Source organism: Squalius cephalus (genome assembly GCF_949319135.1).
Source record: "Squalius cephalus genome assembly, chromosome: 22".
Classification (NCBI taxonomy): Eukaryota; Metazoa; Chordata; class Actinopteri; order Cypriniformes; family Leuciscidae; genus Squalius; species Squalius cephalus.
Window position 1 is genome coordinate 3,802,478 of NC_137143.1, and position 72,089 is coordinate 3,874,566.

Below are 72,089 nucleotides of genomic sequence, written 5' to 3' on the forward strand. Positions count from 1 at the left end.
GTGCTTCTAACAGCTGTCTTTTGTGTGCCATTGAAGACTGAGGAATTACTGAGGAGTCTGAACTTTCTGATGCCACTGATGAAAAGGACTCAGAGCAGGAGGCCTCAGATAAGTTTCTTTCAGCTGGGAGAACATTATCTTGGAATAAAAAAGTAGCACACAAGACAGGATGTTAAAAATATTGAAAATAATAATCTAGCAGATTGCAAAATCTAAGAGAAAGATGCAATCATGAAAAGTGTTGTACAGTATATGATAGGACTGTAACGATATTTGTAACGATGATTTGCGATATAGTTGTTTTAAGCAAGGCTCAACTTACGATATTTATATGGTAAAATTCACCCAAAATGTTTTATTCTGTCATCATATACTCATCCTCATGTTGTTTCAAACCTAAGATTTTCATTAGAGATGCACCATTACAATTTTCTTGGCCGATTCCGATTTCCGATTTTTTATTGAGTTTGACCTGCCGATACCGATTTGAACCGATTCCGATTTCATTTTTTCTAACTACTTTACAGCACACACAAATATTTATTTTCTATCTTTTCTTTAATAGAACATTTTGCATAGAACATAGAAATTTTTTTGAACAGATAATTGCTATAAAAATGGAACTATATAAATTACTCCTGGTGTGGGAAATTAAAAGTTAATTACAATTAAACTAAAAGAAAGCTTATACTGTATATTCTGACTAGTTTACTTTTTTTATATATATATAAAACACCATATAGTAATTTTACCCAAACTGAATAATAAAAACAAGTTTAAATAGGTCAATTTTCTAGAAATATTATTTTCTGACAGCCTACTCCAGTTCTTGTTAAAACACACTAGACATGCAAATTCTGTGCATTTTGGGCACTTTTTGTGTGAAATAATACTTTTGTCATTCAAAAGTGTGCTTTCCATTCACTTTAATTGAGCGTGAGCAGCAGCAAAAATACTACGCTCCTGCTTGCTCACGTGTGCAATGCAGTGTGAATGCACTTTTTGATTAACATGCACGCCGAAAAAAATACGCGCTGCTCATGCACCACTCACGCTTGTGGTGTGAAACGGCCGTAATTCACGAGGTTTCCTATTGTGTTCCGTTTGCACGTGTGATGCTGATGTTGAGCAATGTTAATCATGCGGCGCCCGGGTGCATTTGACCGGCATAAAATCGGCACATGTCAGACTAACCGGCCGGTCGCCGATCATGTGAAAATAGGCCAATTCCGGTCACCAGCCGATCAATCGGTGCATCTCTAATTTTCATTCAACTTCCAAATAAGAACAAATAAACAAATTTCAAACGACAGCACAAAAACACAATAGAATGAAGAGTAAGGTAAGAAATACTTCACAAATTAAAGTAATCAAATGTAAAATAACACTGGATAGTCTTCATTGTAAAAATTAAATACAGATTAATGCTTACAATTAGTTATAAAAAGTTTTGTAAAAGCTAAAAAAAAAAGTCATAAAGGCATCGTAAAAATAATCAATCGAAAGTCTAATCCAGATCCAAGTCTTCTGAAAACAGGATGGCTTTATATGATGAACAGATTTACACCGACATGCATACTGTAAACACGGACATGCTTGCGTGACACGTGAGAATAACATGAGAGTGACTGAGTAATGCAGAAAGTACAATTTTGGATGAACAAACCATTTACAGTTTGGGAATAGTCATTTTGAGATGCTTTTCTGCGATTAGAACGGTTTGATTGCATTGATAATCTGAAGCGCACACGCTGGAACAGCACTCCTCAAAGTGAAAGCGCAAACATAATTTAAATCACCATATCAGAAGTAGTTTTCGTAGAATGCGTTTTAGATGGTTTATTTTTATATGTAGTGCATTAATAGCGGGAGAGGCAGGTTATAGTGAACACCGAGAGTCTGTGCATGTGCGGCTTGTCTGTGTATGAGATCCAAAGAATGCCTGCATTGAAAGCACAAGTAATGCAAAAGGAAAAAAAATTCAGTAACATTACTTTATTAAACTACTATATGATGTTGAATGTAATGTATAGTAATGCAAAGGTGGCATATTTGTGGGTCCTGATAATAATCACATAATAATACTATTTTACTAATAAGTAATAATAATTATTATTATTATTTGGCTTAAAATATTGCAATAGTATCGTATTGAGTTCAGTATCGCGATTTGTATCAAATCGTGACATGAGTGTATCGTCACACCTCTATATTAACAATGTGTATACAACCATGATAGATTTCATGTAAACATGACAGAATGTTGTTTAAGTTTCTTACCAGACTTCTCTCCATCCAAAACCTTGAAAGAAACCTTCGATGACCTCACCAACTCGTCAAAAATATCTGCATCCACATCAACTCCTGCAGAGTCTTTCAGGATAACCTTAGATCCGTTTGGCAGGTTGAACTTGGACGAAGCTAAAGGAAGAAACAAATACTCTTAAATATCAAGTTCAAAAGCATTACAGTGAATAAAACTATACATTTTTTAATGTAAATCATTGCCTAATATTACAGTACAGTAATATTACAGTATAAAATGACTGAAACGACAGTTTAGCCTCACTTTCGAGATAGAAATAAATACATAAAGATTTAAATGTGAAATTATCCAAAAAGAGGTGAACTTACCTTCACAAATAAATTGGTGGTAATCAAAGCTGTCATCTTTCTCTGGGATTCTGACCCATTTCAGACTCCCATCAAACTCCACCTGAACCAGCATTTCTTAGGAATGAAGCACACCTCTCTGTGTTAGTCTTAGACAGCCACGTGTATATAGTTAGTTAAAGCTCCAATATGTAACAATTTTGTAATAAAATTTCCGAAAATAACTTGCACAGTGTGATATATTTCCTCCAGTTGTGTACTTACAATATCTCAAAAGTCTCCAAAGATTTTTTATTTCAGAGAAATTCCGATTTTAAATAACTGTCCGTCCCGGAAAAGAAATGTCGCCTCTCAGTGACGCAATGTCCGCACTATCCTTTTTTCCCGGGGTGGACCATGTGATATTCCACCACACCGGAATATCACATGGTCAAATTCGGAAGTGGTGGTTATAGCGTTATAGCCATAAATAGACTGTATGGTTATAGCTGTTATGGATCACGATTACTCTTTGGCGAGTATTGAGGTGCCAACAAAACGAAAGCGTCCATATTCGGATACACGCAGACTGTGTGACAAACGGAGGAATAAAACCCGGATAAATATCGGCCAGGCGTTTTCGAGATGGAGAGAGCTGCGCGACAATCTTGGACTTGACAGAGACTCTGCTCTCGCGAGTGTATTGATACAGGTAAGCAAATCAAATGTTTTTTATTGTACAAGTAACGTAATAGTTACAGTAAAGATGATTTTAATAGATATGAATTTATGACAAATAGCTGTAAGTTGTAACGGGATAATATAGCATAACATTTCACGTTCCTTGCAGTTCATTATGATGACATAAAATAATACGATCAGACATACAGGTAATGGGTCAATGACGTATAAGGATTTTCAACAGGCCAATTTTAAAATACGAAAATTAACAATATATATTGCAATTGTTCAATCATTAAGAATGTTGTGTACATATAAATTCAAATAAAAAAATTAAATTAAGTGATTTTAGTGTTTTTTCATCTAGATGAATTGTCCATAGGCTTAAAAAATGTCATGTGGGGCGACCGTGATTTATCTTAAAATTAATTAATTTCCTTAACATAAATGTTTTTTTTTTTTTACATGTTCTCAGTAATTAAAGTGTTTAAAAATAGAGTATTTAAATTTCTTTTGAGTTTTTGTATATAATGATCTCATATTTTTGTTCTGCAATTTCAGTCGCCTTCTAAAATGCAGTTAACAGACTTATTTTCCCTGTAAATCGCATAAAACTGATAGAAATGTTTTAAAAATATAATTTACTAAAGCATACTGTATCAGTGATTCATATTTCAGCCACAGAAATAAGATATTTTATTTTAAATTTAATACAGTGATAGCTTTTATTGGTCGCACCACATGATAAGTGGTCGCTCCAAATGACACGAAAACCTTATATAGTTAAAAATCTATTTAAAGAGATCAATGAACAATACATTTTATACAAAATTTATTTAAACCAGATTTTATACAAATTTCACAGAATTTTCCTGAACATAAACATTTTATAAACTCACTTTTATAAATAAAAATCACTTCACAAACACAAGTGCACTATTTAATTTAACTTGACTTAGAATTTATTTCTAACAAATAATAATGTTATAGATATAAATTATTTCATAAAAGTATTGTATACAGGTAACATTTGGGGTCAATAGTTTTTTTAAGTAATTAATACTTTATTAATCAAGGACACATTCAGTGTCACATTCAGGCGCAGGCTATAATGTTCCGAAAGATTCTATTTCAAATAAATGCTGTTCTTTTGAACTTTATATTCATCAAATAATCCTGACATATAAAATGTATCACAGTTTCCCCAAAAAATATGAACATTGATAATAATCAGAAATGTTTCTTGAGCAGCAAATCATTAGTGACCCTGGATCACAAAACCAGTCACAAGTCGCACAGGGTATTTGTGGCAATAGCCAACAATACATTGTATGGGTCAAAATTATCGATTTTTCTTTTATTCCAAAAAATCATTAGGATATTAAATAAAGATCATGTTTTATATTTTGTAAATGTCCTACCATAAATTTATAAACATTTATTTTTGTGAGTGAATATAGCAATATTGCAAACATAAATGGACAACTTTAAAGGCGATTTTCTCAATGTTTCGATTTTGTAGCACCCTCAGATTCCAGATTTTCAGTTGTATCGGCCAAATATTGTTCTATCTTAACAAATCATACATCAATGAAAAGCTTATTTATTCAGCTTTCATATGATGTATAAATCTCAATTGCAAAAAATTTACCCATGTGACATTGACCCATTGAGTGGTTTTGTGGTCTAGGGTTACATATTAGAATTATTTCTGAAGGATCATGTGACACTGAAAACTGGAGTAACGATGCTGAAAATTCAGCTTTGATCATAGGAATAAATTACAGTTTACTATATATTCACATAGAAAACAGATATTTTAAACTGTAATAATATTTCACTCTTCTCCTATCAAGGTACTCTGCTCTTGCTGCAGGGTCAGAATTTTTTTGCTTGGCAGTGGCATCTGGTAAAATACATTAAAATAGTTTTAAATAAATAAATAGGCAATAATAAATACACTACTAATAAATGCATTATTACTAAACTGAAATTACATGCTCTAATTTTTTTTTGTGCATTTTTCTCATATTGTACAAAGAGTAAACACAAACTGTCTGAAATCTATAAAAAAAAGATCCCAAATTGCATAAAAATCTATTCCAAATGATACTAAAGTAAAGTACTTTTTTATATAAACCATCAATTGAATATAAAAGCATAAAACTGCCAATCTAGGACATATATCTATCATGGAAAACAGTCTGCAGTGGTCGCACCACATGATATTTGGTCGCACCACATGATATTTTCAAATTCAATCATAATTTACAGGCACAAAATTGGCCACCTAAACAAAACAAGCTAGCTTGCCAAAAAAGGTCACTAGGAAATTTATAATAAAAATATATATTTGTAGAAATAACTTTAATATTAATTTTTTTTTGAGGTCATACCACATGACATCCAAATGTGGCAACTACATACCAACCATTACAAAGGTGTATTTTTTTTCCAATTTGAGAGAATTACAAACCTGCTTGCTGCTTCCATGGGTCCTTTATAAATTGGTTTATGATGTAACTTCCTGTGTTTGAATAGTTTTCAACATATAAGTCCCAAAATGGTAGTTCCTTGATGGTCGCACCACATGATATTTCATAAAATGGACATCATCGGACAAAGTTTGTTTGTATATTATGATGGAAATATAAATACAAATGCTTTGAATTTTTTTAAAGGATTACAAAACATTTTGGAAATCATGCCAAATAGTGCAGAAAATAAATTTGAATAAATTCAGAGTAATTTCAAAGACGTTTTCAAAACAGAAGTTATGGCCGGACGGTCGCACCACATGATGTTTTGACACTTTAAATAACAAAAAAAATAACAAATAAGTAAAGGTTTTTTAAAAGTTAAAGTGAGTACATACATGGGAGAGGTACTATAAATATACAGTATCTTTTTAGGCATTTAAACCCATTTTTGCCTGAAAAAATGCAATCGGACAGAAAATTTAGGCGTCACGTCATTGACCAAATGAATAAATGACCTCATCCGTGATCATGATTCATTAATTCCATTTAGATACATCGCTAGATGGTGAAAACGCATTAAAAACGACATCTCCGATCGTCACCTCCTTCATAGCGTCATCAAGCTTCGCCTTTGTTATTGTTGGAAACTGTGCCCTCTTGTGGTGAATTTTATTTTATTTTTTACATATTGGAGCTTTAATTTGGTGTTTCACCAAGCTTGCATAGGCCTAATGTTAGCCTACATATTGCATTTACAACATTCAACTCTTTCTGGGATGTTAGCCATCTAACTTAGCTGATTCATTCACTTGTAGCTTTGCCTATCAGTGTACTATCACATTGACAATTATGAATAACATTACATGGGTTCGCGTAAATATGTAAGTTAACTTACAATTAAAAAAGCTAAGTTGACAAAATTATATTAAGTAAGAGATATTAATATCCAGGAATGCAAACAGGAATTACTATTGGTCTTTTAACATATCTATATCTATAACATATCTAAAACAGAACAATAAATGGGAAAATATTAAATGTTCAGCTACTTACATCGCACTCTTTGACCGTTACGACTGAAGCGTGACGCTGGCCTAGAATTCGCGCCCGCGCCTTCTCTGACGATAAATATTGGCGCACATATATTTGTAGCACTAAAGTACAGTTGTTATAAGATAACGTGTTAATTATTTCACTACTTTTTTAAGCACATCTCAAAAATACAGAGATAAACACAGAACAAGCTATCTTACCTTGCCCCTTAACCCCCTGAATCAGAGCTGCTCTTGTCAGCTGAAGTTAATCAAACGTTAACACAAGATACCGATTCGAAAAAGTTACAGGTCGAATAAATATAAGTTAGCGTTAAGCCAACATAAACTAATGTTCTTTATTTCAATGGCGGGTTTAACGTTACAAACCAACGTAAAAGGTGCATAACGTTACCGCAACCGAAGTGCTTAACGTTACCGCCATTGCTTCATCCAAACATTATTTTCGGTTATATTTCAACGGTTCTTTTGTCATTATTTGTTGTGAAATCTAGTTTAACTCTTTATAATCAATTCTCATTGAGTCTTTCATGTAGGTAGACTGTCTTACCTGCGCTTTCGTCGTCTTCATGTGAGAGAAATCAGAGAAAATGATGAATCCGTTAAACGCAGATAACCGCCTGAGCGAGGCGTGGCTTAGATGTACATCAGTTTTTGTTCATTTGAAAAGAACACTCAAATTAAACACTGTCACGATGTTATATATAGAGAACACTGGCAGTGCTGTTTCATTACCATATAGTGTTAAAATAACACCAACACTCTGTATTCAACACCGTCCCTGGAAATTTAACACTATTGATTTTGCTGTGTAGGGGTGTAACCCCGGCATCCTGGCCAAATTTGCCCCTTGGCCTCTGTCCATCATGGCCTCCTAATCATCCCCATATACTGATTGGCTTCATCACTGTCTCCTCTCCACCGATAAGCTGGTGTGTGGTGGGCGTTCTGGCGCAATATGGCTGCCATCGCATCATCCAAGTGGATGCTGCACATTGGTGGAGGTTGAGGAGATTCCCCCCATCCATATGTGAAGCGCTTTGAGGACCCAGAAAAGCGCTATATCCTCCTGGGACCCAAGAATAGACTTTTGTCCACTGTAGTGGACATTATATTTTAGTGAATTTCTCTGACGTCATACATGTCACATGACACAACCTGGGTGTCCTGTAAAGAGCACATTCAGGACTTTTCAGAGATACCAAATGTTTGGAGGTTTACCATGAAAACAACTTCTCCTTGGTCTTTAAAAATGTCTGACATTAATTTAGTGATCAAATGTAGCATTCTTATGGAAATATGATAATATATTGTAATTATAATTTAAATTGGACTACTTTTCAAATTGTATTTCATAAAACAACATCTCAGGAAAATGTTAAGGGGTTTCAAATAAAAAAAATATTTTCTGTTTCAGAACAGGGCGTTGATTTCAAACGTGTCCACTGTAGAAGACACCAGGACTTAAATCATGTTTATCAGGCATTTTGTGAGACACAACAAGTGAATATGGAAATAAATTATACATCAATATTCCTATGAAATATTAGATATTATTATTAAAATGTTGCCAATTATTACTCCAATTATTACACTTCTTTTTTCATTAAATGTTGCTCCAAGAACACATTAATGTGCAAATTAGATACAGTTTATATATACATTGCATTGAATGGGAATATTAATTTATGGACATTTTACCCACATATTGCATAATGTAAAATGGTGTATCAATTCATTCCGTTATTTCTTTCATAACATAGTTGAGAATAATCTTTATACAAATTTTGGTTGAAAAAATCCTGAAACCCCCAAATTTATTGGTGATTGAAAAAAAAATCCCATTGTTTTTGCCTATACATATAATTTCATGTCATTTTATTTTTTAAACAACTTAGTCCTGGCGTCCACTACAGAGGACATAGCATAACGTATGAATAAAATATTATTTTTCAAAAATGTTTTTTTACCATTTGTTTATTGTGATCTAAACAGTGTGATGACATGGAAAAAAACTAAATTCAAAAAACTTTTTTTTTCTGGGTCCCAGGAGGATATAAATGTAACAAATTATTATTATTAGAAATGAATAAAGAAGGGGCCCTAATACATTGGGACTTACACATTTTTGTGCTGTAAATGATAATGCACAGTTGAAATTGAACTGTAACGTCCTATGACATGCAATGTATCTAAATCGAAAATCTAAATCAACATAGGCTTAATCACATATATTATGACAGTAAAAAATGACAGAGGTTTTCTTTTGGGCTTCTCGTTCAGTAAGAGGAATGTCCTTTCGACAGCATGTGTCGCTGTAACCGGTTTCATCAGTGAAGACTCGAGATCGAGTTTGCTGTAAAAATCACATTTAAAAAAACACACTCATTTGAAAAGACATTTCAATTGCTCCACGTAATCGTCCACATGCGCCATTGGACCCTATGTTTGCCGTTTACGGCTATATTGTAATTGTTTTCATACATTTAATTTATTATTTTAAAGTGGTGAGAAATATTTTTTAATTCGCAAAGTTAAATCTTCCCATTATTTTGATGTTCTCCAGCTAAAAAATAAACTGCATGTGGTAATATCACATTTTTAAGAAACTTTCTGATGGGAATTTTGTTTTTTCTGCCAGAACAATCCTGCTTTAAAAGTGAATACCCAGAAAGTAAAATATGAAAACCATGTACTTTATGTAGTATTTTATTTATGCATGAAGGAAGCCCCTCTCTTGTCTCCACACAAAAACAATTCACTGAAGTGTCTGAAGTCTTTAAAGAAACGAATAACAAAACCTGTCCTTTTTTTGCATTCAGAAGATTTATGGAAAACCCTTCGGATGAAGAAAAGGAACTCACTAAAGTTTTTACATCAGATTCTGCAATATCATGCAAGAAAGAAAGTTACGTACTACTTCTTCCATCAAAAGAAATCCCAAAAACAATTTGAAGGTACAACTTCTATTGCTTCTTTCTTTTCAAATTGGACTCATGGATATCCAAGTATGCAAACTGTAATATCGTTTCCAACGCTTTGGAGAGAGGCTTTATCTAGTAACTACAGGCTAACTATATGTGTGTGTGTGTGTGCATGTGTATAAACATGCATACATGTTGAGTGCATAACCTTTTGTATCCTTAGTGCCCTGCAGATAACAGATAAAATATCATATTTATTTTTTCAATACTGTCCTTAAAAAGCTACACAAGATTTTTAGGTTCTTTATAAATTGTGTTGCTTTGAGCATCAGTGAATATTGGCGCTTTATATAATAAATAATAGGATTATTTGTGTAAATTCAGTTATTTTGTTGGAATATATGCTGATAACTTGTGTGAAATACTATATGCACTTAACAGTATGCAATATGCATTTAATAAGCTACATGCATACACACACACACACACAAACTGTTTATATGTCTATATAGTTTATCATTTCACACACGTATCTCTCCAGTGTTTTTAAAAATTATATTAGCATAGAAAAGTCCTTAAAATACACAAAGTTTGTTGCTATAGAACTAAGAGTTTTAACCAATTCAGTTATATAAACATACATGTAACATTATAAAGAAAAGGGGGGAAAATCAGTCATTATACAGAAATGCAGCAATCTTTTGTCAATAAACAGCAGACATTCCTCTGAAGATATATTCTGTTTCCAGTTGCCATATAACCAGAAAGCATTGAAATGCCCAATTCAATCCCTAGTTTGTCCATCGGCCCAAAAAAAAAAACAAAAAAAAAAAAACAGACGAGACTCTCGTCAAACAGTAGATATCATGTTAATGATAAGATGAGAAGTTAATAAACTGACAAATACAATATCATTTGGTACAACAATAACATCAGATCTCTGCCATTTTGCTCTATTAGTGGCCCACAGGAACTGAAGACGTCGCAGACTCGCATTAGACTGAACCTGTGCATCAGACAACACTGCGATCTCACACTGGAAACCTCGACCTCAGAAAAGAACAAATCAGTCTATCATCGACAAAACAACACAGCTGTGCTTGAACACAAGGCAATATAATGTTAAAATGACTTTAGAAGGAAAACAAAAGGCAGTGTATCTGTCCTCGTGTCAAGATTTCAGTAAAATAATACGTATATAATTACTATTTCATAACCAAGGTGTAAAAAAGAAAAGAAAAAAAAGTACAAAACAAAATAAACGAGCACATCCTAAGGCCACAAGATCGTATATGTTGCACATATAAATCTGTACATAATATTGTGGGTCTTTTGGACGTTTTCATCACGTGTAATGTATGTATTAACAGTGTAGTCAATACTAAAGTGAATCTCACAAGAGCCCTGCCATAAATCACTCTAAAATCAGCAAAAACTATTTTAGCATTTAGAAAATTAAGCCTATTTTTAAGACCAATACATTATTTTGCACTGTGACATTTCAACCCTTTAATTCTCATTACATAATGCACCAATTTTAGAGTTGTTCTGTAATTCTGTGATAATGACTTATGCAGTACAAACTTATATGTATTACCAGTTGTAATATATCTTTAAAATAATATGTTTACATTATACTAATAAAAGTATCAGTGAAATGCGAAATAATGTAACATTGAAAAACTTAATGGTCTTAAAAAAAAGACCTAATTTTCTTAATGCAAAATATAATTTGAAATTTTTTGAGGACCAATGACCCACACACGGCTTTGAGAGGTTCTGTGAGATTATCCCAGTCATTAAGGGAGTGATGTCACTTCCTGTGAGCAGAACTCAACTGGTGGTGTCATGTCCACCAGCTCACGGCACTGATAGAGAACAAGCCAGCTGTTACACAAAGTAATATACACATCTTTCGAATTCTTACATACTTACAACACCAGATCAAACATTTATCATTGAGAAAAAGCCTGTGAATGCTTAATGAATTCATCTACGGAAGCGCACTGTGCACTTCCACATGGTCACGCACGGGTACAGTGTTACAAACAGATCTTGCGATGGTTGTAGGACATTACCCGAGTCCTCAGGACAGTAGGGTACGAACCCTCAGCAGGCCTATACATCACATATGATGCTGATTTTAACCACACTATGCTGTTGAACTTACATTAAGTGTGTATCAATAGGTGTCAGTCAATAGATGATGGGTTGTACCTTTGCACAATTTTTTTTTTTTTTTTTTTGGTTAGTCACATGAAATTCCCATGTTAGGTGTGTTTTTTGTTCCTCACGTCTTAAAAGTACCATAAAACCCCTTCTAACCCCATATTACATTACCAAAAAGTATAAAACAAGCCTCGATGATCAAAAGAGAGCCTTGTGTTTCTCACTAAAGCAACAAAAGACGGGAGTTTGCCTCGTCCTCTCTGTGGCGCATCTCTCTGCGAGCAGCGGGTCCGAGTGCCGGTGGCGTCGAGAGAGAGGTCTGGGTGTGCCGTCTTCTCAGGGCTTGTGTGTGGAGAGGATAGTGTCAGACGGCGAGCCGGCCCGGGGCGGGGTGTAAGGGACTCCATGTGGACGGGGGGGCTTGGGGAGGCTCCTGGGAGAAAGAGCACGGCTGGGCCTCGACCTTTGCCACACCGCGACCCTGACACAAGCGCCGATGCCTCAACAGTCTGTCCGTCCGTGAGAAGTTCTAAAGGTGAAAAACACAGAGGTTTGGCTTTATTATATTGGTTCACCCAAATGATTATTCTTCCTTGTGCTCATTCACACTTGGTTCGATTGCTTGGTCCACACTAGGGTTCGACTGCTGTTGAAATCATCGAATCATTGCACCCAAATGATTATTGTTCCTTGTAGAGTCGTCAAAAAGTACAGACTTCGGTACTGAAATTTAAAAAATGTGATGCTTTGAGCAGAATCATAAACACCTCCCATCTTGTTCAAGCGCTCATCGGATTTGTCTGTGATTGATCAGCACTTAAAAACATGTTTTAAATATACATCAATAACACTCTTCACAGAGCGCTTACACACACGTGAGTTGATCATTGTAGCCAATCACAGACATATCTGATGAGCGCGTGAACACAATGGCCAATCAGAGGCGTTTACGATTCCGCTCAACACCGCTCAAAGCATCACAATTGAAACATTTCAGTACCGACTTGGTACCAAAGTCTGAACTTTTTGACAACTCTACTCCCTTGTGCTCATTTACACTTGGTTCGATTGCTTGGTCCAAACCAGAGTTTGACTGCACCCACCCCCCTTCCCCCGCTGCTCGTCTCCGTTCACATTATATTATTTGGGTCTGAACCGTGGTACACTTCTGTCATCAAGCTGCAGCTGTCTACCCATGTTGCCTCATAGGAGAATGAGATACACATTCTCTCCCCTCCCCTTGCGTTAGGCTAGGTTTGATTTTTGTGCATAACCGATTGAAATCCGATCAGATTTAGCAAGTGTGAACGGCAAAAAACAAACAAACAAAAAAAAACAAATTCACATGAAATAAGATTTTTACAAATCCGTATCGGGCTACACTCATATGTGGTTTGAAATCCTATTCAAATCGCTTTTCTGGAAACCTGTTTCAGTCTGACCGCTCTGATCAGACTTTGATTTGTTTGTGTCAATCTCACGCCACATAAAATGTAAGCGTCAGACGTTGTTATAGGAAACATGCTGAAAGTCACTGCAGAAACAAGGTTGTGTAAAACAAATTACAATATAACGGAGACGAGAGCGGAATAAAGCAGCTTATATCAGCCTACGTTTCCTCCAGCGCGGCGGATACACATAAGCCGCGTCACATAAGCCAAAACATCTTTAAATGTCGATAAAAAAAAATTGCGAAATGAAGCCATTTCCATTAACTGATGTTATACGACTAAAACGTTATTTTTTCCTCTCGTAATAAGTCATTCCAAAAATCATGGCAACGGATGTCAGTAGATCCCAGCAACCGCACTAGCCATTATTATTAATGGAAGGAGACGTAGGCGTGTTATCCCAGCATTAATGGAGAGGAAATCCCCTTATACTTGTGAGTAGTGGTCGACCGATATGGGATTTTTAATGGCCGATGCCGATGCCGATATTGAGAAAGCAATCTGGCCGATATGAGGCCGATACAATAATAATAATAATAATAATAATAATAATTCATTACATTATATAGCGCTTTTCTCGGCACTCAAAGCGCTTTACATAGATGGGGGAATCTCCTCAACCACCACCAATGTGCAGCATCCACCTGGATGATGCGACGGCAGCCATATTGCGCCAGAACGCTCACCACACACCAGCTTACTGGTGGAGAGGAGACAGTGATAAAGCCAATCAGTATATGGGGATGATTAGGAGGCCATGATGGACAGAGGCCACTGGGCAAATTTTGGCCAGGATGCCGGGGTTACACCCCTACTCTTTCGAAAGACATCCTGGGATTTTTAATGACCACAGAGAGTCAGGACCTCGGTTTTACGTCTCATCCGAAGGATGGACAATACATGTGAATACAGTAAATGAGAGACAAAGAATATTGGTGAAACTAAATGAACATTTATTGTACATACTATTTATGCAAAATTCTTTTTGCAATAAAAAATATTTACTAAGAAATTAAAATGTAAACAAAAAGGTAAGGTAACACTTCAATAAATAAAGTTTTAGTGCAACTTCTTGTCTGCTTTAATATTTACAGTCATTTTTTCAGTCACATAAATAATTACTGCTGCTTACTGCAGGTTACAAATAACATTTACCATTAATGAACCAATCTAAACAATATTCATAAATTAATGACAAAATAGTATGTGAGATTACATACATTTTATGTACAACATAGTTAAATATAAATCTCACATAGTGTAAATAAACTATTTACTTTAAAATAGTTTAAATAGTTCAACCTTTTTTTAAGGTTGTTTTACTTCAAGTATATTTAAATAATAATGATTTATGTGTTTAGTTTTGCTTGTTTGTTTCTTTAAAACGTTGCAAGCCGTCACATGTATTTGCATGACATACATGAACATATGAAAATGTATACTACACACGATATTACGCCAATCAGGGATAAATAAATACAGTAGATAGTGAATAACATTTTCAAGGATTTATTTTCAAATGTAGTATTACATAGTGTTCTCCTCTCATCCACCTCACGCGACCAACTGATCTGTAATGCACGCGACCCAGCTTTTCCGTGCACGCGAGTCCGTTGGAAAACAGCGTCTAGTTTAAATGTAACCCGAGAACAACGCGCGTATCTGAGGAACAGCCAGTTACAGGATTTTTGACTGTTTGTGAGGTAAAATGTTTTCAGTTTTGTTTGAATTTGTTTATATCACATCTGTGACCCCCACTGGAGCTACCGCTGGGCTGCGGATCTGACATATCACGGTACTGTTTGAATAGACTCTGCTGCACGCCGGAGTGTTTTTGTGTGTAACACAAGGTAGCGTCAGGTTAGAAAGCGAATGCGAATGGTCATTTACTGTGTCTGTCAGATGTCTGTTTCACTTCTGAGTGGCTTGTTTTACGGTGCTGGGCGGAGCAGAGCGAGTGTATTCAGTGAATTCACGCTCGCTCTGTTCGCGTCAGTGGAAAAAAGCGCTAATGCACAGTCACAAACTGTTTTGAAATATATCGGCCAAACGGAAAGATTTATCGGCCGATGCCGATATCTAAAAAATTCCAAATATCGGCCGATATATCGGCCTCGGCGATATATCGGTCGACCACTACTTGTGAGCGCCACATATGAGGCGTTTCTGGGTGTTTCTCCCTCATTTCTGCTTCAAGGTCTTGATTGAGGCATTTCTTTGTCGTTTAGAATCCAGTATTCCTGTAATACTTTTGTCTTTATGAGTTTAATAAAGAACTGTCTCATCTTTTGTCCAAACACAACACGTCGTCTTTAAAGAATGATTGACTGTTGCGTATGCCAGGTGACCAGTACATGCGAAATAAAATTGCCTGAAAAACCACCTCATGCCTCTGACAGGAAAGTGAGTGAGAACACACACAAACACACAGTTTGATCCAATCATATCCAGCAGTTCAATTTAGTACGACTGTATCCACATCAGCAGTGAACTGTACCAACAACACGCATGCATCGTGATGCTCTCATGAACGCGCAATGGAGATTAATATTTTGTAAATAAAGTGGTAAATTGTTGTTAAAAAAAAAAAGCACTCGAGTCGCTTCGTAAAATTGAGGTTAAACCACTGAGTCACATGGATTACTTGAATTTTACTTTACTACCTTTCTGGGTATTGGGAGTGGCAGTTGCGTCACTGTCAATGAAGGGACAAAGTGCAGAATTCATTAAAAAGATCTTAATTTGTGTTTGAGGGCGAGTAATTAGTGACAGAATTAAATTTTTTGGGTGAACTGAACCTTTCAGTCAAGATAGTTTGACTTACCATGTCACTTTAAAGTAGAAAATTCTGTCAAACTGATAAGGTTCCAGATGCTTAAATAATATAAAATACCTACCTCATTTTATATGCAAACAAGTATTTTTACATTCTAACCAAGTTTATATTCTATGGGAATTGTATATAAATTGAATTAAGGCATAAAATCAAAGACAAACAAGCATCAAAGCATGCTCTTTCTTCATGTCCGTTTCTAGCACTTTTTTAAAATATTTTGAACACAAAGGAGAACACAAACAACCACTGAACCATTTTCCCTGACAATATATCTGTGGTGAGTAGCCTTGATTCAATGTAAAAAGCTTAAAGAGGTGGTATAATGCCCTTTTCAAAAGATGTAAAATAAGTCTCTGATGTCCCCAGAGTGTGTGTGTGAAGTTTTAGCTCAAAATACCCCACAGATATTTGTATATAGCATGTTAAAATTGTCCATTTTCGAGGGTGAGCAAAAACGCACCGTTTTGTGTCTGTTCCTTTAAATGCAAATGAGCTGCTGCTCCCGGCACAGAGGGCAGAGCGTCAAGAGCTTGCACTCACACAGACACGCACTGAAAATTTCAAAAACTTTAAGCCTTATATGATCAAACCGGAGTCAGCTGATGTCAACTGAGTCAATGATGGAGAGACTCAAGAAGAAGTGACAACATGTAGAAGCAACAGGACGTTTCTGAATGGTTAGTTGATGAGTTTATTTAGCATATGTGTAGTTATCTTCTAGTCATTGATTAGCATATTCTGTCTTGATAATCTATAAATCGTGTTCCGGGGGCGGGTTTTTTGTAAATTTTAGGGTTGGTGATGTCACTAACCTGGGAGGAATGTCGTGTAGTCCCTACAAGCCATTTGTTGTAGTCCTTAAAAAGCAATTTCTTTAAAAGAAAATATCTCCCTTTGCTTTGAACTTTGAGTATTGCAACTTTGCAGATGTTGTTTATGATCAAACAGCAACATTACACACTAACTAAAGTTATAAAAGTGAAATCATAATCAACCACCCCTTTAATAACAATAACTTCTCCATCTTCCCAACATTCAGTATTCTTCTATTTAACTACAGTTTCAACAATAGATGTTGTCTTGCCTTAAAAAACCCATGTGTAAAGCGTGATCTTACCTGCTGGCAGCGCTCACACTGGTAAGGCTTTTCACCACTGTGAACACGCTTGTGTCTCTCCAGATGGTACCTCTGAATGAACCGCATGTCACACATGTCACATGCAAACGGCTTCTCTCCTGTCAGAGAAAAACAGTCTTTATTAAAGCGGCCCACACCTTCACTCTCACAGCATGCCACAACAATACACAACAGAGACTCTGAAACACTGATTGTCATGTAAGGATCGAGACTGTGATTGTCATATGGGTTTCAGAGTATATCCATGCTTAGAAATAAAGCAGATGACTTCATACAAACTCGAGTTTGTAGAGTGTGTTTAATATGGAATGAAAAACTAAAGTGGCACACTGGGGTTTTGGTTTTAAAGATCAGAAACCTGCTTTGAGACTTGGTTTTATTCTTTCTGTTTGGAGAATAAATACGACTGAGCATTAAAATGTTTAAAAAGAAACAGCTAGCGTCATTTTGTCTCTGTTTTTGCACACATTAAGCGAACGCAAATAAACTAAAAGGGTTAGTTCACCCAAAAATGAAAATTCTGTCGTTAATTATTCGCCCTCGTGTCGTTCCAAACCCGTAAGACTTTTTTTCATCTTCAGAACACAAGATATTTTTGGTGTAATCTGAGAGCTTTCTGTCCCTCCATTTACAGCCTACGCAACTACAACTTTCTAGCACTTTGAGTAAAAACACAAAATGTACCACTTTATTTACAGAATATTAATCATGAAACACGTGTTTGTTAATAATGCGCGATTAAATTAAAAAGATCTTCATGTGTTCCGAAGATGAACAAAAGTCTTACGGGTGTGGAACGGCATGAGAGAGTAATTAATGACAGAATTTTCAGTTTTGGGTGAACTAACCCTTTAAGAAAAAGAAAAAAAGAAAAAAAAAAAACAACCCCGGAGAAACGAAGCAAGAGCAACTACATAGATATTGATGCTACCAAGTAAGTCTGAAATGACTCGCAAAACTCGCCCAAGTGCAGGTACATTTTTGTTAAAAAAAATTGTCTTGATGTTGATGCAAATATTATATGATGCAGGATATGGTTAATTAATATTTCAAAAGTAAGAGTTCCTGTTCAAATTCATTACTAAGGTTAATTTGAATAAGTCACTGATCTCTCTTTTCCCCTAAACACCCCAAACACACAAAATAGACAAACTCCAATCCAGGAATACTTAGTAAATTGGGGTACAAAGAAAGGACACATACCAGTGTGAGTGAGGCTGTGTCTTTCCAAGTGGTAACGTTGGAAAAACCGCATGTCGCACATCGAACAAGCATATGGCTTCACTCCTAAACGTAGAGTCAATTTTTAGTGAATGTCTTTACAAAACATTCAAAGCACCAAAACAATTTTAATACCGTTTAAAAATGTAGAACATGCTATTGATTTTTTTTTACATTTGATTTTGACATTAACCGTGTCCCAATTCAGAGGCTGCATCCTTCAAAAGCCGATGCGTCACAGCGGCGTGACGAAGGCTGTCCCATTTCAAAGGCTCTTTCGAATGTGTCCTACAAATGTGTCCTTCGTTTCCCGGCCCACTAAGGACAGAACTCGTCTATCCCAAGATTCATTGCACGCCAGTGATGACTGGATTTTCTTTTTTGAGAAAATGCTAAAAATGTTTAATGAGTCAGAATGAATTTTTATTTATTTTTTTAAATGGTTTGAATGAATGATTCAATGACTAACTCATAAAGACTTCACTTGTTGAATCAGCGTTTTTTGAACGAATCTCTTAAATAAATGATTTAATGGCAAATACATTTTTAACAGTCACTTGATGCCACCTGGTGGCGTAACAATTTAATCAATTCAATCTTTATTTGAAGGGTCAAGTTACTTTCAAAAGGGGATTTACTCTATTTTGATAGCTTTTGTAGATATCAATGTTTATATCTGAACTATAAACTTTTATCTTAGTACTTCTGTGATATTTTTAATTGTTGTAACAGAATTTCTGATAAGTGAATCTGTTTCATACCTAAACATGAGAACTGTTCTCTCTGGATCAGCGGCCGTGCAAACACAGATCTGAATGTTTCTGTGTGATTTTGTCAAAGGTTTAATAGACATCGTTGTCATTTAGGAATGAGATTGTGTGGGAGTTTAAATAGAGATCGCAATCTTTTAACGATTAATCGTGCAGCTCTAGAGAACCTATTTAGACAGGTTGTGAACCCTGTTTTGTTTACAGACAGTTGAATATAAAAAGTCAAAGAAACGAACATTACAGGCGCTCATCAGCGGCAGCCGTCACAGTTTCTAGGCGACAAGAACAATCCTCCGTATCCCAGACCGTCCCATTTCACAACGTTAGGTTCAAGCTTCGCGCACTTCGAAGGATGCAGCCTCTGAATGGGGGGACACGACTATTATGTCCATTTCACTCATTACAGTTCGCATTTGGATGGTTTTAAATGGAAAGAAATCTTTCTAAGAAATATAGTAAAATGATGTTTCTGGGGCTCCTTTTTAATCAGTTCATGAGGGATGTGTCAAAATGATCTTCTGTAGTAATCAAACTTAAGCCACAAAGGCTCACTATAAAGCTTAACCTCAATCTCAAAAAATAAAACTAAAGTACAATTATGCTAATCTCATTTCAAAACCAATTTAAGCATTTATTCAGGTCATAGTAATGGGATAGTTGTTCTCAGTACCATAGTGTGAAGTAAAAAATAAAGTAGTAGTAGCACTATTCGTTAAATTATTAAATGTCATTAACTCTGTAATCTGTAAATGGTTGCTGCGCATACCGAATTGAAAGTCATTTAGCATGCAGAAAACTAACTTTAAGTACAAAAAGACAGGGGTTTGAGATGACACATACCCGTATGAGTGAGGCTGTGTCTCTGCAGGTGGTAACGCTGAAAAAACCGCATGTCGCACATCGAGCAAGCATACGGCTTCACCCCTGAATGCACAGAGCACCAACAGTTCAGGTATGCCTTTCTATTAATATAGCATTTATGGGTAAAACAAATAAACAAATACTGCTCATAGCAAGTGCATCTGCAGAACTTAATTTCAAAGCAGATGCTTTAATTATATGCATTAATCGTGTATTATATTTATTTCAAATTTAACATAAAAATGTTTGTGTGCCACAAAGTATTAGTTGTTAACCACCCCTGTTGATAATCACCTCCTCTTTAACATTTCCAGTAAAACAGAGATGCTTTATGATGATTTAACAAAACATAGTTTGGTAACACTTTAGTTTAGGGTCCAATTCTCACTATTAACTAATTAGCTTGCATATTACAAGGATGTTGGCTGTTTATTAGTACTTATAAAGCACATATTAATGTATTTTTGTGCATGGCCATAATCCTACCCAATACAACTACCTTACTAACTATTAATAATCAGCAAATTTGGAGTTTGTTGAGGCAAAAGTCATAGTTAATAGTGAATATGTGTTTCCCAAACTAAAGTGTCTGTCATTAAAAGAAGAGGTGGCATTATCACCAGCATGGACTGTTTCTATCATTTCATGCCTGCTGAATACATATTTTAAGCAATTATGAAAATACAAACTCGAGTTTGTTGTAGTTTGAACAGATTGTGTCTCTCTGTAACATACTGAGAGCTTTGAGAGGCAATTCATAATAATATATAAACAGAGATTTCTCCTACCCGTATGGGTGAGGCTGTGTCTCTGTAGATGGTAACGTTGGAAAAAACGCATGTCGCACATGGTGCAAGCATAAGGCTTCACCCCTGAATGCACAAAGTAGCAGTGTATTAACCTCACCGCCACATGTGAACTAAAACCAAGCACTCATGGGAACTGCTCAACATATACAACAATGCAAAAATAAAAATAATTCACTACAGTCTCATCAGCCAAACACAATGCAGCTGACAAACTGAACATCTGCTAGACATTAGACCTTAGAAATGTGGACTAAGACTGAACTGCTAAAACCTAAAGCTAAAAACTCTGGGTTAAAGTGTCAACTATGAGCTTATAGTTTTAGGCATAGAAAAATATTCATACTTAGAGCTTAATAAACTGTAAATCACTGGCTTCCGGCAACAACCATACGTGCGTTCACAAGAGAGTCAAGATGGGTGACCTTTGACGGGACGGTTTTCCTTTTCTCTTATATTGAAATCCTCTCACATTATGTTTTAGGCTTCTGATTAGTGACCGGCGTTTTGTTTTCTCTGTCTATATGGTGGTTCGTTAATTCTCATCTAAGCTTACGCTATGTCATACGTCAAGGTCAGAGGTCACCCTTCCTCCGGAACTCGACTCTCTCGTGAACGTGCGTACGGCTGTTGCCGGAAACCAGTGATTATAAAGTTTTAAATACGGATATTTGTCTTACAACGACGCATGGCTTCGCTTCAGAAGGCATTTATTAAAGGGTTAGTTCACCCAAAAATGAAAATTCTGTCAGTAATTACTCACCCTCACCTTTCATTTTTGGGTGAACTAACCCTATAACCCCCTTGGAGTCATATAGATTACTTTTATGATGGATGGACGCACTTTTTTTTAAGAGCTTCAAAAACTACAATCTACTCAATGCCATTACAAAGCTGGGAAGAGCTGGGATATTATTTAAAGGGTTAGTTCACCCAAAAATGAAAATTCTGTCAGTAATTACTCTCCCTCATGTTGTTCCAACCCTGAAAGACCTTCGTTCATCTTCGGAACACAAATTAAGATATTTTTGAAGAAATCTGACAGCTGGATCACTCCTCCATAGGCTTCTAAGGGACTGAAACTTGCTGGCCCAGAAAAGTTATTAAAGAGATCGTTAATATAGTCCAAGTGACTACAGTGGCTCAATCTTAAGTATATCAAGCGACGAGAATACTTTTTGTGCGCAAAAACCCCCCAAAATAACGACTTTATTCCACTATTCATTTCATTCTCTCTGGGCCTCGAGTTGGTTCACGTAGTGTTTTTGCGCAGCGCGTCAGTGTTGTACGTCTTGTACAGTGTACAGTACAGTGTATTAACGATCTCTTTAATAACTATTCTGGGCCAGCAAGTTTCAGTCCCTTAGAAGCCTATGGAGGAGTGATCCAGCTGTCACATTTCATCAAAAATATCTTAATTTGTGTTCCGAAGATGAACGAAGGTCTTACGGGGTTGAACAACATGAGGGTGAGTAATTACTGACAGAATTTTCATTTTTGGGTGAACTAACCCTTTAATATAACTCCGATTGTGTTCGGCTGAAATAAGATGAGATAAGTTTAATTTTTGGGTGAACTATTCCTTTACTCTGATTTTTGTGCATTTACTGTAAACGTCCCTGTGCAAGAGAGCATTGGAGTTAGAAAAAAATCAAGCGAGCTAAAGCAGAGCTATACAGTGTTTGCTATTAATACATTATTTAAATTTTGTATCCACAGAATACTTCATTTATTTGCATATACACAATATATTCCATGCAAGATTTCCTCCTCAAAAATGACCTCAGTCACAATTCACTTTAATTCTATAGAAAAAAAGTGAATGTTACTGAGGCTTTCATGCCCTTAATCTACCTAACATCTACTCTGGTGTTCAGGCGTATGTGAATATGGACGTGAAACAGTCACTATTTTACATATCAATAATAATAATAAATTATTGTTACAGAAAAAATAATTAACACAATAAATATTAATTAAAATATAGAAATGTTTACATCTGTAGTGTCAAGCCTAGCTGACAGTGTGCACTTTAACCCAAGAGCACAATAGGTTAATATAAATAAATACATTTTTACAATTCATCAATGCTCCATTTCTCCTTTCTGAAACTAATGTACTGATTAATAATGAAATTGCATACTTCTAATTTTCTGTTACACAATGGCAGTAGCTCAGATATCATCTAAGAGGGGGGGAAGACAGAAAGACACATACCCGTGTGAGTGAGGCTGTGTCTCTGCAGATGGTAACGGTGGAAAAAACGCATGTCACACATGGAACAAGCATACGGCTTCACCCCTGAATGACCAAAGCAAAATATTAACCAAACGCATCATCTAAACATCGTCTAACAATATTCCATCTAAGAATCAAAGATAACAGCCTAATGTTACATTCTGACCCTGTTATGTTAGTACAACATCATGGTTAGTTCTAAGCAAGAGTTTCACTAAGAGTCCAATTAAACATTAACTCTCCAACAAAGTGCATTAAGGTCAATATTGGAAATTCATATTTTCATAATTACTGCCAAATACAGAAATCTCTCCCATCATTAATTGACTGTAGTTGTACTTCATCCTCTAAAACAACTGAAAATGTTCTTTCAAAATATTGCAGCAAAAAGAGAGCACTGCTGACTATTGACTATATATGATTCCCTGAATTGTTCTCTCACAAAGAACTAAAGATAATGCATATTTGCATGAGTAAAATAACTACCTACTAGCTTCTTCATTATCTGAAAGGTTAGCGTCTTCCAAGTATGAAAAAAGAGAGGATATATTCTATTCTTAGCCAAAGATGAGCTACTGTAATTTTGTCAAACTTGTAATTAAGAAATTCTTTCTTCATGTAAAAGCCCATGCCTGATGCTCTATGGGTATATTGAGGGAAATGTGGTGCTTGACTGCTCCTCTTACAAAAATCTCATAAAACATATAATGGCAAAAGCTCATAATTTTGAACATTAATTTATGTTCATTTGCTCAACATGCTGAAGAAAACCAGCAGAGGGGTACAAAGAGACGACACATACCCGTATGGGTGATGGTGTGTCTCTGGAGATGGTAGCGTTGGAAAAACCTCATATCACACATTGTGCAAGCAAATGGCTTCACCCCTAGATGCAGAGTACTAGTATTAGAAAGCACTTGCAGATATCAGCATCAACTAAGTAAATTCATGATAAAAAATGACAGTAAATTCACAAAACAGCCACACACACACACACAAAAAACACATATAAGATGTCTAATCCTCCATGTCTAACACAGATGAAAATAGCAACTAAAGTCTCCATGCAAACTGGGTCCGGAGGGAAATAAAAAACGTGTCTATACTTGTCCCTTAAAAACAGTGTTTATTACAGTAGGCTCATTCTCAGGAAATGGTGCCATTTGTGCCCCATGAATGAACAACAAAAATATTTGGAAAAAGTACTGATGTGGTAAAAACTATATATAAAGGGTTGTTCTACAACATTTCTACAGTACCAAGTATATTTAGCACCCGGTGATAGACGCTGCTGTCAAACTCTCTAGTTTGCATTTGTTTCTATTTACAGCGTGTTTTTTATAATCTTGAGCATTGTAGCAATCATATCTGTTAAGCGTGGCCAATGACCAGAGGTGCCAGTCAGTAAGCTAGTCAGAATCTGCTTAACAGCTGAAAACGCATCAGGTTTTGCTTTGTCCAACATGAATCACACAAACAAACAAATTGTAAACACGATGTAAATAAGAAATTCATTGTACAATTAAGAGAGCTTTTTTATTCTAAAAATAGAGATTTTATTTATTATAGTTTTCAGGAGAAGGATGCATTGTGCAACTGAATCGTAAACTGCGATGATTGACAGGGATGACCAAGGGATGAGACAAAATGGGACGACGTTTCTTAAAGTAAAACGTTTTTGCTCTGGTACAAAAAAACGTTGGTAGGGTTGGGAATCGTAAGAAATTTTCCAGGTTCCGCGTTCTGCCTAACGATTCAGTTCCATTAAAATTATAAAACATCTAATAAAATATAGTGGTAAGGAATAGGGTTAAGTATCGTTTGAATTTTAACGATTCCGATTATCGATTACTAATTTCGATTCCTTGAACAAAAGTCAATAGGCTAAAAACACTTCCACAAGAAACGTTTGCCTATGGTTTAAAAATACCATAGAAAAAAAACAACTAGCCTAACTAATAGAAATTAAGCCTTTTTTAAAAACAAGTAAACACTCAGTAATTAAAAAAGAACAATTAAAAATTTGCAATCGCAACAAATACAACTAAACAAATATATGATTAAAATAAACTGTTTTAAGATTGTCAGGTTCAGAAACTAATTGAAATGTAAAAATAACATTACAAATATAGTTACAAAAGTTATTCAGTCAAGAACGAGTGAATTTCCTCTGTCTTTTGTTGTTTGATTAACGTTATTATAGAGACGGCAGCAGGAATATTAGGCTGCTGTCACTTTAAGAGCTCCAAGGATCCATTCAAGCGCGAGACGACTTGTGCACTGTTTTTCGTGCTGCAAGCGTGTGTAACAGTAAAGGTTTGAAATCACATTAAAATCACTTTTTTCTGTGAGCGCGCTTTGAGTGTGTGTGTGTGCAGCACGGAAAACAGCACGCGAGTCTTTTGCGCTTGAATGGTTTAAATCACATTAAAATGCACACACAGTAAACGATAAGCGGTTAACAGTTAAATATTAACTATTTTATATTTTGTGACATTATTTTCTAGTTAAGGCCATTATGAGCCATCTTTGCACTGACCTAAAACCCCATTTTGGGGTAATATATATTTTTGATTCTAATGTGATTAATGCTGCCTTCATGTGCTTTCAGAATTTCAAAATTATCATAAATACAAGTTTCCAACTCTGAAGTTACACATACGCCCCCTGAAGTAATTATGACTGGGAAAATAGATGAGTATTTGATAAGTCCACAGAGAAAATTATATTTGGATTATCTTTTTAGAAAGGCCTGACCAGGGACTGGGGTTGCAAATTAGCCTATTGGCAAGAAACCTTTTATGTAACACATATACACATATTGTTATGGCTTTGACCGTGATAATTATGTATGTAATAATGTGCGCTGCATTGTCCCTGACAAATAAACTAATAATAAATAAAAAAAAGAGCATGCATTTGAATGAGCATGTTTTTCCAAGAGAAGACCCACCAGTGTAGCCCAACACACCACATTGTTTTTGATGGTCACTGAATTCCACCACAAAATATTTGCCATAAATGCTGTTTCTGTTTTGCATCTTTATGTTTGGTGTTAAAAATAACAGTGTGAATGCAAACCAGGACTAAAATGTATCAAGAGAACTGAACTACAAGTTTGAACACACCTTAGGTGAAAATACCAGTCATCTTTTCAAATTATAAGCATAAGGATTCTAATTTTACTGTGACGGGATGTAAATAATAGCGAATTAGGGTTAGTAACAATAAATAATAACTACACTGTAAAATAATTAATTGGTATGAGTAGGACCAACTTAAATTAAACAAATTAGGTCATTCAAATTAACTTTTATGAGTATTTAGCACTTTCTTTTTCTTTCAAGTTCACAGAACTGATATATTTTAAGTAAATTGAACTGTCGTTTTCTTGAGTTTTATGAAATTATTTTTTTTAATTTGAACTTAAGTTTAACTGAAACTGGGCTGGGATTTCTATTTCCCAGCATGCTTTTCCCATGGCACCCGAAAGGGAGAGTAAATGCTAAAATTAAGAGTTATATAATGTTTTTTTTTTGTGCAAGATTAATGTTGTGAAAGATTAAAGTGGGAGATTCAGTAGTGATTAATGTTTTGTTATGCTAATGTAGAAGAGTTTCTATTAATGTGGGTTTTTGGAGAGTTACTGTCATGGTGACAAGTGGTGCATGCGGCTTAGTTTGAGAGCAAGTATGATAAATGTTTTATATGCTGCACTCAGCAAGTGCTATACCATGCAATTGTGAACATGTTAACAAATTAGAAAGTAAGCATTTACTTAATTAGCTTGTTACAGCTAGCTAAGTTTATACTAATGAACGTTCACATTGAAGTTACATGAAATGTTTAAGTACACTATTTCATACATTTGACTTAAATTCAAATTTAGAACAATTAAAATGTATAAGTACAAAATACAAATCTGCAAGTTCTTAATTTAAAATTGAGGTACATTTTTTGAGTTTTGCCAACTTATTATAGTTTAGTTTTGCTAAACTATAATTTCTTGGTGGTTCAACAGAAACGTCTTTAAATAAAAACATTTTTAAAAATGCTGTGCCGGGATATGGCACAGTTCCCTGAGAATGGGCCAGCGACTTCAAGACATGACACATACCCGTGTGGGTGAGACTGTGTCGTTGGAGATGACAACGTTGAAAAAACCTCATGGGGCACATTGTGCACGCAAATGGCTTCACCCCTAAATAAACAAAGTAACAGTTTATGGGGACAAGTACTAGTAAATAAAATTGGTGCAACTCAGGCGACAATTAAAATTAAAATGTTTACTCCTTTGGGTAAAAAAAAAAAGCCATAATGCACATGGAGAACCATGGAGAGTGTGTTTGCCATGTCTGTAGTAAAGGCTGCAGAATAAAGTGTTTAATATGCTTTAATGTGCATTGCCCCCTTGGACTCGTACCCGTATGGGTGAGGCTGTGTCTCTGCAGGTGGTAACGCTGAAAAAACCTCATGTCACACATGGAACAAGCAAACGGCTTCACCCCTAAACACAGAGTACCGGAGTGTTACGTTTTGATGAGTAAAAACTTTCAGTATGTCCAACACCCCAATGCATTGTCTGTAACTATGGCCAAACTCGAGTTTGTTGCAGCCAAACCTATATTTGAAAACTTTTGTATAAACTATAAAAAGTAATGTGTACAAAGCATTGCTGCCAACTTTTTAGTAACATGAGGAAATATTTGGATGTTCCCCTCTGTTTACAATCTTGTAGAAAGTTTAAAACAGGTTAAAAAAAATACACATGTACAACTGTCTGTATTGCAAAGGCAACAGTTGGGGGGAAAAAATATGTCTGAATATATTGACATTAACACTGTTAAGTTGGCAACAGTGCTAAGCTGTGCATCGGTGTAGTCAGGTAGAACAGTTCAAAAGGGTAAGGAGAGACGGCTCATACCCGTATGAGTGAGGCTGTGTCTCTGCAGGTGGTAACGTTGGAAAAAACGCCTGTCACACATGGAGCAAGCATACGGCTTCACCCCTGAATGCACAGAGCAAATCATGTGTCAGATTTAAACCATGCATATGCAACACATTTATGTCAATATAGGAGCTAGACATTACTGGAATCGCATGCTTCACAAGAACGGAGCGCAATAGATGCTTGCAAGCACATAGAAAGCGCATGAAAGATGGTTACACAGCTTAATGTGGCGCTGACCCACAACCCATGTGCTAAAAAGTGAAATAGGATATTCAACAAGAAAAGATAATATCCATCAAAAAATGTATTGATTTTGTGAAGTGGGTGTTACACACCAGGATGGATGTTGACTTGATTAAACTGGATGAATGATTGGAAGAAGGGGTGGGAGATGCGACCAGAATCTTACAACATTAGGAATTTTATTTCATGCTATTTCACTGGAAATTTTTGGCAGAAATGGTTTTGGAGGGCCGAAATCAATGACTGAAACAATGCGTTTTGACAGTGTTAAGTATTTCGTGCACACAACGTGGACAAGTCACAACAGTTAAACATGTCAGCTGTGTGGACACTAGCTATAGATTGACAAAATTGATTTCTCGATTTTAATTAGTAGTGATATGGTTTCTTAAATCTAAAGCGCACATGAACTGATCATATCATCTCCACGTTACTACTAGGGTGAACGTCAGAAGGCATGTTGGAAAATCCATTACAACTTACTGAAATTAATCCAGTCTCATGTAATCGCTCAATCAGTGTTTCAACAGAGGAAAGACTTCAATAAAACAGCTTGTAGGCTATACAATGTCACTTAACCTTACATTTAACTCAGCTATTCAATGTCCATAAACTCATTAGGTAGCTAGAAAAAATAACTCTAGAGAAGAACATTTTGCTAAATATATGCACTGTATTGCATAGTGATGTCTTCATTATTTAATGTATGTTTGAATAAATCTGTCATGAAAACAAGTTATTGGAGTTTATTGTCATCTAAATGTTTATATTTCACCAACAAACAGGAGTAGACACAATTCTGTTATTAAACAGTGCCTGATGTGCAATTTAAACATTTGTACAACTCAGTTTTAGCTATTTAGGTGTTGATTAAATAAGTTTGATTAATTAACATAGTATCAATTTATTATTTATTTTCAGCCAAGTGCATTCTGAATTTTCAGTTTCGGCCCAGAATTTTCATTGTTGTTTTTGTTATTTTATCTTTATTATTAAAAATTAAAAGAAAGATGCAAAATCCAAACAACAGGACAAAAACAATACAATAAAGAGACAACTGACATAAACTGTGCTTTAAACAGATGTTTCGATTGAACACTGTCTATGTTTTTCACTCGTTTTTACAGTCAGAATTGACAATTTTGTGTGTATTTGACCATTCAAGCTCAATTAGTCACGAAAGGTAACTCAATTCGGTACTCGCGCAACCTCACTCTAAGACATTTTTGATTGACACTTTATATCATTGCAATATATCTCATCATATTGCCCAATCCTAGCTCTCCTGATCTGCCTGATTTATGTGTACATGAAACTTGAGTTAGCCACGTACACACATATTTGCAAACCACAGTATACACAAAAAAGAAAATTCTGTTTTTTATTTTATACCATCATAACGATACGTATATCGCCATACTGCCAAGCCCAAATTGGGCATGAAGTCAATAAAGTGGGGTGCAGAAGATATAACTTAAAACTGGCAACTGTTTGCTCCATTTCAAATGTAAAACTATGAAATTTGTCAATGAGCTTTTAAGACTCAATATGAAATATCCACATGAACAATGATTGCCAGGGTTGGACTGTGAAATTTTGATTGCATTGTAAAAATTAGGGCTGCCCCAACTAAAGATTTTCCTATTCAACTGGTAGTCATACATTTAAGTCAACTAGTCGCATGTTTATGACAATAATTAGTGTTTTCTGAGTCAGTGTCGGCTGCAAAAATGAATTGACGATGCTGACTCTCATCTCTGCAGTACAGTGGATACGCATAGAGAGAGAAATGCAGTAAGCGCTTCCACACTCTGCACAAATACTTGGATATGCACCTAATAATAGCACAAATTTATCTAGGCTAACTTTAAAGTTTAGAGCGAGCGGCCATGTAAAGTGGCTAACGTTAGGCTACAACTTTCAAATGAATGATAAGCGAACGTTTGCCTGCAGAGTTTGCACGTCATCTTTTTAGGCTTATCCTTTACCATCTCTAAATGATCCCACACTTTGGATTTTATGTCCGATATAATTACCACATGGACCAGCCATTTTAACATTGTGTCCGTCACGGACTGTGTGACTTCGCCACTTCCCGTGTTTGTTTGTTTTTTCTGCGACCAACCGGACAAATTCAAATTTGGTCAAGACTCTTCTCATCGACTAACGTTTGGTCGACTATTAGGGGGAATCCCTAGTAGAAATTAGTGTTGTCAAAAGTACCGACTTCGGTACCAAGTCGGTACTGACATTTTAAAAATGTGACGAGACCAGCATTTCGAGCGCTGTTGAATGGATTCTTAAACACCTCTGATTGGCAATTGTGTTCACGCGCTCAACATATATGGCTATGATTGGCTACAATGATCAAGGCTTTAAAAATGTTGTAAACAGACGCTTTTCACAAAGCCCATACACAGATACACACGGGAGCGTTTGAAAGCAGGCGTCTATCAGTGGATCCCTAAAATATACGCTGATAAATGCCTGCTTTCAAACGTTCCCATGTGTATGTGTAAGTGCTCGGTGAAGAGTGTCAAAGACGCCTATTTACAACATGTTTTTAAATCGTTGATCATTGTAGCCAATCAGAGACATATATGTTGAGGTCGTGAACACGATGGCCAATCAGAGGTGTTTAAGAATCCGTTAAACAGCGTTCAAAATGTTAGAGGGAAATGCTGGTATTGTCACATTTTTTCAATTTCAGTATCAATTTGGTACCGAAGTCGGTACATTTGACAACACTAGTAGAAATGCACAAACATTCATCTCAAATGGTGGAGTTTGGGAGGGAAATAGGAAAGATGTCATTCTTCAACAATATGTTGAAGGGAGCCATACCTTGAGTGTACCTTCAGTACTTAACATTGTCTGCGCAAAACCCAACCGTAATCACATACATTTGTTCATGGAAATTAGCTGTTAGAACAAAGATCAGCAGGGCCCCTTTGGAATATAGAGGTGAAATAGAAAAGTGTTTTTTGTGAAGATTAATTATGAAGCATGAACTTGTGATTGCCTCACAGACAAAGCAGACGTCATGCAGGCGATATCTAGCATGCTAAAAAAGCAACGAGGCTCGTGTGCAGGAATTCTTAGCGAAAGCAGAAAGCTGTAAAACTGCAGAGTGAGCGTAACACTGCATGGTTCAAAAATGGCAGTGAAACAAACAAAAGCAATGCAGACAGCAGGGGCACATGGGTAAGAGATGACTTGTACCCGTATGAATGAGGCTGTGTCGCTGAAGGTGGTATCTTTGGAAAAATCTCATGTCACACATGGTGCAAGCATATGGTTTGACGCCTAAACGCAGAACAAAATGTCAATAAGCTGTCTGCATTACATAATGTGATAACTTACTCAAAAGTACAGCCATTTTGCTAACTAGAAACTGTAGGCAGTCAGATTAGCAGACTACTAGGTTCCATTTTAATGGATGTCTATATATCTAAAAAACTATTCTAAAACTTTTCTAAAAGCCTACTGAAATGTATTCCTGGCATAACTTTAAATGTACTTTTTATTTAGAGGCTGGGTCAACTTTCTAATGTCTCAAATGCTTAAAAAACAAAGACATTTAGTATGTGTTGTGAATAGCTTTAGTGCAACAACTATTTGAAAGCATTTTACACTTGTGTTTTGAGCCATTGTACTTGGCATGAAAGCAAATCCTTAATCTTAAAAAGAAACAAGGTTTTGTTCTGTGTAGACGGCTATGATTTGTGACTCTGTTTAAAAACAGGACTATCCGTTCTGGGTTTCTATCGCTGAAAAGACTAATGAGAGCAGCTTACAGGATTTTTAAAATGTAGATCAAAAACAACATGATGTGAATTGTGTGCAAGACTTTGTATTTAATTACAGCTCATGTAAACAAAGATAAAACTATTCCATTTCATGTTTAAAATGTGTAAAAGCAAATACTGAAGGATTGTTTTAGAAATAATGTCCAATGTAATGACACATACCAGTGTGAGTGAGGCTGTGCCTCTCCAAGTGGTAACGTTGGAAAAACCGCATGTCACACATGGAACAAGCATATGGCTTCACCCCTAAACGCACAGAGTGGCAAATTCAATGATCGTCTACACAGAATCAAAACCCTGCTCATAACAAATGTTAAGCTTAATACACCCGCAAGGGTTTAGCTGCTTTAAGATATATGACATGATCTTTGCTTTAATGCCTACTTCAGAATAATGCTCAAAAGTCAAGTTTCGAACAGTGTTCATTAAACTTTGCTCGATGAAAATGTGTTTCTGGAACAGAAGTCATTAAACGAGGGTAAAAAAAACTGCACTACAGAACGTTGGCATCTTTTTCATTTGGAAGTTTGCTTCTTTTAATCTCACAATTATGACTTTCACAATTGCAAGATATATATATATATATATATATATATATATATATATATATATATATATATATATATATATATATATATATATATATATATATATAAACATCTCACAATTCTGAGAAATAAAGTCAGAATTGTGAGATAAAAAGTTGCAACTACTTTTTTAATTGCTAGTTTATATCTCACAATTCAGACTCTCTCGCAATAACGGGTTTTTATCTTACAATTGTGAGGAAAAAGTTTAGAATTACGTAGAGCTGCACGATTCTGGATAAATTGAGAATCGTTTGAATCATTTTTCGTTTGAAAAGTAAAGATCACGATTCTCCCACGATTCTGGACAGACAACTAAGTAAAATAACATGTTCTTTGAAGCGTCCAGTTACGTGCAAAAGGTGATTTATTTTTTGATGGCTACTGTAGACATCAGTGTTTATATCTGAACTATGAACTTTTATCCCAGCGCTTGTAATATTTTGCATTATTGTAACAGAAATAACGATACTGTGTGGTTGAAAAGACTGTTTGTGAAGCCGTTTCATACCTAAACATGACAACTGTTCTCTCTGGATCAGCGGCAGCGCAAACACAGATCTGAATGTTCGCTGTGTGTGTACTTGTCAAAGGTTTAATAGACACAGGTGAATTGTTGTCATTTAGGAATAAGATGGCGTGGGTGTTTGAATCGAGATCACAATCTTTTAACGATTAATCGTGCAGCTCTAGAGATACAAACTTGCAATTGCAAATTATAATCTCGCAATTCTGTTAAAAAGGTCTGATTTGTGACATAAGTCGCAATTATGTTTTTTAAATTTTTATTTAGTAGCAGAAACAAGCTTCCATACTTTCACCATCTGTGGCAGTAACATGAAAATTGCACATCACTTGCAGAGTAGTTATTTTACATCAGCTGTGTTTCGTCACACTTGAACACTTATTTGTTATGTATTTTCTCAATAATGGAATCTTCTGTAGTGCAGCTTTAAGAAAACTGTCTCTCTCTTCTGGTATTTGGACATTTGGGTATTTTATGCATACACCACAAAAGTCCAATAATTCATTGTTCGCATACAAATAATTAAAACTACATTATTTACTTCTGTCAAATCCCCAATTTTGAAGGTAACAGGCACTGTTTAAAGTCAGAACGAAGATGCAAAGTGGAAGAAGTCGTACCAGTGTGAGTGAGGCTGTGTCGCTCCAAGTGGTAACGCTGAATAAATCTCATGTCACACACGGCACAAGCAAACGGCTTCTCTCCTGTGAGAAAAACAACAGAACACATTGACAAATCACCAAAATCTAACATGATAAAAGTGTGAAATGTGGATGTGTGTCAACGAGGTTACATGTGGATAATCCATGAATGTATTTGTCACTGTAAATATATTTCCAGTCCATAAAGCTGTGATATTCATACCAGTATGGATGAGAATGTGTCTCTTCAGGTGGTATCCACTCCTGAAGGCCCCGTAGCAGTGATCACAGATGAAGTTCTTCTGGACTTTTGAAAGTGGACAATTTCCATTTTCATCCACAACCGCCTACAAGGAAAATTAATGGAAGACATTTTTTTATGTACTGATAACTCTTTTCCATGTAGTTACTATTTAATTTTCAATAAATTGTTTCTTTTAAAAAAACAAAAACAGCATTACTAAAATACAAGTTTCGGGTGAGTACACAAAAATGTCGCTAATTATACTCTAGTCTTTTTTTAAAAGTATATGTGCATCCCTACTACAAAGGCATAATTATATTTATTGCTCACGAATCTATATCACTGAAAGTTATATGATTATCCAAGGAGGGAGAACACAATAGCAAAACAGACAATTATACTGCAACTCAAAGAGTTATTTCCAGAAAGCATTACAATATTATTTTTGTACAAAAAAATTCCCCAAAAGATCAAACATTTCTGGTTTTAAATATCCTTGTGGAGACAAGTAGGGAATACCTGAACCACACACACACACACACACACACACACACACACACACACACACACACACACACACACAGGGTTAGTAAATTTCCATGTTTAGACTAACCATTCTTTAAAATGAATACACAAAAACAACAAAAACTCAACAAACAAAAGACTCCAAACATAAAAGAACCTAAACTTTAAGTAACAAACTTCACAAGAAGCAGATCTGCTTTACTCCTAAAACATCAGAGCCCTTTAAATCACAGTAGATACTGCTGCCATGAAAACACACAATAACCGTTATTGTGCTTCAGCGTTCCCCTCCCTTACAGACGCCCCACCCCCCCACCCCCGACCCAAACCAGCCATCTCCTCCCCCACAACAACACAAACACACCATTACCATACAGGGTCAGACCGTCCAAATGCTTGCAATGTCAAATCCAGTACAAACATGTTCTATAATACTCTCAGAAACCCTCCAACGCGACCAAACTACACTGCAAAACTCAAACGTCTCACAGAAAGCAGAACATTCGAGTAAACTTTGTGTGATTTGTGGCCGACGGGCAATGCATTCACAGGACTGTGACACACAACACTACACGCCACCCCCACACACACACTGACCTTCCCCGCCTGCCCGTCCTGCTCTCTCACTTTTGAGGGTGTTCCCGACTTCCTGTTCTTTTTCTTCAGCTGCAAGTCTTCATTGGGTCTCATTTCCTTCTCATCCAGCATTCGAGGAGCTGTAAAATCACCCTCCTTCCGCAGAAGCTACGGACACACAAACACATTTATTACAAAACTTTGAGGGAATTACCACCTCGGGATTTTTATACAACTCTATAAAATTTCAGAAATACATTTTAACATTCTGCTAACAACCTGAAGGAGTGCATTTTAAAGTTTATTTTGTGCCAATAATCACACATTAGTTGTATGTAGAGGTCATCAGGCTTCAGGCTGTTACTGGGTAGATGATGCATAACGTGCCCATGGATTATTTTTTATTTTATTTTTTTTAAATCAATATTTTAAGTATTGAACCTATATCTTAGGCACTGAAACTGATCACCATATATTATAAGAAAAATAATTATTTCTAGCCAATTATTTCTAAAAGGTCCCGTGGTGAAAAAATAAATAAATACAAAAGTGCAATATTCCCTGTAGTCTTTCAAACAATAAGAGGTTATTAAAGATGCTTGTGTAATTATTAATGAAATATACTGATATAATTATTAGCAAAAAAATTAATTTAGAATGTCAAATTGCAGGACATGTACAATTCTCAAAAGAATAAAACATACAGAAATTTGCTGAATTTGAAGATATAGGCTATGTATTTTGCACACTTTTTAATTCAAACTTACAGAGCCCCACAAATTACATGAGGACATAGTTATATATATATATATTAGGGCTGCCAACGTTAATGCACTCAATTAAATTCAAAAACCTTAACTTTAAAATAATTTTATAAAAATAAATGAATGAATATTACAGTGAACACATTTTAAGTCTTAATATTAAGAAATGTTCATTATGCAATAAAGAACTTAGTACTCCAAATTAAGTTTAATTATATTTATATCAGTAAGTCTCAAGCGTTACGTCAGTAAATATGTTAATGGATTTGTAGTTACTTAGTGAAAAAAAAACATTTATTTCATACTAGGTATGGACTCCTTATATCATTTGGTGTACTTTTGCAGCCTATTCTTTTTTTTTTGGAAAGACACCTAAATTTACCTTGAAAAAAGGTAGCAGAAAATACAGTTTTGTGAGAATCACTTTGCTGGATATAGAAAAAAGACCGGCCAAATCTGAAAATGTCTAATAATGAGACGATTAATCAGCCCGAGCGATATTTCAGTCTATCGCTAGCTAATATGAAGTTTGTAAACTTTTACAGATGGCACAAAATAACCTATTTGCAGCTGTACACTAATCTGAAGGTGTCTCCTAACCAGTGGAGGACAGGTCATGCCCGTTGGTAAGAGCATGTGTCCTTGCGTCCCACGGTCCTGTACACTCTGGGCAGATCCGTGTCCTGAAGCTGGACCCAGCGGAGACATCATCTTCTTAGGAGCTGCCATGGAACTGGCCTGCATCAGAGCCATGCTGGACAACACCGCTTCACAACCTAACAGCCCTGCCTTAAGAAAACAACATCAAGACAGAACGAAGAATATAAGATCAGCTGTTGTTGGAAGTGTTTACTTTATGTAGCACTGTTTTTTATTTTTTTATAAGTTTATTTATATAGGGACAGTACAAAAAAAAACATGATTCCAGTCGAAAACTGGAAAATATGTATTGCACATCGAGAGTATAGCATAAGCTAATTTGCATCTTGGGTCCCTAGAAAGGTTTTTCTAAAATAAACAAAAAATAAAAAGCTACTAATCATAGAATAAAGCTAATACAACATGTAATTTATACACATACAAATACATACCTAAATGACCTGTACCTATTTTAAGGATGCTTCCAACCCTGGCAATGAATAACTAATTAAAACAAACATTTATTGAATTAAAATATGCGTGCAGTTCTGGTTTATTTTTAAAGCTGTGCAACGATTAATCGCATCCAAAATAAAAGTTTGTGTTTGCATAATATGTGTGTGTGTACTGTGTATGATTATTTTGTATATATAAATATACACACACATGCATGCATATATTTAAGAAAAATGTGTTATTTATATATAAAATGTTTATATTTATTTATAATACAAATTATATATATATATATATATATATATATATATATATATATATATATATATATATATATATATATATATATATATATACATGCAAATATTTCTTAAATATATCCATGCATGTGTGTATATTTATATATACAAAATAATCATACACAGTACACACACACATATTGTGCAAACACAAACTTTTATTTTGGATGCGATTAATCGCGATTAATCGTTGCACAGCCTTATTTATTTTAAACCACCGCTTTACCTTCAATGTAAAAGACTTTATTTCACGTACTGCTTTAAACTCATTTGGCAACATGTTCCACTAAGGGATTTGGAACTTGAATTAAAGTGAAAAGCAAAGTCAATTTAGGACAAAAACATGCACGTCCTGTATGAAACGCGAAGAGAACTAACCCATTTCATGTGGTCCCGGACCGAGCTGCCGGGTATGTGTGACATGGTGGCAGACAGCGGTTGAGAGACAGGCGAGATGTGTAGATGAGACGTCAGTTCGGACCAAGTGTCACACAAGTCTCACCGGACTCTATCATGGGGCAGCAATGTCTTTTCTTTGTGGTGACAAAGATGAATTAGAGTAGAAACATGAGACATTCACAAAGAAAAAACAGCAAGAGTTCTGAGACTGATCAGAGTGGGTAACAGTAATTACAGGCTTTCATCCACTGAAGGCAGCACTTAAACCCAGAATGCTTTGGATAAAGGGAGTTTGCTTTGCTAGGTCTAATCCCCAAATATGCTGGATGAAAGCCTGATGCATATGGGATAGACAATTGGAAGCACTTCAGGAGTTTGAATGTCGTCTTCCGATTGGTTGAATTCTACAGGATTTCTGGGAGATGTGTGTGTCGTGTTCTTAAACGGTCTGCCTGGAAACAAAGCCGTCTTGATGCCAAACCCCCTCATGGAAAAAGAAATCCCTCGTGTTTATATCTGTGACAATGAGCACTTATCAGGATCAACTACACGCTGGGTTGTCAAAAGCACAGTTGTGGTAATCAGAAGCTCAAGCACGCTCGCTTGATGTGCGAGAACCAATGAGGTTAATTCTTGTGTTTCGCAGCACGTTTGAGCTTCTGCAAGAACCAATGAGGTTCATTCTTGTGTTTCACAGCACGTTTGAGCTTCTGCAAGAACCAATGAGCTTAATTCTTGTGTTTCGCAGCACGTTTGAGCTTCTGCAAGAACCAATGAGGTTCATTCTCGTGTTTCACAGCACGTTTGAGCTTCTGCAAGAACCAATGAGGTTCATTCTCGTGTTACGCAGCACGTTTGAGCTTCTGCAAGAACCAATGAGGTTCATTCTTGTTTTACGCAGCACGTTTGAGCTTCTGCAAGAACCAATGAGCTTAATTCTTGTGTTTCGCAGCACGTTTGAGCTTCTGCAAGAACCAATGAGGTTCATTCTCGTGTTACGCAGCACGTTTGAGCTTCTGCAAGAACCAATGAGGTTCATTCTTGTGTTTCGCAGCACGTTTGAGCTTCATCAAGAACCAATGAGGTTCATTCTTGTGTTTCACAGCACGTTTGAGCTTCTGCAAGAACCAATGAGGTTCATTCTTGTTACGCATCACGTTTGAGCTTCTGTAAGAACCAATGAGGTTCATTCTTGTTTTACGCAGCACGTTTGAGCTTCTGCAAGAACCAATGAGGTTCATTCTTGTGTTTCACAGCACGTTTGAGCTTCTGCAAGAACCAATGAGGTTCATTCTTGTGTTTCACAGCACGTTTGAGCTTCTGTAAGAACCAATGAGGTTCATTCTTGTTTTACGCAGCACGTTTGAGCTTCTGCAAGAACCAATGAGGTTCATTCTTGTGTTACGCATCACGTTTGAGCTTCTGTAAGAACCAATGAGGTTCATTCTTGTTTTACGCAGCACGTTTGAGCTTCTGCAAGAACCAATGAGGTTCATTCTTGTGTTACGCATCACGTTTGAGCTTCTGCAAGAACCAATGAGGTTCATTCTTGTGTTACGCATCACGTTTGAGCTTCTGTAAGAACCAATGAGGTTCATTCTTGTGTTTCACAGCACGTTTGAGCTTCTGCAAGAACCAATGAGGTTCATTCTTGTGTTTCACAGCACGTTTGAGCTTCTGTAAGAACCAATGAGGTTCATTCTTGTTTTACGCAGCACGTTTGAGCTTCTGCAAGAACCAATGAGGTTCATTCTTGTGTTTCACAGCACGTTTGAGCTTCTGTAAGAACCAATGAGGTTCATTCTTGTTTTACGCAGCACGTTTGAGCTTCTGCAAGAACCAATGAGGTTCATTCTTGTGTTACGCATCACGTTTGAGCTTCTGTAAGAACCAATGAGGTTCATTCTTGTTTTACGCAGCATGTTTGAGCTTCTGCAAGAACCAATGAGGTTCATTCTTGTGTTTCACAGCACGTTTGAGCTTCTGCAAGAACCAATGAGGTTCATTCTTGTTTTACGCAGCACGTTTGAGCTTCTGCAAGAACCAATGAGGTTCATTCTTGTGTTTCGCAGCACATTTGAGCTTCCGCAAGAACCAATGAGGTTCATTCTTGTGTTTTGAAGTTTCCGCAAGAACCAATGAGGTTTGTTCTCGTGCATCAATCTAGTTCAGTTCAGTACGATCGCTGATTAGTGTTTATATGTGAATAAAAGCTTAAATTAAATCTGTTCATAATATAAAGGGACCGAGACTCTTCAGAAAATTTGCGTAGACTGTCAACGGAGGGACAGATGAACTAAATTCTTACGGATTTGGAATGACATGAGGGTGAGTAATTAATGACTTTTTTTTTTTCATTTTGGGGAGAACTATCCCTTTAAAAGAGTCCTTGTGAGCACACTCTTCGTGATTAGAGGTGTCAAGCCCCCTCAAAAAGGGGAGCATATGTAAATCAAAGGATTGAGATCAATATTTCTCAACCCTGCTCATTAATCTGACACGTCTAATTCAGGTCATGAAGTATGGAGATGATTGAGTATTCAGCTAATGGGAAAGCCACAAAGTGAGGTGCTGTGGGAAACATAGACCGACTATATTTACTGCCACATGCATAACAATTTAATTATGCGTTTAAAAAGCAAACACCGAAGACATCCATGCATGTTGTAGCCTAATGCATGAGAACAGATGAAAGAATAACACACACACACACGCATGTGAAAAGCATCTCAGCGCGCTGATGTTCGCACTAAAAACTCCCCCGCAAACAAACAATCCTCATCTAACACGGCTAATCCTTACATTTTCGAGAGCTTTTTTCACCTGAACCCCTCTAAACATGTCACCGCACGCCTCGTATCAGTCATGTGTGCTTTAGTTCGAGCTGGAGTTTATTTAAAACGCGTTCATGTGTAATAATGTGTTTCGTGTACATATGGCTCTCTGTATAATCCAATCTCTGTCTCTCGAGGCCTGTAAAAGCGCACCAGACCACATCATCCCGAGAGATAAAACAACAACAGTAATCATTTGTATTGAAGCGATACACATAGTGCTTATGAATCTTACCTTAATACTGCTCAATTTCGCTCTTTTATTCCAGCCCAGGTCAGTTTACAAACACAGGAAACGCCACCGGAAAAGCTCCACGAGAACGCGCACACTGGCTGCAACGTCACTAGTGTTCATGAGCGAAGTAACAAAACATCAGCAGCAAACCCTGTTATTGTATTGAAAAACGTGGGAACATGGAACCAAAGTATAAAGAGGTTATTCTATATTCACCCTGGAGAATGGTGTAAATGAAGATGTAGCTTTTCATGATAATATAATTAGCCTAGTTAGATGTGGAAAGATGCTCGCTGGGGCAAGTTGACCCAACACCCCACCTTAATTTTTCCTCTCTTGATGGTACAAAATATCAACGCAACACATTAAATGAATGGCTATTTCATTTAGTCATCGATCTGAATTGCATCATTTCGTCAGTCAAATCAGTTTAAAAGAACAACATTTGCTTGTTGTAACTCTTCAAAATTAAACTTTATTTATTTTTTTAAATCTTTTTTTAACACAGAATCTAATACTACACATATTTAACTAGCAAAATGTGTATTGGTGAATCTCAACTTTATTTTTTCTTTATTTTTACAAGATTTTTTAGCAGAAGATGGACACATGTTTTCTCAGTCCTGTTACCAAAACTCATGTGCCATTTAAAAAGCATGTTTAAAAGCATGTCAATTAATTCCTTTGTTCTCCCCACAAGAAAGTGTTTATTTTAAAGAAATTGTTGGTTGTATGTTCAAATAATTGATATTTGTTACAAAAAAGCCTCAAGTTTATCAGTTTTTATTTTAATTTATTAAGCAAAAATGATGGACCAAACAAAACTGTTAAAAACAGTGGGTTAACTTTATCTTTTTTAGAAAATAAATGAAGTTTAGGACAGGAATGAACACTGGGTAACAGGAATGAGTGTCCATATGTGTGTGCATCTGTGTGTATGAGAGAGTGTCTGTACATGACTGTGTGTGCGAGATTTCTGTGTTGAAGTGATTCACTATGTGCTAGTAGTACTTCACAGCGAAGAAGGTGGAAAGAGAAAGAAGGAGAGAAAGGAGAAGAGAGAGGAAGGGAGAAAGAGGGAAGTTAAGACAAAAAGGGGGGAAAAGAGAGGTTTGCAGGTGTGTTTCGCTCCTTCCCGTGCGGTATGCCATGGGTGGGTGTTTCTGGAACCTGCATAGTATGGATATAAAATCACTCAACAATGCAAAAAAAAAAAAAAAAAAAAAAAAAAAAAAAATCCCACTTCTGAAGGATTTTAATCATTATACTTCATGGTAAAGTTTAGAGATAGAGAGTGGGGACATGCAACAAATGCTACTTTTTTAGTGTTCTAGGTAGTTTTTATTAATGTTTTTAATGCACATTAAATTTGCAGTTAGCTTAATGTGCAGGACACTTTGCTAATAATCAAATGTGTTTTAGAGTTAATTTTCATGCATTTTATACATATAATGTCCTGGGCCCGGTTTTTCAAAAGTAATCCACTAGGATTTTGGATAACGGATTGGATCAAATCTTGAAAATGGGTTTTTCAAAAGAAAAAACGGATTACATAATCGGATTAGATCACGTAATCCAATCTTGGTTTTGATCCGGATCAAACCTTTAGTTTAGGTTTTTCAGAACTTTTTTGTAGGATTTGAATCACTTTGATCCAAAAAATCTGGATTAAACTGATGCCATCAGAAGGGTGGATTCAGCGTGGATTTCATGCCCAAAATGTAATGAAAACTTTAAAAATGTATCAAATAATACTATATTTGGATCATGCAGTATCTTACAAGGTATCCTATTTATTCATAAGGTTTTAATTTTATCTGTTCATCCGTCAGGCTACAGTGATTAGGTAGGTGTTAACGTATTCAGCCTTTCAGTATAGGCCTACAGCAAAGTAGAAGGAGTTTGGCCTCATAAAATAATCCCCCAAACAGCTGTCAAAATTGACCAAAACCAATAAATTCTATTCTGTCACTAATTGATATATATATTCATCACAATCGAAAATATTTTTGTTTTTAGAATATTTATTAGTGATGCATGCAATGATTACAGAATAACCAAAAAAATGCAAAGAATGGCAATCACTGATTTTTGAAATCCAAAACAAATCCAAATCAGAAATAGTGTCTAACTATTGCGTCCCTTGTTGCACGTCCTGTTTGCTCGTTCTGGCAGAATGCAGGAGGTTGGTTAGGGTCTCCAAGGGGCTCAGGTGCATCACTGTCAGCACAGAGAGGGACATTGTGCTTAGTAGCGATGTTGTGCAGGACAATACAGGCAAGGGTTATGTTGCATGCTTTCTGTGGTCCCGCTCTCAGGTAGTTAAGGCATGCAAAGCGCCTCTTAAGAACTCCATTTAAACGCTCAATTGCACATCTTGCTCTGCAATGAGCAGTGTTGAAGCGTGCCTGCGCCGGTGTATTTGCTGTTAGAAAAGGAGTCATCAGCCATGGTAGGAGTGGGTAGGCACTGTCTCCTAATATTATGCCATCCGGTCGGTTGGTTTGGAGGTCTCTATATAGAGCGCTCTCCCTCAGGATGCGTGCATCATGGACAGACCCAGGCCACTTGACAACACAGTTGGTGATGATGAGGTCAGCATCACACACAAGTTGGACATTGATGCTGTGCCTCCCCTTTCTGTTTATAAACTCCCATTCATTCTCACGAGGTACTTGTATATGCACCTGTGTGCAGTCGATTGCTCCAATAGTATTGGACATATTCCCCAAAAGAAAAAAGCTGCGCTTGGCCTGGGCACCTTGTTGTCCTTTGGAAAAGAAACAAATTCATTGACCAGGCTGGCCAGTGCGATTGACACATCTCACACCACATCACACACAGCTGATTTCACCACTCCCATATAGTCACCAACAACTTGATAGAAAGTCCCACATGCATAAAATCGGAGAGCAATGAGGATCTGGTCTTCCACAGACAGACCGTGACTCCTTTGGGTTCTGTGTTGAAGTTTTGGCCTGAGAAGGTTCACAAGGTACTCTATATCAGCCTTCCCAAAGCGAAACCGGACATACAGCTCCTCAGTGGTGTATTGCTCCAGTGGCTTGGTACGTTCAACATACACCCTTTGACGGTATCCTCTCCTGGCAAAGTGGTGGCGGCGGTGGACAACACCTGCCATTTCACTGTCTCTCTGTGAATCCTCTGAGAAAGGCTGATTTATATGGCTGTGTAGTTGGTCTTTTCAAACACACCTATTACAACTGATTAGTTTTGGCTTGTGTTCAATTGAGGCAATTGGACCCAAGGCCTATAATTGATGAACAATGTTCGCTATAGTAAAGCAACGGAACCATGGACTCAAGAAGCTGTAACTTCACAGCTGCTGAAACCAATGCACTACTAGAGGGTGTTCGGTGCCATTATGGAACAATATGGGAAGTTTTAATTCTGCTAAGGATACCAACAAAAAGAAAAATGATGTTTGGATTTTAATCACAGAAAATGTGAATGCCATAGGGTCTGGCCAGAGGAGGACCACAGACCAAATCAAATTGCGGTGGAAGAATCTTAAGGCCAGGGCAACAAAGGACCATGCTGAAGCCAAAAACCCACAAACAGGCAACAAGCCATAAGAGGGGAGATTACACAGATGTGGTCCTCGACATCATTGGAGGTGAGAAGTCGCAAGCTCTGCATGGTATTCAAGGTGTTGTAGGGGATGGCGAGCCTTGGATTGAGGAGGAGGAGGAGAATCTGCCAGTTCCTCCTGAGGCTGATCCAGAGAGCGTATTTATATTGAATCTCAGCTCTGTTCCTGAGGAAGAAGCTGGATCCTCATTGGTTGAGCCAGTGGTAGTTGCCACAGGATCTCAGAGGAAAGGCTTGAAGCGCCCTTCATCAAACAAAGATGATGATTACAAGGCACTTCTACAAAAAGAGACTGAAAGGGCAGAAGCACAGCTTCGTCTGGCAGAGGAACAACTGACTCTGACCAAACTGCAGCAAACCAAGGCCAGACTTGAGATCCGCCTCCTAAAGGCTACGCTCAGACAAGCTGGTCTCTCCACATCAGATGAGGAAGTCTGAAATTATTGTGGAGTATTTGACATTAAGTCTTTTTTTTAAATTCAATACATCTATATTTGAAACTTGTTATAAATATCCTCAATGTACAGTGTTTGTGTTGTAGGTCTCAGATGAGCGGACTGCTGGAAGAGGATGGGGTGGGGTTTTTCTTGTTTTTAGTTTTTTTTAAATGTGTGTGTTTTCATTTCAAATAAAAATAAACTTATATTGACCCCACACTGGCTATTCTACTTGTTGCTCTTTACATATCTATAGTTCTACATTGTGATTTCCTATCCTGTTTGAGCACTGGTTATCCAGATTTGGTGATCCTGAAAAGTTCCTATCCGGATCAGATTGATCCAATCCGATGTTGCTTTGAAAAACTGGCTCAAAAGTAAGCTGGATTACGTGATCACGGATCGCAAAAAAAAAGGATTACTAAATCCGGATCAATTTTATCCGGATTAAACCTTTTGAAAAACCGGGCCCTGGGGACAGAAATGTCACCCATTCGTTGTCATTTTCAAAAAAACACTGATTCGTTCACGAACAGCACATCAAACGTCTGATACATACAGCACAATGCATACAGGACCTCTATTATCTATCAGTTAAGATGCCTCTGTTTTATTGAATATCCTTTTCACAGTTCAAATCGCAAATAAACTCCAGGGCCCAGATGTTCAAAAAGTTTAATCTAGATCAGATTGATCTGATTTTGCTACCCTGGATCAGGTAATCCATCTTAATGTTGTTCTGGTTTTTCAAAGCAAAATTGGATTGGATCACCCTGATCCAGATACACTTTTTCACATTACCAAATCTGGATTACTAGTGCTCTACGGAACATGGTGACGGAAAAAATATGAGATTTAAGAAAAAAAAAAAAACATTTCAATGCTTTTGCATTCTCTCAGAAATGTTTTGCTTAGCATTCACCCAAGAATCTTTGTGTTTCTCACAAAGAACTTTTGAATGGTTCATCTCTAATGATTGTGACAATGGAGATACCAAACAAATACTTTAAATTATTTTATTTTTTTTTGATATTTACAGCTGTTTGGAGATTATTTTATGGCACCAAAATCTCTTTTTTACTTTACTGTAGGCTCCCGAAAGGTTTAATAGGTAGCCGAATGTCTACTTCTAATTTCTTGCTTTAACAGTTAAACTAATCAAGAGCTAAATAAATAAAAAATGTGTATGTGTATATTACATTATACAAATGTTGTATTTTTTTTGACCAGTTTTTTTTTTACGTTTTATTAATTTTTTGTTCCTGAAATCCACCCTTCTGCTGGGATCCGTATAATTCAGATACTATTGGATAGTATTGTTTTTGTTTTGCTATTTAACATTATAACAAAATAAGGAATGCAAAATGTTTCTGTTTATTACAGTGTTTCTGTTTCTTAAAATTAAAACAAACAATGGCTATTTGTGGTCACCAGTATTTTGCCTACCTGTTGTTCTTTGCTAAGCCAGTAGGCTATACTGTTGGTTCTATTTAAGGCTCTGGTAAACAGGATTTGGTGATCCTGAAATTTGGTATTTGGATCACAGTGATCCAATCCAATGTTCCTTTAAAAAGATGGCATAAAAGTAAGATGGATCAGGTGATCCTAGATAGCAAAACATGGGATTTCCAAATCCAGATCAATTTGATTCAGATTAATTTTTTTTTTTAAAAACTGGGCCCAGGTGATTGGGTTCTCTGTCACCCTGCCTTTGTGTGGTTTTGTGATAAAAGACTAGATCCACATCATGCACCCAGTGCGGGCCGCTTCATCATCCACCACTGGTCCTATTGTTGAAGCTTTCCTTGCCCATTTTTGATCTGTAAATAAGTAGCTTTATCATCTCTGTCAAGGTAAACGCTCCAGTTCGGAGTGTGCTCTACAATTTCACAAACTGGTGCAAAAAGTGGACTATTTCCACTTAACTCCCTTGAAGCAACAGCATAGAATGAACTATCATCTGCTTGTCTGCACAACTGGTGGTCATATTATTTTAGAAAGTCCTTGAGTCATCCACGTCTCTCAGTGAGTTCAGTTCATAGCACTGATGTTATTATTGAACCACTAAGCACTCAAGTCATTCTTTCTCCTCTCTCTTTATCACCTGGTGTGCAATCCAAAGGTTACTGTGGTTTCTCCGTTTGACCAGGCTCCTCCATGATGGCCAGTTCTCCGCCAAGTCAAAAGGCCAGTATTGTCAAAATCCGCAGCCAGCATCCTTGAGCTCCCACCAGTTCTTCTCTGGTCTCGCATGTCTCTGTTTGTGCCACTCAGAGTGATCATCATGTCAAAATCCCTTGTGTTTATTATCTGTATCTGGATGTCTTCAGTCCATAACGTGTCTCACACCTTCCGCCACTCTGACCACTAGGTTGTGCCAGTGAGCTTCTGCCAGGAGCTCCTTTACCCAGAGTCCAGTGTCTGAAATCACACACTTCCCTACTACAGTTCTGCACATAAGTTTACATACACCTTGCAGAATATTTAAGATGTTAATTGTAGGAGCCATTTTCATGCAGTTATATATTTGTCCACTGGGTGGCGCTCTGAAACAGTATATTAGAAGAACATGGGTAGTTAGACAACAGGTGTGTATTGGTAGTGGGAAAGCACACAGTTCTTGACCATGCTGAATGTGCAAGAATGTACAGGATCATGCTGACCGTGGTAATTGGATTATAATGTGTTGGACTGAGTTTAATGCTTCACTGGTAAAGAGTAAAGTTCAAGGAACAATATGGACTATGGACTATGGACAATGTGCGCGATATATCTGCAAGGTATGGAGTTCATAATTGTATGCTGAGAAACTGAAAGACTGAAACACCACAGGAAGCTAATTGGAAGAAATGTTTATTCATTGGAGCACAGTAAGATTACATTTACAACTGTGCTCATGGAGTTTGTTTGTGTTAAATACTTGCTCACTCCTGTTACCAACACCAGCGGCTTAGTGTAAAGCCACAAGTGGTATTTTTGCTTTAGCAAAGTGATTTTCCCCCATCAGACGGATAAAGTTTAAGGCATTAACCAACTAAGAAACCAATAAAAAAGCTACAATTTGAGACCAGAAACACATCACATTAGCCTGGTTAAAACCAGACCATTCTCAGTAGTAACTGAGTTATGGTCTGGCAAAGCTCCATAGACAAATCATTTCCAAAGGGGCGTCACCAACGGACGTCGCTCAGTCAGAGCGATCGTCATGGTGTAAAGCCATATGCTGCGTCCCAATTCGCCTAAGTTACACTACGCCATAAAAGTATGTACTCTTTTTGTGAAGAAAAGGTATTTACTTTTGAATGTGTAGCAAAAAAGTAGGCAAGCTTTGGGACATACTACTTCGTCATCTTTATTGGACGGATCTGTCACGTGCATCCTGTCACTTAAACTGCCCTGTCAATCATCGTGTCACAGTTAAAATCCTCTATTAAATCTAATTTAATTTCCTACCGTTTCGGAGAGAAATGTAGTAGCACGTTCATCTGCCAGTGGGTCTTTCATGGAGACTGTCCTCATGTGTTTGCAATTTGAATATAATAATGCATTTAAAAGTTGAACGGACGTCGCTCAAATGCCTCTGGGCTCAATTGGATAGACCTAAAACCAATCAGAGCGATCGTCATCGTGTAAAGCCCGCCTCAACGTTTCTGATTGGTGCCGCGATTTCTCGGCCATGGAAATGGGCTTGAATGAGCTCTTTGCCAGACTACTTCTCGAGCAAATCTGAATTTGCCGGAAGTTGTCTGGGTTTTCCCAGGCTAACATCAAATAACTGTAAAAGTAAAAATAAAATAAAAAAGCGGACTATTTGCTTGTTTAAGGAATTTGGGAATTATTAACTAATTTCTGTTTCCAATACGTGACAAAAGAACGAACGCTCAGACCTGAACACTCGGGAGGTGAACTGATCATTTCTGTTTCCGGAACAGAACCTATAGGATGCTGTGCATGCGCGTTCAACACAAAGGCCGTTTTAAGGTAACAATGTAATTTAGTCAAAAAACAAATTATTCAAATCTCTGTTTTTATATAAAAACTGTAAGGAGTCTTTAATACACATATTTTAGAAGTTGAACTGAACTGAACACACAATTCTTTTTTAAATTCTGTATAAGAGTAAGTGCAAGTGTATATTTTTAATTTAGCAAACAAGACTCAGACCAGTACTGGCTAAGTGTACAATTTTTGTTGCCATGATTGTCAGTTTTTGGGTCAGTTTTCAGTTCCTAGTCTCGGACAGTACTGAGTAAGTGTTCAATTCTTGTCGGTGTGATTGTGGCCAATGCCAGCAGTTTTCGCAGCCGGACTTGGGCCAGGGTATTTGGGACGATTCTGGGACGTTATTCGTCTCGAGTCTATCCCGAGTCTGGAAATCTCAACCGGCCAAATTTTCTCTTACTATCTTATCTCTTCCGGCCCGCCAGATCTGGGCCATTATCGGGCCAAACAATTTTGGCTACCTAGCTTGTACATTAATGTCTGTAAACAAACTGGTCACTAAGGCCTGGGACACACTAGACGATTTTCAAATTTTAACGGATTTTAAAACTGTGCTGGGAGACCACAGACTTAAGGGCAGTTTCAACCGATTTTTAGCATTATAATCCTCTGAATGCACACACTAGAAGATTCATCCGGACCGCGAAACCAAGTCGATTGTACTAACATTTCCACAGTGACACAGTGACAGGATGATCAACGTCGTCAGCTGGTTCTCCTGTGAGTTTTGTTTTACTGGAAGAAAAAAAAGGAGGAATAAAGAATATGGGTGATCTTTCTCAATACTCCACTTTTGTGGCATGTTTAGTGGCTGCCAAGTTTCAGCTCTAGAAGGATGCAACATCCGGTTGATGAAGCTTGCTCGCTCTTATTGGCTATCGCAGGTATCACGTCAGAGGCAGTAAATATCAAATGTTTGTTCAAATATCAAATTCACAATTTGGAATCGTGTGGGCTCCGACGTGATCGGGAGCAGGAAAATAATCGTAATGACACCACACAATTGAGGAATTTTTGGACAAAAAGTGGGTTGCGAGAAGCCTTGAATCGGGCCACACCCCACAGGTCGTTGGGGGTTGCAAATCGGGCCCAAAATCGGGCTTAAAATCCTTAAGTGTGTTGGCGCTCTCACTAATGACCCATGAACTTCGTCAGTTATTGTGCTTAATAACCCATAACTGTCTATTTGGAAGACACAGATGTCAAATGCAATGAAATAATTGGTACTGTGGCTCCATCATCATCAGAGAAAATTATTGTTGAGGTTGATGATATTATTCACAGCGAATATTCACTTAAACGGTTAGTTATGTTGTATGTTATGTTGTATGCTGTAATGTAAGCAGTTGAGAAAGATAACGCATGTGTAACAGTATAATGGATCTTTAAGTTCTTAAAGTTACAGCAGCCTAATATACCTGCTGCCAAATTATGTTTTTTCCCCATGGTATTGATGTCAAGATTGTGGCCAGTGAAAATACTGAGTGGCTGGTAACTTTGGAAAACCTATATTGCTATTTTGATTATTAATTAATAATTCATTTTAATTTTCATGCAAACAGATTGCAACACATGTACAAGTGTTTGTCCAGCAAAAGTGTCTTTAATAACATTTAAATAAATCATTTGATTCAGTGCACTTTTTGTTTACATCCATGTTTTTACAGTTTACTAAAAACAAAAATACTTTACTTAAAAATACCTGCATGTTATTTGTAATTCCATCTATAATGAAACTGAACCGACAATTAAACCAACCCAAACCTGTCCTAACCCACCCGTATCAAACCTCAATAGCAGCACAAGTGTTTTGCAATACAACATCAACACAAGTACATTATACCAAACAATTATTATTATTATTATTTAATGTAAGTACATGATATGGCTAATACAAAGTGTGGCATATTTTTCCACTGAGCAATAAACAGTATTTATTTGAATAAATAAAACAAATATCTGATACAAAAAGAGAAATCCTTTTTAAAAAAAGTAACAAATTAAAAATGATACACAGCATCATGATAAAATAAAGTAGCTATATCTGACTATATATACATTTTTAAATAAACAGATGTGCACATATCTACAGTACACATTCACAGCATCTTCTTAACTACAGCTTTCAGTGCCTCTATAGAGTAAACTCAAATCACAGTATGATCTCCTGTCACAGGAGAGGTATGTTTACTGACTCTTAAAAAATTAAGACTTTCAAATAAAAACAATTCTGAACTAGCCTGCACCTTATGACCAACAATATAGAACTTTTTGTATTGCAGTATTTCTAATTTCATTGAATCCTTATGATAATTCACATGATGTCGGCCTTTTCCGGAGTTAAGATTTTCTTTAGACTGTCTCTGTGTCTTTTATATTGAATGGTTCTTCTGAAAAACACAATCAACACACATCGGTCAAGATTTCATTAGTGTTTGTGTCAGTACACAGAATGACAAAAGATGAAGAGCAGATTGGTTGTTTACCTGCAGAGCTTTCATCAGATTTACTGATTCTGATGAAGCAGATTGCCACGATCACAGCCAGCATGAAGACAGCAACTACCACAAATGAGCAGCCATACCTGAGGATTGGTTCAATATTTTATTATAAGTTAAACCTTTACCATAAGTCCAGTTTTCACAAAGCAAAGAGGTAAAAAACTCACAAGGTTATCTGTGGCAGTTGTCCTTGGGGGGAAATTGTTAGATGTGTAGGAACATGGGGGCCTGCTATAGGAAAGAAGAGAAAGAAAAGAGAAACTAAAATAAATGACAAAAATAAAATGCAACTGCAAGCAGCAGGTATATGAAAAGTGGGAAAAAAGTATTTTTGTCAGATACAAAGGCAGGAATATTTTCAATCTGAAAAAAATTATACAAACCACAGTGAATGAAATATAATGGCTGAATGAAATGATACAATATTTAGGCAGCAGTTAGCAGCATACACTAGCCTGGAAATCCAGACCCAAATCTGAAAGATTAATGGTCTGGCGTCGACTAATGAAAATCGGCCAGCTCGAGGGGCGGCACCAAGAGTGCATTTGAAAATCTCACTGCACGCAATTGGATAACACTACGACCAATCACAACAATAAACCCCATACGCTTAGCTACCAGCGGAGCTAACTGGTAGATTAGACTCTTGCTGTATCCAGTCGGCAAAACAGCAAAAATGTCCTTCTTGCAAAGGAACAATTCGAGCATCGTCTTCTGTTCCTGTTTTAGATAAAAAGCTAAGTCTAACTCGTTCATTGTAGCGGCCAAAGCCGTTTCAAACAACTGGTGTTCATCCATAGCCATCTTGCAATGTTTACTAATGACTTGGACGTCACAGCGCTGTCGTCATCTTTAGCTCGCCTCTGGCCCGCCTATATCAGATAACCCGATGTGATTACACATGGGTTTACTCTACAAATTATATCAATATTTTTGTTCCCCCAAGGAATTTTTTTTGTACTCTTGTAAAAGTTTGCATAAAACTAGTAATGGAAATGTTATGATTCAAGTGGGAGTAAAATCTATATTTCAGTGCTTTTGCGACCATATGCAGAGTTTCTTGGAAAACGAGTGAACACAAAAGTTTTCAAATATATATTTTTCCTCCCATCTCATAATTTTTCCTCTACCATGTCCCTTTAGGGGCTCTGTAAATTTGCATACCAATTTGTAATAAAGAAACATTTCAAGAGTTGTTACAAAAACATAAATGAATGATGCTGCAATAATATATGAAAAATTTAAGAAATGAAGTATTATTCTCACCCATGGCACACTGTGTGTCTGCGAACTGCATGCAGTTGGAAACAGTTATCTGTCCAATTTCTATAGGTTGAGAAAAAGGATTGTATTCTCAGAGCAGAACTGAAATGAACAGCACAGTCTGGTCTGCAAAGTCATCTAGGCCAGTGGTTCTCAATTCCAGTCCTCGTGACCCACTGCTCTGCACATTTTTTTATGTCTCCCTTATTTAACACACCTGAACCAGATCATCAGGTCATTAGGAGAGAGTCCATGAACTGAAATGAGTGTGTCAGATAAGAGAGACATACAAAATGTACAGAGCATTGGGTCACGAGGACTGGAATTGAGAACCACTGATCTAGTCTATTAACTCTGTCATGTAAACGGCGGTGAAACAGTTTTTACATACCTTCACAGCTGCGGCATTTATTACAATCCACACCAATGTAGACTCCAGGTCCTTCGGAACAGTTCTTCACAACATACCAACCTGTAGATTTGCATTGAATGATTATTTAGTGATTAACAGTGGTCAATATATTCAGATGTATTATTATATAGTCAGTGGAGCTCACCTTCTGGGCAGTTAAGGCAGCACTGCAAATCTGGAAGTTGGAAATGGTTCTCTGGGCATGTTTCGACACATAGAGTACTGAGCACCCCAACAAATATTGCCTGGAGTTACAAGAGTACTGTTTCAATATATAACTCTCAAATTACATGTCTAAATCAGGAATAAGAAACAGTTCAAGACAAGAAAATGGAAACCAAAAAATATTTTTGAAGAATGTAGAAAACATGAACAAAATCCCTTTCAGTCATTCAGTGAAAATATTATATTTGACATGCTTGGTAATGGTTACTTTATCATATAGTTTCAACTTTTTCACAGTAGTTAAAATGTTTAGTTCACACATGAAACAGATCTAACACTTACCAAAATGTGTTTGCGGTCTGTTTGGTTCATTGTAGGTTGTAGACTGAAGTGCTTCTTACCAGTGTCATCTGTAAATCCTTTATACTCGACTCTACTTTTAGCCAGCCAGAAACAATGACACATTGAAGGCGTGTCCTCTAAGAGATCCCGTAAACCACTTTTATTATCAGTCTTTCATATTCAGGTAATCTGTCAGAGATTAGCCGTATTTAACTGAAAGGTATAGCTACATGAGCAGGCGTGTCATCTCATATGTAGCTTTTATGTAGTATATACATACACTCACCGGCATCACATTATTAGGTCCACCTTGTTGATGAAAAGAGCAAACTCACCCCCATGCAGAGAATCTCTTTTCTTGGTATGGAGCTGGACTCAGTCCACCAGACGGCATGTGTCCGGTCAGTGCTGAACTGCTTGAATACCAACAAGAGCAGGACAGCGGCCCCACTGAAACCTTTTCAGAGGCTCCTGGGGCATATGGCATCCACAGCCGCAGTAATGCCGCTGGGTTTGCTTCATATGAAACCGCTTCAGCACTGGCTTCACGGCCGAGTCCCGAGATGGGCCTGCCGCCAAACCCTCAGCCCCTGGTCCGACCCCTGGTTTCTCCGGGCCGGAGTGCCCCTAGAACAAGTGGTCACCACAGATGCCTCCAACACCGGCTGGGGGGCCACATACAATGGGCATGCACTAGCGGGGATCTGGACAGGCCCCCAACTGCATTGGCACATCAACTACCTCGAGTTGCTAGCAGTACATCTTGCTCTGAGACGCCTCATAACACCGTTGCTCGGCAAGCATGTGCTGGTCCATACGGACAACACTGCAACCGTTGCGCACATGAACCATCAAGATGGTCTACGCTCCCCTTGCATGTCACAACTTGCCCGCCATCTCCTCTTATGGAGTCAGAAGCATCTGAGGTCGCTTTGTACCATTTATATCCCCGGCCTGCTCAATCGTGCCGCCGACGAGCTCTCATGACAGCCTGTGGCCCCAGGAGAGTGTAGTCTCCATCCTCAGGCAGTCCAGCTGATCTGTGACCACTTCAAGGCTCGTACCATTGCCGGTTGTTTTATTCCCTGACCGAGGGGACCCTCGACATGGATGCACTGGCACACAGCTGGCCTAAGCAAGTATGCGTTTCCCCCAGTGAGCCTTCTCGCACAGACACTGTGCAAAGTCAGGGAGGACAAGGAGCAGGTCTTGCTAATTGCCCCTTATTGGCCCAACCGGACCTGGTTCTTCTTTGTAAGGTTTGCTTTCACAAAGCAACTTTTCAAAGCGTACCAAAATGTGTTCACGCAAATCACATGCGGGCACAACTGTCCTCTAATTGGCCAGCGTTTCCTCTGCGTCATCCATCAAGATGATTACAGTTTTTACAATCGCTATGACAGTTTTTTCAATACATTTAACAAGTTTCCTAAACTCTTAACGCACCAACACACCTAAAACACACAATTGGCAAAACGGTTAATTTCATGCTCAAAATCACACATTGTAAATTAAACTCCAAAACTAATTTTCAAAATACAATAATACACTAACACAATACACTATGTCTACCAAAACACTGCAAACATGTCTCAAAATCAAATAATTATTCAAAACACTAACACATGTTCTCTTCCAACAGGAACATTTAGTCAATCATAACACAATGACAAAAAAAAAACACTATCATCAGCTGAAATTACAGAAACTGCATTATTTTATATGTGTCAGGAATGCCCTTATACAACAGACAGTATATTGTATTGATCATAGATTGTGTTTTGCACTGCAGGTTTTTGTTTTTTTTGAAGTCTCTCTACATTTTTGTTTTGTTTGTAATGTAAATGCATGCATTTTGTTGTTGTTGTTTTTTTTTTGTTTTTCGCAGCACAAATTCAATACAACAAAATAAATTACCCTTCTTAGAGTAGCTTTATAGAATGTATGGTTTATGAAAAAAGAAGACAGAGACAGAATTGCTGCAGTAACGGCTTTATTTGCAACAGGAGATTTCTGCAAGATAACAAAAATATGCAATATAGCTGCCATTTACAGTATTACTGTATGTGAAAATACAAAATATACAAACAGAAAAGGCCATCTTCTAATCTGCCCGGTCTTCTGCATTTGTCCACGTTCTCATCCACATCACACCTGATATCTTCCCTGGCAAGGCATCTTGGGAAGAATCTTTTGGCTTGCCTTATCCTGGTAGTGTTCAGCTGTGATGTCTTGGTATACAGCATCTTTTGCATACAGCAGGGACATTTGGTCCTGTGGACTATGGTCAAAAACCTTTCATCTCCAGGCTAAGAAAACTCCTCAATGGGGTTGAGGAAAGGGAAGTAAGGGGCAAGGAAAATGGACATCATCCTCTGATGGGCGTCAAATGGTGGAATGGTGGAATGCCACATTGTCCCATATTTGCATTACTTCAATCAGCTGTTTCTCACTAGCAATGGAATAATGTGAAAATACAAAATATACAAACAGAAAAAGCACCAGAAGAATGAAAAAAAGAGTCATCTTCTAATTATTTGCATAATTCAATCAGCTGTTTCTCAGTAAGAATAGAATAAAATACAGGGGATATATTTGTGTTTCAGTTCACAATATAAACAGCTGTTTACCTTGACTTTAGCCTGTAAGGTTAGGTTTAGAACATGCTGTTATCTGTTCTGACATACAGTGTTAAAGCATTGGTAAATTTGGCAGTAAAAATCCATTGTTTTGGTCTTGTTTGAGCTTGTGTGTAAAAGAAGTTCAAGCATTTTAAATTTGTGTTAATTGTATGCATTTTGTGTTAAAGCAACAAGAAATGTGTTAATAGTATAGCTTACACAGACGGATGTAGTGCTAAATGTGTTAAGAGTTTTGGAAAATTGTTAAATGTATTGAAAAATCTGTCATAGCAATCGTAAAAAACTGTAACAAGTTCGCTCCATGAGCTTATTGTGGCTTTATTTGTAACTGTCGAGACACGCAAACACTAGCCTATATGAATGTAGCCATCATTGCCGCTGTTAAATTATATACTATTCGAAATTAATACTACAGCAAATTCAAACGTGCAGTGTCAAGACACACACAAACACTATACGAATGGTATAATACAGCTAGAGCAGAAATCAAGTCTTCATCGGGACAGCATTCTCGCACTGAGAAGCGATATTACACAACATTTTAAGATGAAGAGGTGCTTTTTTGGTTTTCAACTATGATAACTAATGTGCAGAATCACAGAATCAGACACTACTGCTATTTATTTAGCACATTTCCCGTTATGAATTATAATACCATTTGGTTTATCAGTCCGTTGGGTAGGATTGCATTCACTCCTCAAGCGAACCGTCCCAGAGTTTGTTTGCAATTGTTGCAATTGCTGTTGCTCAGTTTGAACTTCAGCAGATCGTCTTGAACGAGCCGAGCTCGTGAATCATGCTGCGTTCTATTATTTATCCGTGTCGGAGTTCCGACTAGAAAGACAGACGTTGCCTTGCAACACGCACCAACACGCCCCCTTTCCTCGGATTTTGCCGCTCGGAAGTTTGGACAACCGTGAGGACACCGAGCAAGAATTCCGATACGGAATCCAAGATGGCTGCGCCCTGTGTGACTTGTTTTCATTGTTTGTGTACCGCTTTGGTTGTTTAAATGACGTTGTTTAAATTTTAATCACTCGTCGTATTACTGCAATACCTTACTGCGTCCGTATCACTGCCTGTGGGTATGGGTATCGGTCTTGTTGTGAGTGCAATATTGAATAAAGCCTTGTTTCAAACAGGTGTTACTAACGTGGCTCGCGTTGCTAACAGAAGGTAAACTAGTTACTAGGAGAAGCACATAGTGCTACTTATTTTGGAGCGCCTGGTACTCGGCCAGTGCTACATAGCAACAGCTTTCCGGGTGGCGTCCATGTTTTTCTCCGACTCGGACGCGCAAAACATACCAGAACGCTTGAAGTGTGCAAGTGACGTCATATCCGAGGTCCGAGTCGGTTCGTTGACAATAGAGCTGGTAAGTCCCGCCCCTTCCGTAAAACCCCGCTGGACCTCTAGGTTGAAAAATCGTCAATGCAAGTGAATGGGAGAAATTAATTATTTTCTGGTCCCGTTTGAATTGTGCCATGAATGTGAACATATGTTGTCTGTGAATTTTTTATATAATCTTTCATGTTACGAGTTTGACAGTATATGGTATGATTCTTCGGCTAGCAGTTGTGGAAAAGACATAACGAGAAAGACTACATGTCGCCTATGTGACGTCACCCCATAAAGTTGACTTACCCGTGGTTTTCGCCAACCTCAACGATTTTGTCCTCTCCCTGAAAGAAGGCGGTGAAGTGCACCAAAGACACAGTCATGTTTAGCGGGATCCGTGAGCTAGTGTCCGTATGCTAGTGGTGGTGACGTTTCAAACGCGACGAAAGCAGTGAAGAGTTGTAGTCCACAAAGTGCTCTCACACAAAGTCTAACCGTATCAAACTTCTACCCGCTAAACTGTAGCATTCTTTACACGAAAAATTATATAAAAAATTCACAGACAACATATGTTCACATTCATGGCACAATTCAAACGGGACCAGAAAATAATTATTTTCTCCCATTCACTTGCATTGACGATTTTTCAACCTAGAGGTCCAGTGGGGTTAGCGGAAGGGGCGGGACTTACCAGCTCTATAGACCTTATGTAGCCCCGCCCCTTTTCAGCGCTGAGCTCGTTGTCTTTTGTCTTCCGGTCTGTATTTTCACAGTGATGAATGAACAGCTTGTTTTAAAATCTTCCCGGTCTACTGAAATTTGTTAAGACATCTGCTTTAAACATTACAATCCTCATGATAACTTTCGTTAACTTTACATTAAGTAAATCCACTTCAAAAGCTAATTACTCCTGATCAGCAATGCCATAGAAATACTCAGTAGCCTACACATTGGGATAGTGATTACTCAATTTCCAGCGACATGACTAGAACCGAACATCACCGCTGGTATTAATTAACAACAGGCTGGACCTACATCGTTTTCATATAATTTGTTATGCTGTTAAATTTTTACATTTTTCTGTTCCGTATCCTGACAACATTTAACCATAAATGTTAACTAGATGTGTTCAGTGTGGGTTTATGCTGACATATAATAAAAAATGGTCTGTCTTTTCAAATCTTCTATTGCGTGTCATTATATTTATTGAGTTGGCTCATGCATTTTATTTTCGCGCTTCAGAAATGTGAAGTCTGATCTCCGTCCTATTATGTGTGTGTGTGAACCTTCTGCCTGTCTTTGATGTACCCATATGATTTATATTGTAATTAAAAGTTTGCATTGGAACTTTTATTTCTTCTTAGTCTTCTTCTGACTACACCACACCATGACAAAGTGTTTCTTTATATAGATGTGAAATAAATACCTGTGTGCATTAAGCAATTGTTAATAATTAATGTGCAATATAATCTTTCTTCGTGACAATGGCTGTTAGTTTTTGTTATGCAATATTGGAGCCATAATTATTTTCTTTTGACTGTGTAACATTTTCAAATGAATTTTGTTATTAAACTTTACCTAAAAGAAGTTACTGGCCTATTGGATGTTATTCAAGTTTAAATCACACTCGCATAGGAAGAAACAACTATATGAGAACTGTATGAGAATTTGGACAGATTGCTATCACACCAGCATTTGCCCATATACATAATTCCTGTTTGGCAAGTTTTCTTTTGGTTGACAGTAGCAACGACACGTAGCAACAGCGCTGGTCTCAATGTTAGTATCACCATTTAAAGTTAAATATTACCAGAGTGTTTAAAGATCATATGATTAAAATGTAAGATACGGTTTAACTGTGAATTTCCGGTATAAATGAGGTTATAATTTACTGCTGTTATAGCAAAATGCCTAAAGTATATGAATGCCACATTTTTGTAAAGTTTCTAAACCATTGCATCTTGCATTAAGAATCAAAACAGACTTAAAAAAAAAAAAAATTTAAACTTTCTTTGGCATTTTATAACCTTATATAACCATGATTTGCCTCAGAGGACTTTGTATGCTGTCTTTTTTTTTTTTGCTGCTTAATATAACTTGACGTGTTATGCCTGGTTCACACTACAGGAGTTAAAACAAAGTGGAGTAAAATGAAGATACAATGTCAAAATAAGGGTCGGGTCCACATATTATAATAAACACAACATAAACTTGACAATGAGCTTGTTAGGCCATTGTTATATAATGGTTAGTTCCTTGAATCTCACTTTACGAGAGGCTTTCTGCTGATATTTCACCAGTATTGGCCTTGACAGCCATTCTAGACAGGCTGTCACTCAGTCCAGTTACATTGTTACGCCACCAGGTGGCGGGAAGGGACAGTCTTTGAGTGAGTCATTAAACTGTTCATTCAACAGAAATTTAAAAAAATGTGGATGCATTCAAGATAGATGTAATGAAACAAGTTGTTAATTATTTTAATATTTAATTTGAACTTTGAGCTCCACTTTACAAGGCTCAGCAGAGCAGCAATGCGGCGCATGGGCAACGCTGAAGCTGAGACGTCACTTCATGATCAATGGCTGATTCATTGTATTGACCAGCGCTGGCGCCATTCATTAGACATATCCTTAAATGTTAAAAGGATGATTTTTGAAAGATTTCGCTTTCCTTGGTCACGGCTACCTTTTCACAAATATGACTTGATATGAAGGACAGATATTGTGTTTACAAGCATTTCTGCTTCAGATCTGCTGTGTGAGATCACGTGAGGCGCTTCCTCTGGCACCATAATCTTAATAACATTTTGTAGTGTGTGATGCGCTACGATTTTCAAATCTTATAGTTTGAGCATGTTTAAGATTTGAGGGAAGAAAATCTGTAAAGATTCTCCTTAAGTGTGTGCTGCAACCAGATTTTACAATCGATTAGGATTTTAAAACTCCTGTGGTGTGAGCCAGGCATTAGTGTCACAGGCCTACAGTAGATCAAGCAGATCAAACAGGCAGGAGGGGCATCAATCATGAATGAAGAGTGATTGGTGAATGTTTAGTTGAAATAGGCCTACCCAATGCCCCCATTACCTTTGAGTATTCACCAAAATATTACCTCAGAAATTACTTTCAGAGCATTCATGCATTTTTTTTTTTTTTATTATTTTGAGTATCCACCTTATTCTTGATGACACTTCCGGTTTGGGGAACTTCCATTTAAAAAAGGCTGAAAGGAATCATTTCAGATCATAAGGTTGCCCTACAAATAAAGTTGATCCGTCAGTTTTCCTTCATGACTTATTTTCAGACATCATGAGAATAACATTATACTTGGTATTTTAACGTGACATGTTATAACAAGAATATCTATGGCAAGAGCTCTTTTCAGTCGCTGCTTTATTTTCCTCGTGATTAATTTTTCCCTTTGCAATACGCTGCAAAAGTATGAAAAAGGACAACATACAGTATACTGCACATTTGTGGTCTGTTCTCCCGAATTAATTTACGATATATTCCATTAATAATTCACTGGAATGCACGAAGAATCTCTCATTATTCTCCTCAAATCCTCATGTCTCTTTCCAGGTTTGTTTTCACAGGTAAATGCAATTTATAATCTGTCAAAAGGACGGAAATCACTTTGAAATAGTATCACGTAATGCTGAAGTTAATGAACATTTTTGATAAGTTACATTACATAATATATTACTACAGTGATATTTAACCTGGCCGTTATTGCTGTGGAAAGACTCACGCTTTTGGGGTAATTTGGTCTGTTGAAATACCTTGTTGATGCTTTTACACTTAAATTTCCTTTTAATTTTCCACGGATGAAGGGTGAGTAAATTAATGTCATCTTATTGTGACACATTTTTAACGTATTGCATTCATAGAGCAAGCCTTTTCACTGATTGTTAACATCTTAACGGAAGTTACACCCATAATTTGCGCAAAGCATCATAGGGCGTATGAATAAGGTGGATATGTTTTTTATACAACAAAAACAAAAAACGAACAAAGACCAGTTCCCTGTTACATGAAGCTATAGTTAAACAAACTCTGAGGTTTATAGTAACTTTAGAGTTGACAAAACAAAACAAATCCAACCTGGTTTAGATCAGGTTCAGCAGGTTCACACGTTTGGTTAATCCTGGAGAGTGTGCGCCTGAAAGAGTAACAACCAAAATCACAAACTCTCTTGAGTGTGAACTTATTTTAATCAAGGAATTACTTTGCGATCACTAAAAAGTATGTTCTATATAGGTGCTTTTGAATTTGTTATGTTAAGTAGGCTGTTGTATGGTATTTTGTAATTGATAATTATTGAGATTATTGATTGATTGATTGATTGATTGATTGTATTGTCTATTTTTGTCTTTCGTGTTGTCTTGCTTTACTGTTGCTGCTGTAACACCTTAATTTCCCCTCGGGGATTAATAAAGGAACTCTAAGTCTACAGTATGAATGTGTGTAGTGTGAATGAAATCCGGGCTTGCCATGTTGTCATTATCATGTGATCTACCAGGGTCAGTTGCATTGCTTCACTGTCATTCACAAATCCTCTCCTGTGGCCTCATGGGATAGTAAAGTGTCCATCATATGCCCACTTCAGAATCTCATCTGGGTACTTTTTGTCCACTCTTTTATTAGTACTGTGAATTTGGATATACTATTCTTGTCACTATAGTGTCAGTATTCTTGTCGCCTACTACAGTATATAGTAGTGAAGTATGCAATGAAGCCAATCACATGAAACCCGGAGAGCATCAGTTTGATTACCTCTTTGTTTAAGAGTTGACAGAATTCTCAGCTGAAGATTAACTCTTTCCTCATCTGCATTTATTTTTTTGTTGCATTTTTGATAATTTTCACAAAACTTTCATGGCCCCCAGAATATTTTGTTGTATGAATATTTGAGCATACAATATATCAAAAGAAACAACAGAGCCTCTGCTTTTACACAAACATTATTTTTAAACAATGCATTCTTTTTTTTTTTATGAACACTTGAATGTGGATAAATTCGGAACAAAAAGTTGAGATAAAAGTCTTCATCTGAATTCAGAACGATGATCAAAACATGGAGTGTGTAGAATAGATTGAGTCCATCAACACCCCCCATAGCTTCACAGTCCTATATGTCTTCATGGCTTCAATATGTCATTCTGTTACATTAGGCAGTTTTGATTTACACTATATTGCCAAAAGTATTGGGACACCACTCCAAATCATTGAATTCAGGTGTTTAGATCACTTTCATGGCCACAGTTGTATAAAATCAAGCACCCACGCATGCAGACACTTCTACAAACATGTGAAATAATGGGTCGCTCTCAGGAGAGTGATCATCATGTCAAAATTCCTTGTGTTTATTATCTGTATGTCTTCAGTCCATAACGTGTCTCACTCCTTCTTCCACTCTGACCACTAGGTTGTGCCATTGAGCTTCTTTACCCAGAGTCCAGTGTCTGAAATCACACACTTCCCTACTACAGTTCTGCTCACAAGTTTACATACAACTTGCAGAATATTTAAGATATTAATATTAATGTCACCTAGTGACCAACATTAAATAATAGACTCAGGTCCCAGCCACAGAAACCCAACAGACAGTCAAGGTTGCATACAAAGAAATACACTTTATAATGGGCCAGCAAGCACTAAATAGGAAACACTGATACGTAGGGGAAAGAGTACACTAAAATCAAGTCTCTGAAACCCTTTAGAGAGAGGTTAAGATTCAGTGACTGGGTGGCTTCTCAGTAGCTTGCTCCAGCTGTCCTCCCTCAAAGCAGTCGAACAGACACGTCCAGAGGATCACGGTGGTCGTCAGACCCACAGGAAAAAGTTACGGTACTCCAGGCAGCAAGCAGCAAGCGTTGAGGGAGGTTTGAAGATAGCCACACAGTCTTTAGGACAACGCCAGACGCCAGAACCACAGGATGGGTATAGCAAGCAACCACAATGAACACCGACACCACAGATAGCAGAAGAACACACATTCACACTGTGTGGTAGTAAAATATATACAGCCCTTCAGGCAACAATAGCAAGCGTTGAGAAAAGGGGCCTGGGGGCCTGGGGGCCTGGGGGCCTGGGGGCCTGGGGGCCTGGGCTTTATTTACAGAGCAGGAGTGTGCACTGAACACAATGGCAGCCGATCAACCGCCACCAAGCAAGTCCTCCTCTCTCTTCCAAAGGACCAGTTTTTATCTTACTTCAACCCAGGCATGGCCAGCTGGTAAACAATTAGTCACTAATTGAAATCATCAGCAGCAAGGCAGAGGCAATAATAAAGTTATTCAATGACAGGAAGTATCGGCCAAATAGGGGTAGAAAGTAGGGATGTCCCGATCCGATCACATGATCGGAAATCGGGCCCGATCACGTGTTTTCAGACTGATCGGAATCGGACGTTACCTCCCGATCAGGACTCGGATATATATATTCTCATTATTTTTTAACACATCAATATTTATGCGGTGGCACAGAGTTACGCCGGTTTCACACTGCACGCGTTAGTAAGCAGCGCAGGAGCAGTGCGTATGGTGAGCAGGAGCAGGACACGTGCGTTTTGCTTTCACACTGGCAGCGTTTGTCACGCGCGGCTGAACCGCGGGTTGTGTAGGCTACAGACAGAGTACTCCATAATGGATAAGTTGGCATAGCTTTTTTTTCGTTTTCAAATACATTTAAGAGAAAAGACTTGTCAAGAAGCTTATTTTATTAATAATTTCATTTATATAACTTTTGTTTCATCTTTGATTTTATTGTTATGGCAACAAGTTTGTTTTTGGACATTTGTTTTCTTTTTAAATTGCTGTTGTCATTTGATTGACTGTTTAAAACACAATAGATATCATCAATGCACTTTTTGGATAAAACTGCGGTGTATTTTGGCCATGATCAATGTATTGTCACTTTAATTCAGCAAAAGCGGCGCAGCAAAAATAGACTCGGCGCCGAAACGATCGCGGCACTCCTGCTCTGCTCTGCTCCGCACTGCCACGCCGCCTCTGCGCGCGGTGTGAATGCTCTAAAGCCTTGTTTATACTCGACGCAGCCGCAAGAGCGCGAGTCACCGCAGACCGCGCGCGCACCTCTCCAGACGGACGAGGCGTTTATACTTGACGCGCTCGCCGTTGTACTATTCTTTGAAACGACAGGGGGCGACTATTGGGTAATTGTCCTCTAAACCATCAGGAGTCAGCGGTGAGAAGAAGAAAGCTATACACACGTGACAGTTTATTTTAGTACACCACCACCAATACCATACAAAAAGAATTGTGTAAAACCCAGTAAACCCTGAGATTATTACTCGTGACAATAAAAACAAATATATGGAAATGAGAATGTGTATACAATATAACTAAATTAACAATCTCTTACATATTTTCTAATTTCACTAAACATTTCATTAAGTTGTGTGAACATTTTTATTAAACATGGACCTTTATGTTCATTAAAAATACTTATTATGCTATTGTATGCTCATTTTTTAAATGTAAGGAACTTATTTAGATGTGCAAACTGGGTGCCCATGTGGTGAGAAGTTCGAGCTCGGCCAGATTCGGCTCGAAGTCGTTCATCTTCGGCTCGAAGTCGTTCATCTTCGGATGCGGCGCCGCGCGCGTTGTTACAAAAAGTGCCGTGCACACCGCCAGGCGAAATTGGGTCTTGCGAACCCAACGCGCGAGACCGCCCACTCCGCAATGACGTCATTTTTGCCGCGCGCGCCTCGCGATCTTGCGGCTGCGTCGAGTATAAACAAGGCTTTACGGTGCGTTTCCACTACAGCGGCAAAAGTCCGCTCAGTGCCGCTGGCAACGCTATAACGGTGCGTTTCCACTACAGCGGCAAAAGTCCGCTCAGTGCCGCTGGCAACGCTATAACGCCTCCGCTTTGGGGTGTGTCATTGCGAGTGTGTTTAATCGAAGTTTTTTTCAACACACGGACAGTATAATCACCAGAAATGCACGCGATTACATTTACAAATAGACAAGCTTTGTTTCCAAATGCATCAAGCAAAGATCCTTTCAATTTTATAAACTTTTATAAACCCAGCCAATATAATCACAATGAACACATCCAAAATAAAATCTTTAACATATATATAACAACTGCAAAGCGTCTAATTTGTAAACAAAATGATTTACGCACTAAATCCAGCATAAACTCCAGCAAAATTTGCATATTTTTAAACTCTCAAAACAGATGTCACATCACGAACCTCACAGCAATTGGCTGCCGACCGCGTTTTTCGCTTGATATTTGCATAAAGTCAAAAACTGCCCAACCTTTTTGACGCTCTCGGTCGCTCTCAACGCTTTCTCCGGTCCGCTGGCAATCCCAAAATGCACTGCGCGAGCGTGAAGCTCAACTTCCATAGGAATGAATTGAAAACGCTCGCTCCGCTCCGCTCGCAACGCGCCAGTGGAAACGCACCGTAACGGTACGTTCACACGGGGCGTCAGCGTCAACGCTTGACGGAAGGCGTGGCTGAAGTTTGGCACTGATGCCATGGTCATAGCAGCGTCAGCCAATTAAATTAGACAGGAACTCAACAACAAGCTTCATTGTCATTCAATGGTCATAAAGGACCGGGTGATTGCCCACCGCAATAATTAGTTTCTCCTCCAATTTAAAAATTATCCTCAGTTTGCTGCTCTTGAACAGGATGAACGTGATTGGCTGCCGCCTGGCTACTGTATTTGCATAGAGCGATCTGATTGGCTGACGCTTCCGTCGGCGGCGCTTCACTGGCTTTGCTCGCGGCAGAAGTTGAAACATTCTCAACTTCTGCCGCGAGCAACGCCAGTGAAGCGCCGCCGACGGATCCACAATTCTTTTCGGCAACGCTTGACGTCACCCATTCAAAGTCAATGGGAAGCGTTGACGCTGACGCCCCGTGTGAACGTACCGTAACGCCTCCGCTTTGGGGTGTGTCTGCTGCGAGTGTGTTTAATCTGAGTTTTTTTCAACACACGGACAGTATAATCACCAGAAATGCACGCGATTACATTTACAAATAGACAAGCTTTGTTTCCAAATGCATCAAGCAAAGATCCTTTCAATTTTATAAACTTTTATAAACCCAGCCAATATAATCACAATGAACACATCCAAAATAAAATCTTTAACATATATATAACAACTGCAAAGCGTCTAATTTGTAAACAAAATGATTTACGCACTAAATCCAGCATAAACTCCAGCAAAATTTGCATATTTTTAAACTCTCAAAACAGATGTCACATCACGAACCTCACAGCAATTGGCTGCCGACCGCGTTTTTCGCTTGATATTTGCATAAAGTCAAAAACTGCCCAACCTTTTTGACGCTCTCGGTCGCTCTCAACGCTTTCTCCGGTCCGCTGGCAATCCCAAAATGCACTGCGCGAGCGTGAAGCTCAACTTCCATAGGAATGAATTGAAAACGCTCGCTCCGCTCCGCTCGCAACGCGCCAGTGGAAACGCACCGTAACGCCCGTTTCACACATACTCCGTTTGCAGTGCGTTTGCGGTGCGTATTTTTTTCCGTACCCATGTTAACAGGTTAGAGCTTTCACACTGCACGCGGTTGCAGTCCGTCGATCCGTTCCAGTTGCGGTGCGTATACAGCAGTGCAGAGATCGTTTCCGCACCGAGTCTATTTTTGCTGTGCTGCACACGCTGAATTAAAGTGACAGCGCATGTTTCGTGGTCAAAATGAACACAGATTGACCTGAAAATGTAGAAATTTCACCATAAATGCGATTAATGAAATAAAATGTAGTAAATCTCACCATAAATGTATTTAATTAAATAGGCCTACTACGTTTTTGGTAAAGCAAGGAAAGCTACTATTTACCTCAACAAGGCGACATAATGAACATTCGTGGACGTGGAAAAACAAGTTGTGACATGCAAGATTTATTGTATTAAAATTTAAATGAAAAAGAAAAGGCATGAGAATCGGCTGTTCTTATCAATTTTAAGTTTTACTTTAAAATGTTTGCGATTTATGCATGGTTAAATATTTGACCACTTGCTTGAGCAACTTAAGTAGAAGTAATGCATTGAATAATAGGCTGCCGTTGCAATTGTGTTTAAAACGTGCATACGTCTATTAAAGAGTATGTATAGCCTACAAAGAGAATCGCAATGCTGAGACGTTAAGATCGCGGGTAAATCAAGGGAAAAGTACAATTTACTTCAACAAGGCATAATGAACAACACTCGTCTCATTCGTGGAGGTGGAAAAACAAGTTCTTTGTGACATGCAAGGTTTATTGTATAAAGATTTAAATTATGCAAAAGAAAAGGTATGAGTCTGCTGTTTTTGTCAATTTTAAGTTTTAATTTAAAATGTAGGCTATTCGATTTTAATATTTGTACATGGTAAAATATTTTACCACTTGCTTGAGCAACTATAATTAAATAGAAGTAATGCATTCAATAATATGTTGTTTAAATTGTGTTTAAACGTGAATATGTCTATTAAAGAGTGTAGGTGTACAAAGAGAATTGCAATGCTGACAAAAAAAAAACTTTTTTAAATAAAAGTTGCTGATAACTTCTGGATTTGAAATACAAATAGCGAGTAAGTATTTGTGTTATAGCCTACAGCAGCGGATCAGTTACGCACGGCAAACGCAGCATATGTGAAAGCACTATTGCATGTGCTGCTCCTGCACTGCATACGCACTGCAACCCGCACCGCACACGGAGTATGTGTGAAACGGGCGTAACGCCGGTTTCACACATACTCCGTTTGCAGTGCGTATGCGGTGCGTATTTTTTTTCCGTACCTATGTTAACAGGTTAGAGCTTTCACACTGCACGCGGTTGCAGTCCGGCGATCCGTTCCAGTTGCGGTGCGTATACAGCAGTGCAGAGATCGTTTCCGCACCGAGTCTATTTCTGCTGTGCTGCACGCGCTGAATTAAAGTGACAGCACATGTTTCATGGTCAAAATGAACACAAAATGACCTAAAAATATAGTAATTTCACCATAAATGCGATTAATTAAATTAAATGTAGTAATCTCACCATAAATGTATTTAATTAAATACTATTTTCACTTTGAGACCGGGGTAAAGCAAGGAAAACTACAATTTACCCCAACAAGGCAACATAATGAACGACACTCGTTTCGTGGAGGTGGAAAAACAAGTTCTTTGTGATATGCAAGATTTATTGTATTAATAAATGCAAAAGAAAAGGCATGAGAGTCGGATGCTTTTGTCAATTTTAAGTTTTAATTTAAAATGTCTGCGATTTCTATATAAGTACATGGTTAAATATTTGACCACTGCTTGAGGAACTTAATATAAGTAGTAATGCAATGAATAATAGGCCTACGTTGTTTAAATTATGTTTAAACGTGCATACGTCTATTAAAGAGTAGCCTATATATGTGTACAAAGAGAATCGCAATGCTGAGACGTTAAGACCGGGGTAAATCAAGGGAAAATACATATTTCAACAAGGCAACATAATGAACAACACTCGTCTCATTCGTGGAGGTGGAAAAACCAGTTCTTTGTGACATGCAAGATTCATTGTAAAAAGATTTAAATTATGCAAAAGAAAGAGTATGAGTCTGCTGTTTTTGTCAATTTTATTAGTTGTAATTGAAAATGTAGGCTATGCGATTTTAAGTACATGGTTAAATATTTTACCACTTGCTTGAGCAACTTAATTATATAGAAGTAATGCATTGAATAATACGTTGTTTAAATGTAGCCTATTTAAACGTGAATACGTCTATTAAAGAGTGTATAGGCTATGTGTACAAAGAGAATCGCAATGGTGACAAAAAAATTTTTAAATAAAAAGTTGCTAATAACTTATGGATTTGAAATACAAATAGTGAGTAGGCTATGTATTTTGTACAGCCGCGGATCAGAGCCTACGCACTGCAAACGCATCATATGTGAAAGCACTATTGCGCGTGCTGCTCCTGCACCGCATACGCACTGCAACACTCACCGCATACGCACTGCATACGGAGTATGTGTGAAACGGGCGTAACGCCGGTTTCACACCGCAAGCGTCAGCGGCGCGTGAGCAGCGCGTATTTTTTTCGGCGTCCATGTTAATCAATGAGTGCATTCACACCGCACGCAGAAGCGGCGCGGCAGCGCGTAGCAGGAGCAGAGCAGGAACAGCAGTGCGGCGATAGTTTCGGCGCCCAGTCTATTTTTAACGCGCCGCTTACGCTGAATTAAAGTGACACGCATTGATCAAGGCCAAAATACACCGCAGTTTTACCCCAAAAGCGCATTGATGATATCTATTGTGTTTTAAACAGTCACTCAAATGACCAACAGCAATTTAAAAAGAAAACAAATGTCCAAAAACAAACTTGTTGCCCGAACAATAAAAACAAAGACGAATCAAAAGTTATATAAATGAAATGATTAATAAAATAAGCTTCTTGGCAAGTCTTTTCTCTTAAATGTATTTGAAAACGAAATAAAGCAATGCCAACTTACCCTGATTATAGAGTACTCTGTCTATACACACGCCGCGGTTCAGCCGCGCGTGACAAACGCTGCTAGTGTGAAAGCAAAACGCTCCTGTCCTGCTCCCGCTCACCATATGCACTGCTCCTGCGCTGCTTACGCTCTGCTATCGCGTGCAGTGTGAAACCGGCGTAACGGTGCGTGTCCACTACAGCGGCAAAATTCCGCTCAGTGCCGCTGGAAACGCTATAACGCCTCCGCTTTGGGGTGTGTCTGTTGCGAGTGTGTTTAATCTCTGTTTTTTACAACACACACACAGTATAATCATCAGCGATGCACGTGATTACATTTAGAAATAGACAAGCTTTGTTTCTAAATGCACCAAGCAAAGATATCCTTTCAATTTTATAAACTTTTATTAACCCAGCCAATATAATCACAATGAACACATCCAAAATAAAATCTTTAACATATATAACAACTGCAAAGCGTCTAATTTGTAAACAAAATGATTTACGCACTAAATCCAGCATAAACTCCAGCACAATTTGCATATTTTTAAACTCTCAAAACAGACGTCACATTCCGAACCTCACAGCAATTGGCTGCCGACCGCGTTTTTCGCTTGATATTTGCATAAAGTCGAGAACTGCCCAACCTTTTGACGCTCTCGGTCGCTCTCAACGCTTTCTCCGGTCCGCTGTCAATCCCAAAATGCACTGCGCGAGCGTGAAGCTCGACTTCCATAGGAATGAATTGAAAACGCTCGCTCCGCTCCGCTCGCAACGCGCCAGTGGACACGCACCGTAAAGCCTGGTTTAATCTGACATGGGTGGCGAAAAAAATACGCGCTGCACGCTCTGCTAACAGTGCAGTGTGAAACCGGTGTAAGAGTTAGGAGTGTAGTTCCTAAAAGCACATTACTGGCTTTGCAAACACTGTAGCACTTTTATTTTTTATTTGTTTACATGCCTGCCGGGTATTTTAAGTTGAGGTGCTATTTGTTTATATATTAGACTTTTTTTATATTTACTGTTGCACTAAAGTCCAAAAGTGAAGAATTTATGTATTACTTGATTGTTCAAGCTACCTCACAGAAGTGCTCTGTTTGTTTACAGAGTTGTTGAATGTTAAAATAAGGTGAATTAAATAAAAAATAAGGAACATCCTGGATCTGTTTTTTCGCTCTTCTTTATTCTTTTTTTATGTATTAAGTATCGGATCGGGACTCGGTATCGGCAGATACTCAAAATCAAATGACTCGGACTCGGACTCGAGGGCAAAAAAACCTGATCGGGACATCCCTAAAGGTGGAGCATTATAACGAGTTCTAATAAACTAATTTCGTCACATTAGCAGGGGAGGAAGCACAGTCCAAATATGGGCATAGTAATAAAACAGGAAGCGGGTTGCCAGGTTTGTCCATGAGCGGGTGTCTAAAAAGAGTCAAGTAGGGCAGATTAAGTAATAGCAACAAACAAACCCCACTACAAATTTGATGCACACACACAGTGAATAACCACTACAATTCAGAGTGCAAATATGTTCATGCACACAGTAAACACCATCACACATGATACACCACACACAGTAAGGCCCTAATTTCTCTGCCAATTACAAATGAAAATGTATCGATTCAACCTGTGACATTAACAAAATAAGTGTGATCATAAAAATTGCATGCTATATTTTTAGTACTGTCCTGAATAAGCTGTTTCACAGATGCTGACATATAGTCCACAAGTTAAAAATAATAACTGAATTTACACAAATGAACCAGTTCAAAAAGCATGCATACCCTTGAATTAACATTGTGAGTTGTTACCTGATGATCAATGACTGTTTTTATGTTTTGTAATAGTTGTTCATATTTTGTCCTGAACAGTTAAAGTGAGCACAGATCTTCAGAAACGTCCTCCAGTTTCCTCACAATCTTTGATTTTCTAGCATCTTCTGCATATATTTTTTTTTTTTTCAGCAGTGACT

The 72,089-nt window shown here is 37.5% G+C and overlaps 2 protein-coding genes and 1 pseudogene across 52 annotated transcripts; all 3 read right to left on the bottom strand.

The window, feature by feature from the left end:
- Positions 1-9,500: 9,500 nt before the first annotated feature.
- znf740a (zinc finger protein 740a) lies at positions 9,501-41,291 on the bottom strand. 50 transcript variants are annotated; one of them, XM_079857318.1, is made up of 18 exons: positions 40,948-41,049; positions 37,858-38,012; positions 36,686-36,874; positions 35,343-35,489; positions 34,200-34,323; positions 33,956-34,039; positions 32,385-32,468; positions 31,636-31,719; positions 28,144-28,227; positions 27,643-27,726; positions 27,337-27,420; positions 24,022-24,105; positions 23,199-23,282; positions 20,964-21,047; positions 20,155-20,238; positions 18,527-18,610; positions 17,303-17,421; positions 9,507-12,427 (listed from the first exon to the last, which is right to left on the bottom strand). In XM_079857318.1, the coding sequence occupies exons 2-18, from the start codon at positions 37,900-37,902 to the stop codon at positions 12,263-12,265; spliced, it is 1,713 nt and encodes a 570-aa protein (XP_079713444.1). In that variant the 5' UTR covers positions 37,903-38,012; positions 40,948-41,049; the 3' UTR covers positions 9,507-12,262. The 50 variants fall into 50 exon arrangements, with proteins under 50 accessions (XP_079713462.1, XP_079713444.1, XP_079713455.1 ...); XM_079857329.1 differs by having other exon boundaries at positions 35,373-35,489; positions 40,948-41,033; XM_079857340.1 differs by having other exon boundaries at positions 36,686-36,870; positions 40,948-41,026.
- A 1,770-nt stretch (positions 41,292-43,061) lies between these two features.
- LOC307150146 (putative nuclease HARBI1) lies at positions 43,062-44,089 on the bottom strand (annotated as a pseudogene). The gene has a single exon. The product of its transcript is annotated as a putative nuclease HARBI1 (transcript).
- Positions 44,090-50,584: 6,495 nt separating this feature from the next.
- LOC307150641 (uncharacterized protein) lies at positions 50,585-53,762 on the bottom strand. The gene is made up of 7 exons (XM_079858024.1): positions 53,682-53,762; positions 53,320-53,419; positions 53,154-53,234; positions 52,766-52,825; positions 51,667-51,730; positions 51,485-51,582; positions 50,585-51,388 (listed from the first exon to the last, which is right to left on the bottom strand). Exons 1-7 carry the CDS (start codon positions 53,709-53,711, stop codon positions 51,351-51,353), a joined length of 471 nt encoding a protein of 156 aa, XP_079714150.1. The 5' UTR covers positions 53,712-53,762; the 3' UTR covers positions 50,585-51,350.
- Positions 53,763-72,089: the final 18,327 nt, after the last annotated feature.

Excerpts from the sequence above, each read along its gene's own strand:
- znf740a (XM_079857318.1), bottom strand. The coding sequence starts at position 37,902 with ATGTCACACATACCCGGCAGCTCGGTCCGGGACCACATGAAATGG. Across the intron at positions 23,283-24,021 it reads ACACACCATCACCCATACGG|GGGTGAAGCCGTATGCTTGT; the intron begins GTATGTGTCGTC and ends TTGGTCATTCAG. Across the intron at positions 21,048-23,198 it reads ACACAGCCTCACTCACACGG|GGGTGAAGCCTTATGCTTGC; the intron begins GTATGTGTCTTT and ends TTGTGCATTCAG.
- LOC307150641 (XM_079858024.1), bottom strand. The coding sequence starts at position 53,711 with ATGAACCAAACAGACCGCAAACACATTTTG. Across the intron at positions 53,420-53,681 it reads CAGACCGCAAACACATTTTG|GCAATATTTGTTGGGGTGCT; the intron begins GTAAGTGTTAGA and ends TTGTAACTCCAG. Across the intron at positions 52,826-53,153 it reads TAAATGCCGCAGCTGTGAAG|AAATTGGACAGATAACTGTT; the intron begins GTATGTAAAAAC and ends CTCAACCTATAG.